Below are 72,089 nucleotides of genomic sequence, written 5' to 3'. Positions count from 1 at the left end.
CCGAAACGCTGCTCTTCCCTGGTTAAGGAGTGTCCAACTAAGACGACTGAAATTCTCATTTTGAACAGTTCAGGAAAATTTTAAAGTTTTCCCAGTTTCCGAGAAGAGCTTGCCAGATGATCTGATACTTATGAATTTAATGATAATGGAGGTTCTAAAATATTTTGTATCTACTTTGACTGTTTGTTTTCTATTTTTTTTTCTTTTTTTTTTTTCTTGTATAAAGGACACTTTCCAATAGAAACTGCCACTTTCTGAATCAGTCCCATTTGGTCAGCAGTAAGAAGAAAATGSAGATGTTTTGGCCAAGGTGTTTTTCAGAGACAGTTTTCCTAAAGTGAAGGAGCATTTCATTGCTTCTGAATGGGATGATCCTGCCCTTCTGCAAAAGCCTCTCTCCCATAGGCACCAAACTAGCTGATACTGGTGGTAGCATCATCAGGGGCTGCCTCTTCCCAGAGCAGCAGCTTTCCAATGTGGGTCAGCCCCATGCAAAAGGCAAAGCCACTTCATTTTCATCCCTTGACTTGGGATGGGTTTCTAAATACTTCTGTACTCTTAACAGCTGCAAACGTCCTGCTCCCTGTCACAACTAACCATGATTAAAGGAGTTAGGCACCTGGCTCCCAGGCCCAGCTGCCTGACACTTTTGTAGAAAGGGATCTAAAAAGTAAAAGGAAGTTCCTTTAAAATGTGTAGAGAGATTGTATTTAGTSGGTTAAACAAAAGGTTAAACATACTGAGCTGAATAAGCACAGGAACAGAGTTCATGGGCTCTTCACCTACCTCTCCTGATGCAATGTTTTCCATTCCGATTTCTTCACCGTAGTAAGTTATGGGTGTGCCAGGAAGGGTTAAAAGCAGCATGTTGAAAACATTGACATACTCCTTTCCAATCCGAGATGAAATCCGAGCGCTGCCAGGGTTTCCAACCTAAAGACGACGTGCAGTTAAACACCTTAAGAGTGTTTAAATGGCAAGGTAAATGTGAAACTAGTTTAAGACAAAAAAAAAAAAAAAAAAACCCACCCATAATTTATATAGACCAAAGAGAAAATAAATCCATTTAAACTTCCATATTGTCACACTGCCATATGAGAGAGAATTCTGGAAGTGCTGGCCTTACCGCCCAGTTTGGCCATTTTCCTGCAGGCATGTTTTTCATCCACAGGTTGACAGCTTCAAATATACTGTTACCCGACAGATTTTTCAAGTTAATTAGGTAGAAATTGAAGGGAAAATCTGTTTCTTGGATAAAAGATGTTCCATAATACATCATCGTTGCTTCAGTATCTTCCTTGTCATCAGCATCAGAACTCATAAACCTACAAGAAGTGGACAGGAACCTTCTTTCAGCTCATTCCTGGTTCGTACAGAGTTGGAGGAAGCTAGAAATGCTGTTTAACACACTTAGAAAAGAGCAGAGCTTGCCTTATGTTTGCTCCCCCACCTCAAGGATTAAGATAGAGAAGCTTATAAATATTTTGTAAAGCAGATAGTATTAAGGAAARACATTTCTTGTAGATTTTTCCCAAGAGTCAAAAAAGTCTTTAAAGATCCAATTTAAGGAATATTTTTTCTAAACCATACCCGCCTAACTTCATTTTAACAATTTCAGACTATGTATCTGATGTGAATGTATTATTAATAATAGAAAATTAAGCAGCCTCATGGGCTTTAATTACAGTGGTCCCAATGGTGGCACATTCTGCATATTCTTATACCTAGCCCATAAATATACTAGAAATATCTGGGCCAACTCACTGCACTCCTCCTTCCCCAACATGCTGGGGAGGAGACTGTACAGCCYATGCTCTGCTCTTCGCATTTGTAGAAGACAACATTGTATACGTTTTATGGCATCAAAAAAGAAGAGATTTTGCTGCTGGTGAGAGGGTGACGGACACACAGGGAGTCCCTGGCCACACTAAGCCCGACCTGTAGCGGCCGGGCTCGCTGCTGAACTGATCCATGGTGTGGCGGAAGCCACGCAGGAGGTCGTGCGTCCCCACCTGCGACGTGGTGTAGTCGTGGTAGAGCTGGGAATAGGCTGTGACATCCTCCTGGAAGAGCAACACAGCGTTCCCCATCAGCCCTGTGGGATTTGTGGAGCGTTGGCACTCTGGCTTCCTCCCGTCCTTGCAGGGGGCAAGGTGTCAGTCCCAATAATGTTGACTGACAGGAGGTCAACACCCCAAGCTTAGTGCTGAGCCTGCAACGGGGTAACTTCTCCAGGCAGGAAAASGGCCCACGAAGACCCACTTTGCGCGCTGGGGCCTTGCCAGCTTCATTCCCACCGAAAGAAGCAAGAATTCCCTCTAGCGAAAGCACCCCTCTGTCTGAGCACAAACTTAAAAAAACACCCAGTGCCAACAGCACAGATCCGAGCAGCACGTGGGTAGCTCTTGGATATGGAGGAGTTGGGCTGGCTGTTCCAGAAGCTCCCCATGAAGAAGGAAGGAGCCCGGCTCAGCGCTGAGCTACAGGCCCCGCGCGCGGCCACCGAGAGCAGGGAGGCCGCAGCCACAGGGCGGCCTGGAGAGCGGGAAAGGCGGCTGAGGCGGCCAACAGGGGCGAGCAGGTTCGTCCGGCCCGCGCCCGTTCCAGCATTCCCAGTCATTCCCAGGGCCGGCTGCCGCCGCCAGGCGCACGGCACCAGGGCAGGCAGGCAGCACCAGGCTCAGGCTCCTGCCCGTGTCCCTCACACACTGCCCAGGTAGGACGCCGTGTTTTCACTCAGCTCCCTACTAGCGATTTAGAGGAACTGTGCGACTGCTCTGGGATCTCAAGCAAGGTAGAGATCGGACCCTACTATAGCAAAAGACCTCCTCCAAAACAACTGATAAACTACTAAAACTCAAAACCCAGGTCTTACTAGACAACAAACAAAAAAAAGATAACTATTCTAGGCAGAAAGCTCAAAACAACCCTATYGGAATAGAAATAAGGATTCTCCTCCCACTCTTACAAGAGAGGCACTTCACTCCCCCTTCTTAATGCCACAGTTAAGAACTAAAGCAGTCAAAACTGTGCCCTAAGTGGAAAAAGGATAAAAAAGGGAGTGAAACGATACATTACTGGATTCTGTGACTTGTTCACTTGAGGCTCATCTCTTAGATGCGTAGCTTCAAGAAGAAATTTAACAGCRCTGAAACTAAATCCATCAATTCCTTTGCCAAGCCAGAATTTGATAATATCCTAGGCAAAAATAAAAGTYGAGAACTCCAAGTTAGCCAATCTGATTCAATACACATTCAGTTTTCTTTATTACGAGCACACTACTAGCAGATATTAATATGCAACTTATTTTTGAATTTGCACTTCAAATTTTACTAAAAATAAAGGGTGARTGTAAAGGGAGCGTTAGGGCAAGCATTCAATGATGGAGAGGTCACTAGTGGATTTCTTCAAGGATTGTCCTCGAGACCAGTCTCACTTCATGTTTTCCTCAACACCTGTGACCAAAGATGTTCCTTAAGGCACTCACAACACCCCTAGGGAGCACAGGGCCCCAGGGAGAGGCAGCCACAGGATCCATCAGACTCCAGTTGCGCRGCCCTGAGGACGACTGATAGAGAAACACACCAAAACTCAACAGGACAAAGTACCAAACACTCAAGGCTTAGGCCAGGGGACCTCCAATACAAACTGTTTCTCCCCTTTATAAAGTTGTCAGCTTTGTAGACAGACCAAAACTCTTAACTCTTCCTTATCCACAAGTCCTGGCATTCCTTTTAACTCTTATCAGCACTGCCTCACTGACCTGAAGAGGCAAACATCTCCTAGATAAAGCTAAGCATCCTGAGCCCCTATTCCACTGGCTAATTAACAGCTACTCGTGTCAACAAGGACTAACATTTCTGTCCACTCAGGTGGGTCAGATGTATTTGAGCACAAGCTGCAGGGCAAGAGACACTCGGTCCATGGTGGTTCTTCCATTACTTACTGGGCTTGATGCAACATCCAAATGCAATAAATGCCTGAATTCATTTATTCATTGCTAGTGAGACACTAGACCAATGGCAATTAATTGCTTTGGGGAAACAGTAGCCTTAGACTACTGAACTAGCAGCACCCATCTTCAAAACACATAACAGCAGTCAAAGGACCCGCTGGGGGAAGGATTTATGTTGTTGTGAAAGATTCAGCCCAGACATTTTTCCTGGTTAAGTTTGTTTAACTCTGGCCATCTTCATTTGTGGAAAAACAAAAACAAAACACAATCATATTTAATCTAGCAAAACAAAAGCTGAAAGAGGATACTATCAGAGCTGAAAAATAAACAAGCCTAAAGAGGAATAGAAAAATTAAAAAAAAAAAAAAAGAAAAAGAAAAAAAGACTAACAAAACTATTTAAGCTGAAAGATAAGTTAGGTTCATAGAGAACTACATATAAACTGTGAATTAGGTTACACTGAAAAGTAGAAGGCTCCTGCAGCATCAGCATAAAGGAATCTTAAGAGGAAAAGAGGACTCCTTTTCGGATACAATGTCCTGGTTCAAAGACCTATCGGAGATCTCATTGCCGGGTASTTGGCAGAGTAGGGGACTTAAGTCAGAAACAATGCGGAACCTTTCTAGACCTACCTTTCTACAACCCAAAATGCTTCAACAAAACCCACTGCCACTGTTTAAGAACAAATTTATTTCTGATTTTTGATTTTTTTTTTTTTTTTAATTACGGTGACCTGAAGCCATACAGCTCAATACTGGCTGAATTTTGCTTACCGCCTGAATTATGCTTACGCATTTAACGTTTGTCTAGACACTTCATTCTTCCAATTGTTTGTGCAGGCTTTAATCCTGGAATTACTTCCAACTAGACTGTCAGCTGTGTAACATAAATACTCAAATCAAGCGTAGAACCAGCTGCTTTGCTAGCAGCAGCAGCAATACCCTCTCTCCAGGGCAGCCCATAGCACGTGCCATAGGGTGCAGCGGGTACTTACGTGGATTTCTTGTTGAACAGCAGGGCTGCGAAAATTTAAGTCTGGTTGTTCTTTCCCAAACTGATGAAAATAACACTGCTTTCTCACCTCATCGAACTGCCAGCTGGAATTCCCATAGACACTCACCTGTTCACATAAGGAAAGAAAAAAATCAGAATTCACTTTAAAAAAAATATTTACTTGCTCACGTGCTTTAAGATATCGTGCATTACAAGCATAACACAAAGCACAACATGCCTAACTAACAGGCTAAATTTTGAGTCGACTTTGATGTTTATTTATATTTCTTATTTCCTTTTCTGGTGAGCTGCTCTCGCTTTCAGTGATGCTTTGCCACATCTGGTGCTTGTGGCCTGTGGATGTTTATGCATTTTGTGTTCACTTTTTTTAATATACTTTAACTAGGGACAATTAGAAATAGAACAGGAAACATGGCTGGGAAGATTTTCTTAACACTATTATTAAAAACAAGTTTCAATGTAGAACTTCTGTAATCCGATATCATCCCTATAATGCTACAACAGTCAGTATTTTAAAATGTTAATTTTTAAGTCTTCTTAAGAAAACTTTTCTGTGAGAAAAACTCCAGAAACTAAAGCTAACTCTTATGACTCTCATGACTCTAGCTAAAAACAAAACAAAAAATTGAGGCTAGCTACGACAAAACGCGCTACAGCTCTGTTAACTCCACCCTGAGTAGTTCCAGCCCACAAATTCCTCTCATACACACGCCAGGCAGGTCGGTTTCACCACAAAYTCACATATTCTGCTGCTTTTCCCAGAGGGCACCAAACTGGCAAGGGGAGAAAAGCCCGGGACAGGCTCTCCTSCCCCTACCCCGTACCAGCACCAGCTGCTGTGGCTGCAGAGGGACCAAGAGGAGCTTTTGCGAGCAGCGCACCCAGGTGCCYGGGGGGTGTCCGAGCCACCTGGGCACAATTCTTCAAAATTCTTCAAAATTTTCTCTTCAAAAGAGAAAATCTAACATTTGGAGAAAGAAGCAACAGTTTTTTGGGGGGTGATCTGGGTGTTTTTTTTAACCTCATTGAAGTAGGAACCCCTCCTCCCTGCGCCGGTTTAGACCTTCACGCAGCCAGCCTCACCAAGCAGCTCCTGCAGGCCCCTCTGAAGACTGAGTCACAGGCCAGCGTGCTCCGGGAGCACCACGCTACGGCGGCTGTTGTGACGCTGACACCCCGCACACCCGGCTGTTGTGACGCTGACACCCCGCACACCCGTCCCCACACGTACCCAGTTGTTGGGGGGCGCGAGGGAGCCGCCGGCCCGCGCGCAGTCGTGCCACACGTAGTAGTCGCGGTACTTGCCCGTCCGGTTGCGGCTCAGCTGGAACCACCTGTGCTTGTCACTGGTGTGGTTCGGTATTAAATCCATTATCAGCTTCAGCCCTTATAAATCAAGGCAGGAGGAAGGTTAAATTCAGCCCGCTAGGACGAAGTTCACGTTGGCGAGGGCAGCACCTCGGGCCCTGCCGGGGGAAGGGGCAGCGTGGGGCTGCGCCAGCACCGGGAACGGGGCACCGGGGGACAGAAGCCCCCGACTACCATCCTAACCAACACAGCTGGACCAGGGAGACCCTCTGATGACTTGCAGGATATCTGGTATATACGCTGGTATTCCCCCCCACTTCATTTCTGGGGGGTAGAAAGTGTAGAAACAAGTGAATTACTTTTTAATAATTATTTTCATCAAGGCTACAATTTTACCTCTGTCATGTATAGCTGCAATCAGGTTCTCAAAATCACTCATTGACCCAAACATGGGGTCAACRTCATAGAAATCTTCAGCTCCATATCCAAGGTCTTTTAAGGGAGACTTATAGAAAGAGGTGATCCAGATGTTTTTTATATTCAAGTATGTGATATGGTCCAGTTTTTCTTGGATACCTATTTAAAAGAAAAGGACATCACGTCTTTAGAGTAGGCACAAAAAGAAAAGGACATCATGTCTTTAGAGAAGGCACATTATTTTTGTTGGGGGAGGGGGGGGGAAAGGGTTTTTGTGGGTTCTCAAGGATGAAAGACAGATCCTTTTTCCATATAACCATCCCTGAGCTTAGGTAGCTTCACAGTCTGGAAATATCATAAGCTCACAGAATCAAGGCCGTTCAAAGCAACCTGTAAGGACAACAAAGCCAGAATTTGAAAAACATCAAACTCCAGCAGATTCCATTCTTTATTATAAGAACATTTATAATCTCATTAATTTATATTTTACATTTAGTTCTGAAAACAGACTTTTGTATTCATTAAAAAGCAACAATTGGATTACTTTCCCATTTCAAGAATTGCCAACTAATCCTCAAAGTATCCAACAGCAAGAGGGGTACAGTTTTAATGCTAAGATTCCAGTTTTTCCTGCCAGGTAAGACCATTAAGGGCATTGTACTAGCTGTGAGTTCCAGGTAAGCCTTCTCAGAGCATTCACAGGAGCTCAAAACCCCCACACCCTGAACAAAAGGAATAGTGGTGCATCTTCCTTTACTTTTACATGGCCAGTTTTATTTTTCCCTCACTCCTGTTTATGGAGAGACTGCCAGACCAGCTCGGTCGAGCCTGGACATCCTCCTGCTCGACCTTCACTCTGCAGAGACGTTCTGTTCTGATTGCAGCCTCACTGCTGATTGCTCTCAGCCCCACCTCCAAACAGTCATTCTAATGCCAGGTTTACATTTAATGAGCTGACCGAGCAGCTCCCAATGGGATCCACGGGAGATGCCATCAATGACTGCAGAGACATTTCTTCTCCTCTCCAGTCAGGTGACTTTCTCCTTTGGACAGCGTATGCATCATACATATACAAAAATGCACACATACCTACCACTACCTGTATCTACTTGCGAACACCCATATGCACAGCACACAAACTAGTAGCATCCAGCTTTGCAAGTAAAAAACGTAACTTGACCCACCTTTCAGATCACCATTCCCATCCATGTTGCTGTCCTTAAAAGAACGAGGATAGATCTGGTAAATCGGACTAGCTTGCCACCAGTCGAGGCACTTGGGCGACAGGGCGATGATTGCAATGGTGGCACACACCAGCACCACTGCCGAGGCGATTATAAGCCAGAAGAGAATCTCTCTGGTGACTCGGTAGCGGGCTTGTCTGGAGAACTTCAGCAGGACTTCCTTGGGCATCCCAGCATACGGCTCCAGAGCCGGCTCCTCCAGAGCCGCTGGGTTCACCCCAACAACGCACGTTTTTGGGACTTCTTCTTGGCCACTCGTGTTGGTCTCCTTCTCGTCAAAAGCCTCATTCTGAACAAAGCCRTTGTTCTCCACACCTCCCTTCTCACTCAGCTCCATAGGCAAGTTCTTCGCTTCCTCGTCACCCATTTCGGCTGGAACGTCTTCTGTTTCAGCTGGAACGTCTTCTGCTGGGAAGACTCGCGGCAGCAGGGCCGGGTGCCAAAACACCTTTGTTCGGTGAAACGAGAAACAATGCAATTAGCAGCTGGGTTTATAAATAATCCTGACTGGCTGATCAAAGTTCAACAGAGACAAAGGGGCAAAGTGCTCCCATTCTTTTGCATAATAAGCATCTCCAGCAAAAGAGCAAACGCAATCACATCACAGCTTCCCGAAAGGCAGCCTTATTTCTTCTACCAACTGAGCAAAGTTTGCCTTCCTGTTACCCCCTGATGCATCCTAAAACTAAACTTGCCTTGCTTTGGACAGCAGTAGGAAAATCTCAGATTTTAACAAATAAAAAAAAAAATTAATATGCAGTTTCCCAGACCAATCTTGGTCTTGCCACGGAGCACAATCAAAGTAACATTAAGGAGAAATTTAAATACCRATAGCAAGAAAAAGGTGTTGACAACTCCAGGCTCCAAAGCAACAGAACAAAATAAACAAAAGATCCAGAAGCCTCTTCGCTCTGTTTCTCATAGGTTAGAAAAACAAAATCCAAACACAAACACGTCTAGCTTGAACCCAGCCCTGCCCTGCAGTTGGGCAGCGAGGATGATGAGGGGACGCACAGCGGCTCCCGCACGGGCCGCTCCGGGCCGGGATCACTCAGCACAGGCACAGGCCAGGCCGGCGCCGGACGAGCCAAGCGCTGCCGTCCATCCACATTCCCGGAGCGCTGCCACCTGTCCACATTCCCGGCGCGTGGAGCGTCTGCGCTGCAGAGGCGGCTGCTCCAGCCTCTTTGCAAGGCGGCTTTCTTAAAAAACGGGGCACAACACCAGGGTTTAATGTCGCCCCCAAAGTGAAGACACTCTAAAAGATCTTACAGACTAAGCACGATAATCCAGAAYGCAACATTCCACCGGGTGACAAAGGTGTTATTTTCAGTAGCCGAGCCAAGAGCTAGAAGCTGCTGGAAGAGCTAGGAGATCTCTTTATCCGAGCATTTTAATCCTATTCTTCCCCTTCCTCGCAAGGGAGGCTCCCTGCACACCCCTCCCGTGCTAGCTCAGACAGGGACAGGAGATGATCACTTAACAGGGAACACCCGAGATAAGAGCAATAGTTTCAGCAGCTGTAATTCAGCACTGCCAGGGAATTCAGAGGTGGGACATTTCTCAAAAGCCTCCCTTCCAATGGTTCCACAATCTTACTACCATGGCCAGTTTAAAAAGTTTCCTGGTATGTGTGGTACTCTCATGGCATAAGCTTATCAGTACCTGATTAATTAACCTCATTACCAGAGATGCGTTGGTCTCTGCTGTGTGTCCTTATATATAATAAAACTTTCTGTGTAACACCAGCCACTTTTCTTTTCCATTTCAGTTATTCCATTTAAGAAAAATTATGTCATTTATTTCATTAAAGTAGGGCATGCTCAAATACAGAAATTTTACAACATGTCATATCCATCTTGGGGCCACAGTATTCTTCCCCTCACTTTTTCTGCAAATAAAGAGTGTCAAACACGTCCATAGTCCACAGATTCCTGCCATACCCCAAAGCCACTGCAAACATTCATGCATGGCGAGAAGCAGAGCAAGCAGAAGGCAAGAGCAAAGAACAACTTAAATCTATCCACTTACCACTTGGATAAGCTGAATAAACAGAATTTGAGGTGGTCAAATTTACAGAGAGGACTTAAGTTTGGTGGGAACTTGGGAAAACCCTGAATAAAACAGAACCAACTTGATGACACCCTCGTTATTTTCTTCTAGACTGCGCGCATGTTTTTAAGCCTTGGGCTGCACATGAGAATACACCCAGGTGCATACCCATATATATGTATATACAGAGACACACGCACATACACACGGCTGCGTCGGTGTCTGTGCCGCTCGTCTGCGCGGCGCTTGCGAGCAATCTGCCCCCCTACCACAAGAAAGGCAAGGCAAGTCTCCCAGGCCACAACCCGATGTAGGGGCAGCCCCTTGAAGGGGAAGCTTGACTCCTCTTGTGATATTTAGAGAGGCAAAGCTAACAAGGTATGTAAAAAAACCTTTCTCAAAAAGGCAGCTTGCTGTAAAGAATAAAAATCAGCTGGGAACAACACTGACGAGCAAACTGTGCTACACTTATCCATGGTACAGTGGAGGGTTTTGGCGGGAAGGGACTGTTCCTTTTGTTTTTACGTGTGTCCCAAGCCATGCTAATGTCTGTAAGAGCAGCCACCACCCTGCAAATTCCAGGTCATTTCCTAAGAGGTTAGCAGGAACAGGAAAAAATCTGGCTGCATTTGTGGGAAATCAGAACATATTCATGCTGGAAGACAACTGCATGCCAGAAAGTGAAACAGTGACCCAGGAACGGGGAAACTGTTTGGATTTTCACAGAAGGGCTGAGGTTGGAAGGGACCTCTAGAGATCATCCAGTCCAACCCCCCCGCTCCGGCAGGGACACCTAGAACACATGGCACAGGGTTGCATCCAATTGGTTTTAATGCATTTTTTCCTTCTTCCACTTCTCTCTCTAACCTTGTACCTCACACATGGAACAACAAAGCCGAGTCCAGCCATGCTGCTGGTTTGCTTGGTCTCATGCAGCGGCAGCATCAAGCAGAACTTACCCCGTCACCATCTCTTTTGAAGAGGGCACCACAAGCTGCAGGATCTCTGCACACAACATTACRTTATAGCACGGACATACAACGAGAAGGGGCAGGTGACAAAGAGCATTTGGGTAGGAGAGATGCAGCCTGGCACTTCTACTAGTCCTGGGAGGCATCTCTGGCAGTCAGTGGGACACTGACATGTGATTTATCATAGTAAATTGCAACTCAACAATACTATGCAGCCAAGACTCAAGATGCAGTTTTACATCTAATGTACCAGCGTTTCATGTGAATTTAAGGAACTCTTACCCTTGTCTTAGTCCTGCCTTACACTGCCGCCTGCCCTCGGTGAGGTGAGGTATGTAGGTGGCCATGCCATGAACCAGATCAGGAAACTGATTCAGAAGAAACCAATTTCCTTCTTCACACAGATCTACCTAATGTGCCCGGACACCAGCAGACCTCTTGAAAGCTTGTGCYAGGCTCAGGACGGCAAGGAGGGTTAGGACAGGCTGGGAGATGGAGCCAGGGAACAAGCTCTAAGCGAGCACTGATCAAAAGTGCTGAGCCAGACCACATCCGTCGTGTCTCACACTCCTGGTAGCGTATTTCTGTCCCTCCCTTCCAGCAGGGATCCTGGCCCATCACTGTGCAGAACCGGCAGCAAGGCACGGAGCAGTTCTATTGCACATCASTCACACAAGTGTGTGCACTTGTTTGTTTTTCTGGAATCAAAACCAGAGACTTTATATTTCTTCAAGGAGTTAATCTGTATCAGGGACTCAGCCCCATTCCACCCAGCGAGTATTACTGCCTAAAACACTGCTGAAATYCTGGTTCAAAGTGACTGATACGCTGCCTTCCTCCTTTTACTTTAGCTGGTATATTAATGCTGATAATCACCTGAAGGGCTGCTTGAGCTTGAACAAAAAAAAATACGGGTCAGTTACCATTAACATGCATACCTCTTACAACTGATATAAGGAAATTCAACATAAAATTGGTGAGAAGCTACTGTTGAACTCTTTACACGCACTGAGGAAGTACCTATTTTTTCCCTCCTTTGGTTCAAATACCTTCCAGCTGCAAATATTTTGTTTATGGATCCTGCCACACTATTTCCTCAAAGTAGCATCTATTGTCCTCATGCAATTCTTAAGTAATGCTAAATGCCTCTTTATACCCGAAGCAGGGCAGGCAGTGCCTTAATTGCCAARCATCCACCTGAAAACAAGAGTGTTATTCCACAGTAGCAGAAAAATGCCTAGGACGGGCACCTGGATCTCAAGTACAAGAATTCTTCTGGAAAACCCAGAGAGAAAATATTGCTGAAGAGCTTAAAACACAGCCTGGAAGGTTACCTAACGCGAGGCCTCAAGTGCAAGCCAGGAATCTAGTGCTTCCTACTCCTATATTTTTTATGTTGTAGACTCAGAATAATTGGCTTTGTGCAGTATTTCAAATTAGTTCATTTTGTTCACAGCAATACAAGTAATAAGGACTGGACAACACGCGCCCTCCTACAACTGTCTCTTTCTTGCAGAACTGTTGAAATATGATGGCCATGCTAAAGTAATGGGCAGCTTATTTGTTACCTTTACAACTACAACCAGGTATCGCAGATGTCTGCATTGCTTGTTAGCATAAGTGCTAGGCCCCACGACTGGTATATGTGAATTAGTTACAAAAGCACCCTGTTTTTACCTTTCTATTACTGTACTATTTCATTTTTACTCGTGAGGAGCAGTTTGCCTTAAAATTAGCTGATAAAACACAACTGTAAACTTCATCTTGAGAGAGGCAGATCAGCAACAACCCTCATTGAACCTCAACTTTCYCCCTTTTAAAAACATATTCTATGTATGCAGGCATTATGTTTCTGGCTTGCTCTCAAGCTAGAGAAACGGTTCCCTCCTGAGGAACTTTATAGCTGAGCAGGGATAAAGCCAGCAGAACCCACTGACAAGCACTGAACAGTAAAGAGCACCTTCGTGGTCTGTGCCGGTCGCTCTGTTTACCTTGGTGGTGGATAAGGAAACAAAACCGGCCGGTATGGGGGTAGCAAGAGCTGCTCTCTCCACACRCACTGCCATGGGCATTTCTGTCAGACGGAGGGGTTCCTTTCCACACGCGTTTCTTGGGTAACATTATTTAGATGTGCTGGCCGACTACGATGGCTGCTGTCTGAGGCTAGACAAGTGCCGGGGCGTTTGCCGTTACTCCCTAGTGTACACATTACACCAAAAGCCCCTAAAAGGGGTGATCAAGCACCCTAAGGTGATTAGTGTAGGAAGATGTTTATTTTTAAAAGTTCTCCTGCTTAATGCTGTTTCATTAAATCTTTTGTTATYACTGAAATGGGTCCGATATAATGCACTTTGACACCCATACAAGAAGGCAAACCAGAAGGCTGTGGATCTTTCTTCAGCGACTTCCAAAAGACTGACAGCTGATGTGACCTTCAAAGCTCCGTTTCATCCAGCATTAAAAAACTTCTCCCCTGACACACAAGGCAGCCAACAAGCGTGAGACACCTCCAGAAACAAGTTCCCAAGAGGGAATCTTTAACCCTAGGGGACCCCAACCATATATGAGGCTCCCACCATCAGCTTGTGGTTGAAACTCTAAATAGGACTGTGGTCACTCTGTGGCTATTTCTTTAATTTTTATTTATACCCTTGGTCCGCTAATGGACTACACGATTAAAGGTTAATGGCTCTATAAATGCTGTAATTACCTCCTGCTCGGCTCAGGCAGGGTTTCAGGGGTGGCTTTGGGGAAGGCAGCGCCCTGGGCACCTGCCAGACCTGCCGTGCGTGGGGTGTCAGTCTCCTCCCTCCACCTGCAACGGGAACAGTCATCGTCCAAGTCTTGCTGTTGGCCCATCTGCAATTGCTGCTGCAGGCAGAGGCCGCACCTACAGCTGCCTTCTCCTGTTGAGGACCAAAACTGCCACATAGCTGCAGGAAAACCTGCTTTCAAGGTCTGCTGGCTTCCTCCGGAGGAAGCTCGCTCACATCAAGGAAACTCTTCCTTTATGTCTGTCCCAGGAGATGACAACCTGAAAAGAACTATAATCTCCAGCCCAGTCCTTAAAAGCTTTGCTGGGAAGGGAGACACACCTGGATCTTGCTCTTAGACTGGCTGAAGATGCACTGCTGAAGCTTAATAGCTAAGCGGGAGGAGCAACTCAGTTGTTCCTGAAAGATCTCTGACCTGGGAGCTCCATAACACGGCAGATAGCATGGCCAGGGAGCCTGACCAGGCCTCTTTTCAGTGGCGGCCTCTGACAGGACTAGAGGAAACAGCCACAAACTGAAGCATCARAAGTTCCAGGAATTCGAGGAAAATTTCTTGACAGTGAGGGTGACCGAGCCCTGGAACAGGCTGCCCAGAGAGGCTGTGGAGGCTCCTTCTCTGGAGATCTTCAAACCYTGCTTGGACGCAGCCCTGTGCCACATGCACAGTCTAGGGTGACCCTGTGTGTGCAGGGAGGGTTGAACTAGATGATCTCTAAAGGTCCCTTCCAACCTCAACCATTCTGTGATTCTACAATTAACTCCTATCCCCCACCTCCCTTAATAAGTGAGTTTCTGCAGATATACTAAGACCTACAAGATACAGACAGTTCAGTTTGGGGGCAATGTTTGCTTCTACATAGACAGGGGATGGTCTAATAAACGAGCACACAACTCGGAACACATTCCTGCTTCCCCACAGCGAATAGCGCAACTGTCTCTAGATRGGTCTCCCTTTACAAAACACACACGTCTTGCTAATCAAGGCAGCCCACATTAGATGCCTCAGGCACCACATCCACAGYGCTTTTTTGGATTATAAAAAGCTACTGAGCCTTTTTAGAGGGCAAGAGAGCCACGGCTCTATGTGGCTTTATTTTGTCGAGGGTATCAGACTGAAATGGCAATGCTGTAACCGGAGGCCTGCAATCTCCTACGGCTTTCAAACACTCTCATGGATACTACCATCACTAGCAGACCCAAGGCAACTCTTGATGACTTCTAGCARCACCATCTCCCTACTGTGACCACCAACTGCAGGCACGTTGCAGGCAAGGGCAAGTACAAACCCAAACCAGGCATCTTTCAGAAGGCCCGATCCTGCAAACCCCTACGCCGGAGAGCAAGCCACCAGCTCTGTGAGCAGCCCCAGGACAGGCACTAATTAACAGTTCTGCAAACACAAGGCACTTGTCAGTGATCCTAATTCTCCTCCAGAATTACATTATTTGCAGGTTCTTTCATGCTGCCCTCTCCCTAACACAAATATATGCCATTTCCTCAATCTAAGGCATTTCTCTCTCAGTGCTCTTGCAAAGGAGGGTATATCACTTTCAGTCAAAAGACAAGGAAACTGGCAAAGGCCAGAAATACCTGTGAAACATTTTCAGACTTGGATTTGAGAAGTGACTACGTTTCTGCAGGGCAATTGTATTTACCTAGCACAAGCCCTACTGATGACCTCCCAGTCAAAATATTTATCTCTGGAAGAGCCTCAGAAAACATTCATGCAACATATCCTATAGCAGAGCCCGTAAAAGAAGTTCATCTGATCCAAGCTTGTCATCAAATGAGATCACATCGGATTGAAGAGGAACCTCACAGGAGGAGACAATGGTAGGACCAACACTAGAGAACATCTTGACAAGATTTGAAGACCCTCAGCAAATTTGGAAAGGAAGTTTCTTGGTAGCAAGAGACATGGAGGTAGCAGATTGCCTCTAGTTCCCACATAGCCAGCTCGTGAGAAGGGCAGTTACTCACAGGCCGCACGATCCAACGGAGCTGTCCACCAGCGCAGCGGAAAGGGCCRCGCGGACGCGGGACAGGTCTCCGCGGCAGCAACTCGGCCCTCCACAACAAGGCCGCTCAGAACCCCGGGCGGGACAATTCTAGCTACAGCTGGCAGCAGGCAGCACAGAACCTACCTCGGCTTCGGAGGACGCTATTCTAAAAGCACTGATAAAGAAGGGTAGCACAGGTAGATKGTTTTTTCAGGTTTATTTCTTTTATTATTGTTGATACAAGCTTTTCCTACAGAAGAGAAATTTCAATTAGGCCTTCACTTTGCTACGTACCATYATCTGCCAAAGATTAAAAATATAAATTACACCATATCCTTTACGCGCAAACTTGTGCCTGAAACCAAGCTGTAACAACATATGCTACCTGAAGGCACAAGCACTCCTAAGAGCTTGGAATTTTCTGTATGGGGAGTCCCCCGGCACTCAGGGATCCAGCTCTTCAGCACGAAAGCGGGGACAGGCCGGGAAGGCACTGCCGGCAGCAAACACCAGACTCCCCACCTGGAACGCTGAGAGTCCATTAAAGTGCGTGGGCTTTTGGAGTAGCAGCTACTACGTGCCCGTGTGAGGTAGAGGCAGACACTTCTGACCTAGCTGCCCCATGCCAGTGCAATTTAACTCCCCACTGAGCAAGTACTTGCATAGTGTTATTTTTCCCCSCTACTAGTCACTCAAATAGTGGAGTGACAACTATCAACCCTTCGACTCAGAGGATAAATTAAAGCAATCGTCTACTTTTTGTCATAGGGTGTCATGCCTTAAAGCTCTTGTTCTCATGCTTTAATTTTTCCACGATACGTAGAAGGGTGCAAAGTTCAGTGAGGTCCTAGCTTACTCAAAACAGAAATAGTTTGCTTCTCATAGATACATCTTCCAGTCATTTCAGAGCTGAAGGCTGAATAGAGAAACACCGACAAACATTTTTAAAATCAATGACAACGTAACACCCACCTTGCACACTTTCTTCCTTTTCTTAATTTCATCCAAATTCTTCTGTTCAATGCAGTTCAAATCACAGGGTCTATAAAGTCCACGTAACTAACACACCTACAAAACATTCTAAATTTGCACAAACCTTTCCTTACACCAATTTGCTCAATGTCTCATCGGGTAATTGGTATACATTCCATTAATTAAACGTTTAAAAGGAAGCATCACAAAGAAAAATATATTATAGCAAATCAAACAGGAAGAAGCGGGAGCTGTTTTAGTCCTTTCCTTACTCTCAGGTAGCAAAACAGCACTCAAACAGCAGAGCCCCTTCTGGTGTTAATGTGGCTATGATTTCCTTTAATTCGGTTCCCAGAAGCAGCACTTGAAATATGGTAACTGCATAAAAAAAAAAAAAAAAAAAGTAGCTACAATTACTTACATACTTGGAGTTACTGCAGTTACTTTCCTCTAACAAGTTTAGCAGGAAACTAAATGCAGTAATTGAAGTTTCTTAGTTAACAGCAGAGAACTTAAGGATGATTAGAAATCTCAATCAATTAACGTAACTCCCCATTTTAAAACCTGTCACCCGTGACTTGGTATTTGTTCATGTTTTCATAACCCAAGGTAGACACTGAAAAACTGTAAAAACACATTTCTATCACATGGTTTCTATTAGCAAACTATTTACACAAGTTTTTGCCAAGTTATATCAAGATTTTTGTTATACCATTTTAGCACTCCATGCTCCCCAAACTGTTTTCTACTTCTAAAACATACAAAAAGTTTTTTCTACTGATATCAAAATCCTTAACCTTCATTAAAAAGCTTTTTTTAAATGAAGATGATCAGAGAATTAAAAATACACAAAAAAAATCCACACACTTATAGAACACTTTCCAACTTCTAAGACAATGATATTACTGCAAGTTTTATACATTAGTTGTCCAAGACTAAACAGACATCCACCCTTTTGCATGCTTGCAATATATTTGCAGAATGAATGTAATAGTTGGTGGTTTCATTAAAAAAAAAGTTTTTTCCTTACTGCAATTATAGTTCTAAAATAAATGCATACATGCTCCAGTAAAGTTTTTACTTTCCAATTAGCATCTTAAATTCTGGAAAACTAGACTATATGATCACAAAATTGTGGTTGCAAGATGGTCTCAGCTTACTGAGATATGTTTTCAGCATAGTTTGTCTCTTAAATTTCAAAAGATATATGCATTTAATACTTTTCAAGTTGAAATTGATATCCCTTCAAGTTTCTATGTTTCTAAACATTTCTGGGCACCTTTTCAAATTCTGGCCGCAAATTCCGAGAAGAAATCTTTTAACCAAACAAGACATAAGAAGCTCATTCTATGATGTTCTGTCCACTTTCTTTCAAGCTCTGCAGCTCTTTCAAAGTTATAAAAGGAAGTCTCAGTTGGTCATTCTCTCAGATAAATTTCTCAGAAAAAAGTTTGAAAAGAGCCTTCCATAACCACCCAGCAAAGTCCAACAGCAGCCTGGAAGGATGAACTTTCAATATCTTCTCCTGATGGCACTCATCAACTGCACGGCTTCCACCTTCTTAAAGCTCAGCAGCATAGTCCTTACAACAACAGACACCACCACATGGACACCTGTATCCTCCACCTTTCCACAGCAACTCACCTCAAACTCAAAAATTCTGAAAAAGCAGAAAACAGGGCAACTGTCATCTCAAAAGCACGTCTGACAACAGGCAAGATACTGTTGGAAAAAAAATTTAGTTGTCTGCCACGTAAGTCTTAAGAGTGCATCTTCCTACTAAAGGCTGCTTTCCTTCCAGGATTCGCAAGGGCAACTACTTTCTGAGCAAGAACACTGAATTGAGGGAGAAGAACTTGCCTTCATCTCCTACTGTAACCCATCCCCATGACTTGGATTCTTGGCAGTCTTGGATAAAGTTTTAAAAGCGTGTACTGAGGCAATAATTACTAGGTGGTAATCACATCACAATAACACTACAGTAAAGCTTTTCCTGGTGGAAATTCCTAGGCAAGCTGCACACAGACAAGGACAGACAAGGAAAGAAAAAAAAAAAGAAAGTACTGGTCAATGGAGGAAAAAGTTACTGATAATCCCAAAGAATTTTTTAAATCCAGGTATCACAGCAAAGGAGAGCTCTAAGAAAGTACTGAAGAAAGAAGTAGGCATAAGCAAGGGCAGGGAGGGAAATAAATCACCTTTTGGATGCGAAGAGAGCAAAGCACAGTACTGATTAAAGATGTGTGAAAATGAACAATRAGATGATCTCCAGCAGTGAGCTAAACAAAAGAGGAAAAAAAAGAGGTGCAGTTATGGCAAAACATGAAAGTTGTTTGTCTTTTGATGGCGAGGGAACAGCTGGGGGTGGGGTGGAAGATGGTATGCACAAAACGCAGCTAAGCCGGATCTTTACAGCAACAGTTCAAATACAGGAGAGCAGGACAAGATGGGACATTAAGTGGAGAGATAAGATGCTGCAAAGATTCATGAGGTGCCATGTGGAGTTTCAGCTGTGTAAACTACAGACTACTTACCTGGATTACACCACAACTCAGTGATTAGCTGCTTTCTTATGCTTTTCTTAAATTGCCTTTGTCACTGGCAGCATCCAATATTACTGTCCACTTGCCCCAGTGGAGCTACCTCCCTCCAACTTATTTGAAAAGATAAAAGTTTCATCAGACAATTCCTAAACAGGGAAGCTGCTGTTTAGCCCAATACAACCCACATTAGTTAACAGATTACAAAACAAAAACAAAAAAAMCACCTTTTTGCAAGAACACACTTAACACCCAAGACCAGGCAGCTACAACTTGGTTTTTGCTTCAGCATTTGTGTTTGAAATACTGGGTTGTTATATTCATTCATCTACTAGTGCAAGCAATCCTTTTCAGAACACAGGAGGCAGAAACTGAGAAGATTTTTATTTTATTTTCTTGAAATTCCCTCATTTTTCACACSATTTTAGTCAGATGTCCTTATGGACTCATTCCATGTGTCTCACAGCTTACAGTTATTTTTGCCATAGGGTAAAATGAAAAACATCTAATTAGTTGCCAGCCACATAAGTCTTCAAAGCGGATCTTCATACCAATCAGTGCTGTAGCTTACACTGGTATTGATTTAGGTGGAGACTCTCTGTTACCATTCATGACCATCAGAAAGTCTTTGAGAAGAAAAAACTACCTGTGTGACCTCAACCACTCCCAACTTCCTACCGATTTTACTGCAATCAGGCTGCCAGTATGAGAAGTTCACAGCTGACTTAAACATCTGGTCCCCTTGATATGTGGTATCGAGCAGCACCTCGTCACCAGTATTCAGGATGGCGTACCTTGGAGAGCTGACACCTATGTAAGTATATAATTCTTCTTGCTCACTCCTTTGCTTTGCCTAAGCAGCAGCTTCATCAGCTCACACACCAGAGGCATAAAAAGCAGGGCTGTTTCAGCCCAGAGCTGCAGAGGTTTCCMTGTAGGCTGAAGTACACAAGAAGATTCATTCTCTAAGTGGAGCTTATCATTGTACTTAACATTTCACATAAACTGCTCAAAGAAGGCCAAGACCACAATACTTATATTTACATTCATTTCTTTATTTCTCTTCATTTACCATGGTTAAAGAGGATCAGTTCCCAAGAAATAAAATCAAATCTTCATCTTGATCAAGATTACCAGTAAGCAGATGTGAGAACGAGATTTCATCCCTAGTACAGGAGAACTCAAAATGAAGGAAAAAAATTAGCAAGCTGAATTTGGACATGCCGGAGATGACAGGCAGAAGTGGCACTACCCAGTCTCTCAGYATTCTCCAAAAATCCTTTTATATTAGTTCCAAGCTGGTGATATAATTAAGAAAATGTGACTTTTAAAAGAAATGTTAACAGGCATACAAATAAAACACACAAACAACTTTTAATCAAACATCTCTGATTTCTCACACTAAGAACAGAACATCAAAATGCACATTTTGGTTTTCCCCCAGCCTGCTGACACCTGAGCCTGCAGCACCTGGGTGACACTAACACCATTCTCAGTACCCTGAACATACCCAGTGGATATAAYGAATGAGAAGTTGTGCTGCTTTGGAGGGAGGACAGAAAGAAGAGAAAGAGGAGGTCTCCATGTACTTTTATAGTGTACTGTGCAGCTTGTGGTTCTACCTCTTTGAAAAAGCTACATATGTGCTTCACTTGTATGTAAGTGCAAAGGCTTCCATTTTGGGCAGCCTATCCACATTACTTAAAAAAAGTATGTAAAATATATATGAAAATAAATGGAGCCTATGGAGCACAGGCAATCTCATTATAACGGAATAAGGTACTAAAACTGGCAGTTCACGAGGGAAACATGCAGGGACTATGTTGTGCAAGCAGCTCCAAAAGAGTTTTAAGAGCAGCAAGACACTTCTCAGAAGACTGACCACCAGGCTTTCCTACAGACTGTTAATACACCCAATCCATAACACTATATATATATATATATATATATATGCATATATTCAGAGAGGTTATTACCATGCAACATCAGTAGTATGAAAAGCTTGTTTTCCTTCCCACAGATAAATAATTCCACTAATAAAATCAAGATAAGTGTCAATATGACAGTACTCCTGTTAAAATATTTATATCTAAAACTACATATAACAGCAAAGCTTTAAAAACCTCAGATCTTTAAGGAACTGAAATAATGAATTTCATCTGAGTATTTTCAATAAACTTTTTCCCAAAGCTGGAATAATTCCAGTTCCAGCTGACCTGGGATAGATTCACCGTGGCRAGATGTAGGTGCTCCTTACATGCTCTGCCTCCAGCTGAGACACCTGCTTGGAGATTTTGGGCTTACTGTGACCCAGAACTCTGCTCCTGATACCATGAAAACAAACCCATCAACACACTATGAAGGAAGCACCACCTTGTCAGTGGCATTTGCGTACCTTTGGACACAACACACTTCATTTTCTTGATAAATCCTTGTCAATAAAATATAAAGCATATCACACTGTTTTAGCAATCCTTTATTGAAGATAACAAGTTGGTTATGTTCACTGTATTGTATGAAACATCACAATATCATACTGGGAAGGTACTATCAGTACAGGGTTGGACCAGAGCGGACAGTCTGAACAATAAACCATTTTGCATTCTTCATTCCCTAGCTTTTAACAACCCCAAAATAAAACAGTAAAGGGACAAATACCTGTTAACATCATCATTTAGAACACTTTAACTTACAAGGCTAAAATCTAATGAATAAATAAAATATACTGTGGCAATAATCCTCTCTAGACCAAAAAAAAAAAAAAAAAGGAAAAAGAAGATCAGAGATACACAGTGAATCAAAATGATTGGGAAAGCTGGTCTTAGGCACCAGTATGAAAGAGCATGTGGTTTTTACAGACTCACCATGGGGATAAAGTTACAGAAAAAATACCATGAATTCCATTTCACACAAAACCAGTTGATGACTGTCATTAGCTTAAAACTACACACAAGGGCAATTACATCCTCGCTGAAACACAGTTTAAACAAATAGGAAAATGTTTACAAGGCATCCACAGCATGTAAATCATGTACAGATGGATACATTCATTGTTTCCCCTCCCCAATAGCTTTTATTTTAGATAAATACTTTACTCTTCTCCATTTTCAGCATTTACTGGACTCATTACATGCACAACTCAAAGAAGTCAGAAAAAAAGTCAAGGTTATTGCAAAAATAGAATTAAACTAAGAATCTTCAAGTACCTTACATGACAGCCACTCTGTACCATGCCCATTGCTTATAAAATGAAAGGTCATTGAACCCATGAAAATATCTCTAATATTTTCTTAATTTAAAATAGATAATTTTAAGTGTATTTATAGTAATCTCAAAGTGATAATTTGAACTTTGAAAATAATGCAAACAATTAAAAATTATACCCATATTACACAAGACTTTCGTCTGTATCTTAAGCCGAGAAAAAAAAAAAATCAAGAAACTATAGAAAACCACATATAGAACAAAAAATCACAATTTACATTATAATAAAGGCAAATTTTCAGCATTTTTAAAAAACCTGCAGCTGTGAGAGATGTCAAAGCAAGTCACTAATAGCTATAAATTCATCAGTTTGGTTTTAAAAGATTTTCTCTAGCAAGAGTTTAAGGGTGTGTTGTACACATGCGTAAAATTCTTACTGTTTTTAGATGCCTAGAATCTTCATATATTATTGCCAAATACACTTATCTTCAAGCAAGCAGTAGGCAACATATCACAATTTGGACACCGCAGGGAAACCTAACGGTCTGGTAATACAGGTAAAACTGGAGAAAAAAATTAAAAAAAAAATTAAAAAAATACACATCTGATAGCATATTGCCCAATTGAAATTACTTCCAAGCCACAGAGCTGCAAAGCCTTCCAACTCGGTAAAAGTGAAGTCACGTCTCATACAATTACTTGCACTCTGTCATGCTTATATGCTGTAAATCTCATTAAGTCATAGTGTGTCTTCAGAGCACAACTACCATCCCATGCACCTCAGGTACATACACTGATCTGCTGAATCCTTCCTTCCTTCCTTGCTCTTTAGGGCCAAAGTTCATTACAGATGTAATCAGTATGCCTGAGGCTGGTAAAAATACTGTAGTACAGGCAATGCTAAGAGTGGCAATATCAGAAAACACAAAAATGAACAAATGATGGAAAATTCTATTCTCTTTCTGCCCATTTCACAAAAAGTTGGAAATCCACCAGAATTTTTCCCTTGTATTGAAGAAAACTGATTTAAAAGTTTTTTTTTTCCCCCTTTCAGAATCAAAAGCATTTTAGCAGATTTGTAAGGCTACCACGGATCTTCTAGATCTCCAGCACCCTACAGGAAAAGAAGAGGAGAAATATTACTACTCACCAAAACAAATGGTAACATTTTGTTGCATTTTGGATTTAACTGGTACAATTAAGTAGAACACTTAAGTATGATAGATGACAAATTCTTCTTTTCACAATTTCCCCCTTCCATGCATAAAAACTCTTTATTACTCAGCTTCAGGAGGGAATTCACTTTCATAAAACATGAACCCAGTAGAGCTATTATATTATAAAGATTTAAAAACAAATACTACCTAAAATTTAATTGAATCATAGCTATCAAATGATATTGGTACAGAATGTGGGGGAATGGGGGAGGAATCTGTGAAATACTACAAAATTCAACCCTTAAAAGATATTCTTTATTCACAAGAGATTCCCACAGGATTATTTTCATTAAGGCAGTGAACTTTGCATCTATTCAGAATAATAAGATTTTTTTGTGCTTGTGTTGGAATAAGAACTGCAATTATCACATGGCACAAGAACTCCAGAATTAGCTTATTAGCAGATTAGTTAACTACCACTGAAAATTCTCAGCATTATCACTAACCTCCCCAAATGCTTATGCACACGTGTCAAACACCACAAGATAGGAAAAAGACTCGGAAGAAAGAAACCTCGGATAGACTACCCAGTTCATTCATTTGTTTTGCTCATGTTTAACTTGCAACTGAGAAAAAAAATGCCCAAATACAGGATTAATGATGAATGTGTCAAAYCCCAAACTACCGAATACCTTTAGAAGCTAGTGACTATCATGAGGAGTTTGTATCAAAGGCTATGAAAAGTTCCAAGCCATGGCAAGATGATAGCAAAATGTTTATTAAGCTGTTTAAAAGACTCCATGGGCATCCAGGTATTATTCCACAGCATATTCTTTATTTTCACTTAAACACAAGTTATTAGAACTTGACACTAGGTACTAATTCTAAGTACATTTTCATTTCTGGATATAGGTTAAGCTACAACCTGAAAAGTAACAAGAAAACAGTTCTATAAAAACAAGTATTTGTGATAAACAGCGGATACAATCTAAATGGAAAGAATCCTCACATTTAACGAAGAGTAAGGAATTTAACTTAAGGTGCGATAGTTGTAGTCATTCTAGTCGTAACAAACTCTACACAATTCAACCACAAACATGCACAACGTAGCTTATGATGCTGGGGAAAAGGAGTGTAACATTTGCATAATTCAACCAATATGCACAAAATACGTAGGTTTAAAATGTGAATTACTTTACAATTAGCAAACATGTACTGTCAAAATTAAGAAACTTCTTACAAAAAAGGGAGTTTCAAAATTTATTTTTTGCATCAGCATGTTAGATTCCCGTGAAACCCACAAGAGGGTTTAAAACCTCCCAGATCTGCCGAGCAGGCAGTTAACTTCTCCCTGCTACACAGCATAACATGCAGTCACTATAATATACAAAAGTTCCTGAACTTTTGAGGGAAAAAAAGAAAGTCTGACATGAACAATCTGTAGAGAGAGCCGGGAGCGAAAACAGAGGGGCCTCTGGGGGCCAAGCGCGGCGGGGAGGGCGGTAGGGGCGTCGCGGGCCCGCGCAGCCCTCATGGGCGCTAGCCTAACGGCCGTCAGGGGCGCGCGCGTAACGGCCCTCACGCCCGCGCGCCTAACGGCCGTCAGGGGCGCGCGCGTTAACGGCCGTCAGGGGCGCTCGCCGCTCGTGTCGCGCGGGGCCGAGCGGCGGGGCGAGCTCTGCGCGGCGGCAGCGGGGCCGCTCGCCGCCTCCGCGGGGCTGTCGGGCCGGCGGGCAGCGCTTCCCGCGCCGCCGGCGGCGGTGGATGCGGCGGCCGGGTCGGCGGCGCCCTCTTCTCCCTGCAGCTTAGCTAGCCTGTAACTAGTCAGCATCTCTTCCAGGAGGTGGCGGTAGTTGCCCCTATGATTAATTCTCATCTGCCTCAGCGCTTCCACCAATTTCCCCTGCGTTCCGCTTGCCTCCGCTTCGCCGGGGTCCTTGTTTCAAGATTTAAGACCCCAAAAAAATCAGTAGTTAAACTAGGATATTTTAGAAAGACATTTAAAAAACATTTTTTTTTTCTGGTTGAAGAAATATCAGTGTTGTCATACTTACATATAAAAACACCTTATTAGCAACACACACCTTATGAAATAAACACGGATGATGCGCATTTTTTAAAACATGATTTAAAAAGAATGATGCTTATTGAAACAGCGTCGCAACCGTTTCAATTTACTCTGTGTCGACCGGCACCCGCTCCCCATCAGCTCCATGCTGGCTGCAAGCGCCTCTCAGTGCGTAGAGCTGGTGTCCTCCCCGCAACRGTGCTCGCTTGCCAGGCCAGCCGGTGGAAAACGCCAACATTTAAACTTGTTTTGACAGCAGGTGAATGTTTCAGCTGACGTTTTGCAAGGCCTACACAACGCTGCTGCCAACACTTGGTTCAAGCATCGTGGCCCAAGGGCTCCGTGAACATTCCCTGCACGTTGAAGGGCCAATCTTTGTGTCCACCAAAGGGACACGCAGTTACCTACCAGYACCTGCAGCGGGTGTGTGTGAACCCAGTAACGGACTGTTTCAGTACCAGAAGTATCTATCCCATGGAAAAAACAACTTACAGGATACCTAAGGTTGAGCTCAAATTTAGTGACGTATGACTGAAAGCCTGAACACCGAGCACAGGTGAAGGAACCGAGGGCTCCTCTGGAAACCTCCTGTTTGGTAACAAACCAAAGTAACTGGAAGTCAGAAGAATTTTTTGTTGGTTTGCACCAAGCAGGCTTATGTCTCTGTTACAGTGCTCTGAGACTGATGCCAGGTATTTTTACTTTAGAGTGCTAAAGCTAGGCTGTCACTCAGAGAACAGTACACCTTAAATTATTAATATCTAGCAAGTTATCAAGCTAGACAGATAAGGCTGGATCCTTGGAAGCTGGCAGTTTTTGCGGTACATTAGAGGCAAAATCCAGACTGCCTTCTTCTCATGCTGACCTCATTTTATTGTCATCTACTGCAGAAACTTGAAAGGCTACAAGCAGTTCAATCTCTCCTTCGCAAGCTCAACAGTAGCATTAAGATAGTACCTCGGGATCACAAAAATWGCAGACGCTATAAAGTTGATGGAGTAGAAGCACCAAGACTATTCAGCACAGTTTAAGCTTGGTGGGGGAACAACCTTACCCCAAACAAGAAGATTACTTGATACAACGCTACTCCATAAACCTGAATTTACTGCATAATGATGTATGTACATAACTCTGGTATGGTTTCCTGATCCCTGYCTCCCATTTACTGGCATTTTTAAATTCTGATAGATCTTCAAGAGCTCACTGAACAGAAGTAAAAAAGTAATTTAAGGATGTCTCTTGAGTATAAACTCAGTAAAAACTCAGAATATCATAATGAGCTGTGTCTTATTTCTTAAGATTCGGACAAGAAGCGCTACTTATTTGTCTAGTAAATATTTAACAAACCAGCAGGGCTGAAGCCTACCAGGTTTTAAAGTCCAGAGAGCCTCTAGGTTCCATAGTCCCTCTCCCTCAACAGCCCTGCTCTGAGGTTAGCATGAGAAAATGTACACCCTAACCCCCCTACACACACAATTACACAAGATCCACATCTTTCCAAAACCCTTTTGGCAGACCAAGGCAAATGCTTTACACCTGCTCAGYGCGGTGCAGTAAAAGGTAACACGAGGGCCACAGAGCCCCTAAGGAAGCCCAGCACTGTGCCAGAGCGCGCCGGTATGGAGCATTCCCGAGGGCGAAGCACACGGCCTGCTCGCTCCATGCCCCTCTCATGCTCACCTGTCTCCTCTTCCTGCTGTCTCCCTCCAAGTGGCACAGGAGGAGGGCAGGAACTGCCTCTGTTATATGCCACGCACTACATTTTTATACATATTATTACATGSATTTCTCACTAATGATCTGTGCCTAATATAGAAAAGGTTCCCCTCAAGCCCCTGAGGCCAACAAGGAGTATTCTCCTAGCTAGCATTTGCCTTCCCCCCTGCCCTACTTCAGCTTATTGCTGCTAATTACTAGGGGTGGAGGGGAAATACCTGTAGCAGTCCTTAATTAACAGGACCCAATTTAGCCAGAGAACTGTATTAGCAAAAGCCAGAAAATAAGTCTCCATCAAGACACTCAAAACACAAACCTGGCTTTAAACAAATGCCATTGAAATTGGTAACAAAAACTTGAACTTTGTTCCTCACGTTTAAAGCTACAGATACTTCTCAGYAGCCCAYGCGACCTAGAAATAGAGCCACTGGAAAACAYGCAATTCTTCTAACAACGGTCTACTTCTGAATTTTAAGGGGAACAATTCACTTGGCAGTATCATAATAGTACAAGAGTAGTAACTATTAGCTACAAATAAATTATTTCACATTCCAGAGAGATGAAAACACCCAACCCCCAAAACACAAGAGATTTCTGTATGGCCACAGAGGCACTCATAACGAAACAGAAGTCAGTACATTTACTCCAACAGTCCCCCTAAGGAACCACTGTCAAAGCTGCTGCAGGGGAGCCCAGCGCTGGGCTCACTGCAGCCCTGCAGTTATTTAAGAACTTTTACTGCAGCCAGCCACTTTACACAGTATCTACTTACTTCAACGATATGCTACAAAGATTTTCAGATAGTAAACGCAAAACAAAATATATCTGAAAAATAGAGGTTGCTCCAAGAATTACTGGCTCTGATGGGGAAATCAAAGCTAAGCAAAAATTAAGTCAGGCACAATGCTAACCAAAACCTTTATGGTGCTGAGTAAAAATGAACCTAATGTAGAAAGAGATACTGTCCTGGTGCTGATTTAAATGCTTCCCAGGAGCCAGACTGCCAGGCTGTTAGGCTCCAGTTCCCAGTTACTTAAGGTAACAGCTCCTAAGAGTTTGTAATGTTCCTGCTAAAAACTATATCCTTTTTAATAGGAAGTTGAGCTGGCTGGTGGTRAAGGTAAGTCTTGGGGTGGGGATGCCTCTGCATGTGGACATAGGTGCTCTTTTTTTTAACCCACATTCATTCATATTTTAACATTTAGTAACATTGTTTTATCAATGCAATAAAGAAGAAAAGGATTTTTAACTTTACAGGAAATCATCATCAAGATGATGAATCAAATCACATCAAATCATTAAGACGACTGTCACATGCAGGCTTCTGGGTTAGTAAGACAGCATTATGTAAGGTAACCTCTTTTAAAAGAATGCATTCATTGCTTAGCCATATAACAGAAGAGATTCTCATGTGCAAGGGAGCACACACCTTCATGCTCTGCAGACTTCCAATCTGCCTCCAGCCTGTATTTTTGATATAAAGCCCTGCTCCAGCTTCATACTATTTTATAACAGGAAAATTACACTTACATTTCAATTTCATTTCTAAGTGTCATCACTAGGATATGCTGCATTTCCTTCCTACCTTTGCTTCCTATTTAAAAGTGAGATGTGTAGCAACAGCAGTGCAACATGTGGACGTTATGAAGAGCTTGGTATTGAGCAACGGAGCATCATCCTGTCCTTGCTTCCTCTTCCTGCCCTCCTGGCCTATTCATGTCAAAAACCCTAAGCTCACCCCCTGGAACTAAGGRCCAAACAAGACCAAGAGGCAGCCAGGTTGGCATCACCTTGGGGGATAAGGCTCCCTGGATGGATTCATCTCCCCTTATCAGAGAGGGAGGTAACTCCCCTGCTGCAAAGGGGCAGGAGGAGGAACTGCACCCAGGGCCAGCATCCAAGGCCAGCACTCTCCCTCAACCTCAGGGTCACTGAGGATATAACACAGTAAAGGGACYGACTGGTGAAAAGCACCATTCTGGAAGAGAAAATTCAAGTGTACTTAACTTCAGATCTCTATAGACAATGATTTAGAYCACTATCAAGTTTTGCACCAAACTGACCAAAGGCAAATGGACTGCTCACATTTCAGAAGAAACAGAAAACACAACAAAATGCTGCTTGTTTCTGATTGCAACAGTTATAAGATCAAAGTTACATTCCTGTGCATGCATTTTACTGACTTATTTAATCCAGATACCTCATTTTATTAAATCATAATGGATGATGTGCAAAAATATCCTGAGTGTATCCAGTACCTCCTCAAAATTATACTGTATGTTAAGATTTTAGCAAGCTTGCATAGCTATCTAGAAATAAATTTGGACTTAGAAAAAAATCTGCCACAAGCTAACTATGAAATATGACGAAAGTAAAGCTTTTTCTTGAAAAGCTTTAAATGGATGCTATAATCTTCAAACAATTCACTTTTCCCTGTGAAAGCAGGAACAAAGTTCCTGCTAAATGTGACCAAGGAAAATAGACTGATGAAGGCCAAGAGTTTTCTAAAGGGCAAAGGAAGCTGAAAAGAGAGAAATTTTGCAGATACAAAGCTGAAGGGTCTGGCTTGTTTTTTGGTACTGTTGCATAGCTCAAAAAAAGTTAAATGAACAGTGTATACTCTGTCACTCCTGGACTAAAAGCCAAAAAGGTACAAATCTTAACCTCTCCTACCCAAAACCTATCCAAAATAGTGAGACAACCTCTCTTTCTCCACCATAGCAGAATAGCTGAAATAAATACACAGCTTTAACATTTGAGAATCAACAAAATAATCAAGAGGAAAGGGAACACTGTGAGGACACAAGAGGATCAGCAGTAAGACCGTGCACCTTGAAATTGTGAATATGTAACAATTTTTTTCAAAAGTATTTCAAGAACACAAGCTGACATCTCCCAACAACCAATGAGAAAGAATTTACCAGTAGATGCATAGTACCTTCATGGATTAGTGGGTGCAAGGGTTTTTTTTTTTTTTAAACATACATATATATATATAAATGTAATTACTACTGCTGTGAACACCAGTTATTAATAAACTTTAAGATAAACCCCATAATCAGGCTTAAGTGATAGTAAAACATTTCAACATAAAAGAACACATTTCATTTTTAAACTCAACTTATTAAAAAACAGAAAAATAGATAAAAAACATTTTAGAAATCAGAAATGAAATGAACCCAAAGCATCCATCAACACTGGCCTTAGACCATTATACATAGTATATGTAAAGATAATAAAACCTTGAAAAAAAGTAGTCAGTGTCATCTAGTATATTCAGTGAATACATCTTGTAGGTGTATAGAAGCCAACAGGAGATGTGTTGTTGTGTTGTTTGATCTGTTCTATGATATTATGGCTGCTATCCAGTAATCCACAGGCGAAGAATGACTATGACCAGAACTTTTAACAAGAATAAACTRTCATTTAAAGAACTCTACACAGATTTGACAGAAAAGCAGTAATCTACTAGTAAAAAAGTCTCTCAGAACCGAGTACCACTGAAGTGTGCTGTCTGTTTGAAATGCAGATAATTTAGGGTGCAAGAAAGCTCAAGATAAACTCCGTGCTACGATACACAACTCATGGTTATATTTTACTGGCAATGAGGTGCTATTTTGCTTGAAGTATGAAACTCTTTTGGTGTTCTCACTAACAAATAAGCATAGCAATCAAAATTGGAACTTACCCCCTCATTGTCTCTGTGTGGATTCAGCCTACTGTACACAGCTTCAATAATATTACGCCTAAAAAGAGAAGTTTCAAGAAGTTTGAGCACAATGATCAAGGTTTTCAAAACATTCAGATCTTCTGCCTTTAACTTGCCAATTAAGATGATGAAATCCACCATCACATCACAGTCTCCACTCACTTTCGGTACGTTTGAGGATTTAAAACATAAATTGAGACTTGTGAAGACTAAACAAGGTAAAACATTCTCTTAACTTCTGCCTTCCCCTTCCCACTGTTTATCCCTTTKCACCTTTGAAATTACAGCTGCAYAGTCAATTTTTTTTTGCCAAGATTAATGTTTAAAACTATTTTGCTTATTGCAACAAAGTCACTGCAATTAGCTGTTCTTYTTATCACATTTCTTGATATGAAATTTAAAGACACTGTTTATTGGTTTTATTAGAGACAGTCTACTACTTGCCTTTGAACATCTGAGGTGTGTTTTTCCAGTACCTATAGTTTTGGGGCATATAGCCCAACATCTATTCACACGGTAGACACTAAAACCCAAACACCATTAGCTAGATTTCTTTTGGCAGCATCATACAAGAGTGCCATCATAAATGGCAAGCAGGATAAACAAGATGAAAAAATAAAAAAGAAAAAGAAACAAAATTGGGGAAGATGGGAGAGGGAAGTCTGCAAACATACAGACACTCACAACCCAAATAAAAGTATTTACAAGAAAGTAAATCTTCTTTCTTCAAGATATCAGTATAAGCAGATCCCTCATCCTTCCCTCTTTGAACATATGAGAAGATTTTAAAACTTCAAGTTTTCTGGAAGAGTGTTGCTTTGAAAAAGAGTAACTGGTCATCTAGAGTCCAAGTGAAATCCCACTTGGTTGTTCGACAGATAACAACTGCAAGACAAGCATCAACACCGAAAAAGTGCAGAACATTTTAAGAGGAAGTAACAGGACAATAAATACAATTTAATGCAATTTAATTCTATACAAGAGATGTGAGGAGGTGCAGTGCTTAACTCACATACTAAGTGATGGGCTCCAAGGCAAGCACGCTAGGCTCTGAAGTAAGATTTTGGAGCTACCACACACTTTCCATGAAGACTTGGGCATAACAATAACCAAAAAGGTGAATCAGAATCTGCCAACTAGGAATTAACAGAAYAAGTGCCCTGGTGCTCAACATCTTTGACACAGCACACAAGTTACGTTCCTGCCCCTTCTAATCAAAGCRGGAACTGGAAAAAAGCTAAGAGAAAAGATGGCAAATATGACCTAACACATTAGTGACAGTTTCCATAAAGAGGGACAGCTACCTGAACTGGGAATCTTGAATATGAAAGAGGCCAAACTATAAAAAGAAGTAACAGTGAATAAGTACTTCCTATTACCTCTTCTTAACAAAGAGAAGGARGACCTCAGATGAAGTCAGTAGGTGAAATGCTTAAAAACAAGCAGGGATAGCTCTTGATACAACGGAAATTTTGCCATAGGACACTAAGGATGATTGAAGCTTGGTCTATTCCAGAGTCAGACACATCTAAGCAGCAGATGAAAGTGCCTCCATAGGACACTGGGTTCTGTTATACTGAACAGATACGCCCCACAGTTAACTTGGTAATGACACTGGGAGAAGTAAATTCTGATGTAAAAAGCCTRAAGAACACAGGTTCTCCAAGTGTATGTCAACCAAAGCCAAAGTTTAAAGAAAAGAACGCCTAGAACAGTTGGCATGGGATTGATCAAGACTGAAGGATGATTTTCTTTGAGCAAGAGAAAATGAATCTTTATACAAAAGATAAAGAGAGGGCTCCCTCTAGATAAATGCATATATAATGATGATGGACAGAAACAATAGTGACTAGTTGTCTGCACTATGYAAAACAGTGGAACCTCATATTAACCTAACACACATCTGTGGGACAGTACAATAAGGCTGATACAGAAGCAGCCAGCAGAGAGCCAGTGCAGAGGTTTTTAAAAATACTTAAAGCTCCAGCCTCTYGGAAATTTTCCCATCTTGGCCATTCATTGCACTTTCCTTTCTTTGTACAGCCCATTTCTTTGCATTTTCCCTTAAAGGAGAACTCTGCAGCAAGGTTTTAAGGGCAAGTTTAACGACCAAATAACAGAGAGGCTCAGAATTTTTGCTGTCTTCTTCAACAAGGATCCTTCTTCCTGTAGCATTTGAAGTTACAGCGGAATATGAGCCAGGCCACAAGTCTGTCCCTGAAGAGTCAGCTTCGTTTAGAAGAGTARCAAACCACAATCCAGTGACCAAAACAGAACTGACACTTCTAGATCTCCTGTCTCACAAAATGAGCACCACTGGCTTCTCCAAGTGAGACACTCAAGGGCAGCAGAGAATGCCGAAGGAATGGAGGCAGCTCAGAGGCTGCTATGTCTCCGAGGCTTGCAAACATACTCTGGTCAAGGTAACATCACAGGTGTTTCTCCAGCTCACATAGAAGTCAGGTGCAACTATAATTGGTACTAAAAACTGGGATATCAGCCAGACATACTCTCTTCTGCTGTTCACGTCAGGTTCTGAGAGTTCAGATGCAAGGACAAACAATAYAAATTAATCTTATTACTCTGATAACATCACAGGACAAAGGTCTCAATACTAAGTGAACTCTTAATTATATCTCTCTTACYAGGACAAAAGTTTAAAATTACAGTAGATGTTTTGGGGTTGTGTAGTCTTGCTTCTTCAGAACTTCCATTCAGGAACTTAATCCTCAAGCTAAGTAAACCTATCACTGTGGCTCTATTYGAAGTCTGAAGACAAAGTAGTTCACCCATATGAAGTGATACTCTCTTAASAGAGTAAGAGCAAGAGGCGGAGATGCTCTAAGTCATTTAAAAGCTGGAAGGGACTAAAAAGAACAGGCTCTCCACAGCTTCTCTGAAGGCCTCGTGTACACACAAATGCAGAGAAAGGCCCAGAAGAGTACAAGCTCTTTGGAGGCTAGAGAATGCAGCACAGAAAGCAGTGCTTAACATGCACACACAAGAGCACTCAGAGGGCAGGACTTCAGCTTTTCTGAAGAAAAATTTCCCACAAACAAACAAAAAAACCACCCAGAGGGTTCCAGAATTAGGTAAGCGTGGCCTGTACCTAAAGACAATGATGGATTTCTATTCAAAGAACCTTAGGTTAAAACACACTCATCAAGTCCGAAATCCTGTTCGCTGAAATTCTTAAATTATAGGTTGTTAAAATATTACCATTAGGCTCCTCCAAAAAGTACTATTTCTAACCTAGAGCACTCAATTTGAGTTTTAAGATATATATCCCAGTTTTTAATATTTCTTCTTCTCTAGCCTTCAGTTTGCAACTAAATAAGACAAAAGTAATTTTCCATGACAATATCAACTAGGCAAATGGGCACTGATCCAAAAATATAATGGACACTGGAGCGGAGGAGAGCAGAAGCATGACATTGTCTAAACTGATACTTTGATATGATCCCTATTACATTATTGCATTATTGCTAGGCCTTTACAAATGAAAGGGAGAAAAAAAAAAGAAACCAAAACCTTCCCTCACCAAATTATCTTTTTAAATGGCCATATGGAAAGAATAAACTAGTACTTAATGTACCAGAACATGATCAATCTGTTTTTCTTACCATTTGAGAAGGAATGGCAGAAAGAGTTGCACAAAACATTAAAGTGAGCTTAAAATACAGACAAGCAGCAGCGTTGGAGTTCACCTATTACACTGAGAACATTTAAATAAAAGTATTTAATTCAATAAACAAAACAGTTACAAGTAATTTCAGTTCTGTACTCACTTGCCAGCTAAACCACCTCCTGGTGGTAAATTAGGGATATTCTCCGCAGATAAAATGCGAATGACATGAGCAAGATCAGGCATTCCTTCTTCACCCGATTTTTCCATAATTTCTAATTTAAAAAGAGAAGAGATCCTCAGATTACTTAAAAACGTCTTTGCCCTTAGACACTAAAACACAAGATACTACCACATATTACATAGAGACATCAGATAAAAAAAGTTGCATATGAACAGGAGAACATTCTTTACATTACAGTTAACGTCACCTGCATGGTTCAACMACTGCTCAAACCCACCGCCTACCTTTCCGGGATGCTTCTAGCCACTCTAAGGAACTAACAATCAGACCAGCAGCTGGATAAAACATTCTGGAGACAGCAGCATCTTCTCTTCCAGAAAGGTGACAGCTCAGAGCCTGTTTCAAGCACCTTCCCATTGCACTGCAGCATGTACTGACAAGTCACGTGCCAGAAAGCCAGTGCTTCCCAGAAACTCACTGGCACGCTGCATTAYGAGTAACATCTCCAAGCCTCAAGGTCCTGGATCTCCAGGGAGTAAACAGCAGCCCTCACATGCAGTGCAGACAGGCTTGGTTAGCAGCTCACTGTCTCTCCAGGGGCCGAGGCACAACACGGCACTGTCACAACCGGTCATTGACAACACAGTTGTCTCTTTTSCAAGTAGAAGTTCACTTTTTCTACAGCCCAAATTTCTTTACTACCACATAAGATTTTCTGTAGTGTAGGTGTATGAAGCAGAAGAACTGCTTTGACAATCAAGTTGATCTTCACGTGTTCTTACTCATCAAAGCTGGTGTAAGGCAACCGAGTTCTACAAACACCCACCCGGGCCTCACGGCACTAGCTTCCAGCTGCCGGCCCTGGATCACTCAGCCTATCCACTGGGACCTTCCTCGTACTTAGTCTTCCTTGATCTCTATTGTCTAACTAGGAAGAAAGTGATAGGCAGGCTCCTCTCAGGACTACTGAAAACACCTGCTCATGGAGAGGGTCTGCAGGTGAGGCAGCAGAAGGGCCACCACATGGCCCTAGATGACTCACATCAAATACAGCACTAGGCTTCCAGGCTACAATTTTAAACAAGCATCATCCAAAGATGCTGAAAGAGCAGATTACTAAGTATTAATGCAAGCCCAGGGTTTCTGCACTTTCTTAGAGAGGAATTAATCCAGCTGTGACTGTTGTAATGTACATTTCTTTGTACTGCAGGCCCTTAATTTATAGTGTACAACCACTCGCTTGAGAGTTTTGACCTGAATCAAGAGCAACTTTGCTCAGTTTTTCAAAGGTACTGAAACTTTATTAGCAATTCTGGTGAACCTGACCATCTGCTGCTTCCTTCCCTGTTGCTAGCATGAATAATTTTATACATAATCTTTAGTGAGAAAAAACACATTTTTCCCCTGCCAAAAAGAGCTTAATAAAAAATCCAAGTATAAAGCAAATGACCAAACTTGACCTTCTTTCATTACACATTGGTTAACAAGTACATACTGTGGATTTGCTTGACAAAGAAACCACAGAGTTTCAGAATTCAAAAAACCCCACACAGCCTCACATGTGTCTGAGCCACAGATGCTGATGAATTTACACGATTTTCACTTCAGCCTGCAATTAATTTTTTTTTTTTTGCCCTGAATGTGCAAAAAGAAAAAAMCATGAAAAAAGAAAAAACTGTGCTAACAGAATAGAGTTTGACACATGAAGAATCATTTCCTGGTTATTACCATACATGAAATCCATAAGAGTCCCCTTCACAAAATAAAATTTTGTACTTTACTTGCAAATACCTTCAGCTAAAAGTCTAATGCTTAACTTAATGGACAAGCATTCTAAAATTTAAACAAAACCTTACTCGAGTTTTAAATCAAAGTAGAAATTTTCCCAGACATTCCTCCTGCCAGGCAGCATTGCAACAGCCTTCTGCTTTCAAACATCTTCACTGATCTCCAGCTATAAGGTTATGACATGGTCAAGATACCACTTCTCTCTACCCGCTCTGACTCCAATGCCCTCCAGACAGCTTTAGATACTCTATATATTCCACACAGGAAAAATACACCATCCAATTTACTGCATGGAGTAGTCAAGTTACTACTGTGTGGAATTAGTTATAGCTATTTTAATCTATATAGAGCAATTGCCTCTGTTTGAGGGATTTGGGGGTTGYTGGTTTGCTTGGTTGAACTCTCCTTCTCTTATGCACCCTTTGAAGATAAATGAAACATACTGGGAAAATTGATTTGTGCCTATTTTTTTTTGTCCTTTGACCTCTCAGGGATCTCTGAAAAACAGCCAAGGAAGCAGAACAAAGTAGTATTTGAAAGTCRAAGAAAAATAAAGCATGACCCCCTCAGGTACTATGGCTTAATATTATTCAACACTCCTGCAACTGTTTGGAAATTACCTAATTAAGCAATCAAAAAAAAAAATCGCAACTAGCTGTAGAGTTTGAACGTGCTACTCTCTATTGCAACTCTGCAGAGACCATCACCTGGCAAGTTCTGAAGTTGATTTTAAATAGCTTTAAAAATCTCTTACGAAACTACTAAGTCGAATCATCCTACTAACACACAGGATCTACCTCTTAAGCCCTAAACTTAATTCTATAAGACTAAAATAGACTGAAAAAAGTCTTAAAGGTTGGACAGAATAGCCCAAATCAACTTGAAATTTAAGGTCCACAAAGAGAAAAGAAACAACCAAACACATACCCACAAACACACCCCTTGCTAGACAGTACAGGCCACCCAGATACTGAAGACAATAAACTGTTTATCAGACCAAAATTGCTCCAAATTCCCCAAATTTAGGAATTCTCCAAAACATGGCCCAGAGTTTCTGCCTAACTTACCTGATTTGAAGCCTTAAAACAAGTCAGAACTATGAAGAGAACAAACCATTTCTGATCCGATACACAAATATGATGTTAAAAAACTCCKGCCCATAAAGTTCTTGGCCAAGAATTTACTGTTTCTTCAAATTTAGGAAGCCTTGTGTCAAGCTAGCAATTTCACACAATTAAAAAAAAGTTAGACAACATAAAGGTAAGGATTTCAAGTTCCGATTTCTTCATTTCCTCTATTTTCCCTCAATTTCTTGGTGGAATTCCCTCAAATATGCTAGCACTCGCTCATTCCTTTTGAATATTTGACATTTAAAGGTCACGCACTCCATCCAATTAGCAGAACACAGAATGACACTGGGAACTCATGTAGCAAAAAATCAAAAGCAGCTGAAGTAACCGAAGCGACAAGCTTTGAAGCGAGGCACTTCTGCTGAGTCCTCAAGCTCAGCAATCGTTTTTAGTCATGCTCCAAGTAGCTTTGCATCAGCTCAGCCTCCAAACTCTCCACCAAGTTGTTGGTGTGTGTATTACTTGCTTAACATCACAACGCAGGTAAAATAGGCTTGGGCTAAGCTAAACTGTTGGGTTAAAGGGTAACTCAGGTATACTACAACCCTGCACCGGTACCAGTAAACAGTGCTTCCTACATCATTTCCACACTTGATCCAGTCATTCCAACCAGAAGGTATTTGACAGTCCTCCAGTAGCCTCCTTGTTTACAAGGCAATACCTACACAAGGGTTCTATATATTTGTGCCTGTTCGCTCATYAAGAAGAGATGCCAAGAACCCAAGAATACCAACTCACAGTGACTCTGCTCACACAACTGCTGTCAGCGAAGGGAGCTGCTCCTGGCTTCCTCCCAGCGCCCGTTAGCAGCCTGTGCACTCGCTCAGACACGGGCAGATAACAGGTATTTATCTTAACCAGCGTCATCCAGGAAGCCCGGGCCGTGAGCCAAGCTCTGAGAAACGCCTCTCGAGTTGGCATTTCCAGTGACCAGCAGCTCCCCCTGAGCTCAGCAGAAACAACAAACWCGCGTGTAGCTCCAGCGACCCAGCAAAGACCCCATTTAAACAGGAAAAGGATAGGGAAAAATATATATATATATGCCCAGAGATACCCTGCTGCATCATGGCCTGGAGGCCTTTTTTATATATATTTATAAGTTAATGTGTGTTAGTGTCTTCAACTATCTGGAACACTGGGAGACTAACAAAAGCAGGAAGAAAAAAATACAMTGAATAAATTGATCCCACTTGGTTACAAAAGACGTTAAAAACATACATCCAGGACAAGATGTGTGTATCTTATATAAGTGATTTACTTATATAAAAGTGTTTTACTCAGTTGTTTTACACAAAAGGAAATATCTATAGTAAATGCCATTTACAACATGAAAATAAGTTTGAAGATTTCTGATACTGTGACAAAACTTAGATTTCTTCCCCGCCATGGCAATCAGATTATGCTGCACTTGCCAACAGCCAGGTGCAATTTCCAATAGTAGCTGAGTTGGCATTAAGAGAAGTTACAAATGATCAGCTGTATGTTCCTTTATTTTTCTTTTAAATACGCTCTCAGAAGCCTCCTGATCCCCTCAGGTCTGTAGCGCAGGGTTGCGCCTATCTAGTCCTGTCTATTTTATATATAGTCCTAATGCCCAATGCTATTGATTTGGATATGAACTGCTGGCTAGTAAAAGCATGTCCAGCCAGCCCTGTAAGCACCCCTTCCTGCACCTTAAAAAGCTAGCAGCTCTCTGACATTCGAATAAACCACAAACCAAACCCAGAAATGGCATCATCTACTAAGCAGCAGTGCTGGAGTGCTAMATTAACACTTGTCATCAGAAAGCCCCAAGAAAAGAAAGGACAGCATCCTACCTCCACAACATTTTATGTTCACCATGCTTGAGTGCGTAGAAAGCCTCCAGGGCCAAAGGGGGACCCCTCTGGAAGCTTCACCTTCCATTCATGCAAAAGGGCCCAGCTCCAGCTGCCAGAGGCCCCAGCCATGGTTGAAGCCACTAAATCCTTGCTGGAGCCTCAAAGCAGACTTGGCTTCCTTAAAATTTAAACCTTAAAATTTAAGGTTACTTTCCATTGACTTATGATCAAGAACACCGCCGAAGAGCCCAGTGGGCCGCCCACACCGTGCTTTWCCATGTGAACACAAAAGAGCACCACCTCAATGGCAAAATTTAGTCTAACACCAAATCACTGGACTTGACAGGTAGCAAAACCTGACAAAGACACCTAAGAGGGTCGTATGCATCCCTACCCAGCTACAAAGGGGCCAGCCCAGCAGGCAACACAGATCAGATTGGATATAGTGACCAGGATAATCTATTCCAGACCCAAAACAGAGACAGGGTTCCATCTCTCTCAGGTTTCATTCTCAGGCAATTTGTTCTTCAGTAAGCCCTTCCAACACCCTTAACACTGGCGCTGTAATTGAAAGCTCCAAAAAATTTCTGCATAATTATGAAGTAAACAAGATGTGCTTCTTCACTAGTCCTCTCATGRGATTATGAAGTTTTAAAGAATCAAACCAAGGCTTCCAGAACACCCAAAGACTGCTTCCCTCTAATGATGCTGTCGTACGGTTCTACCCTAGCAGTACTCRCAACAGAAAGACAACCTAACCCAAGAGCAGCCCTTTTTATGCCTGCATTGCTTTTTTAGAAGCCTGTGCCAACACATGATCAATCCTATAGAAGTGGCAAACACTCAGCAWCAACACCGAGCTTCGGTCAGCTCCAGCAGAGCTCCGAGTCGCGCCRCTAAATGAACCAAAGAGCCCCGAGGCCGCCACGTATCGCAGCCTCCCTTCTCAGAACAGCGGCAGGCAGCTTGAAATTAGAAGCAATTCTGGCCATCTGCTTCAAACATCAGCTTTTCAGATGCTAAGAATACTGCAGACCAGGAATAAATATGAACAAGCAAACCTTTCAGCCAGGCTACCTTTCCTTCAATTACTTCTGCTGAAGGGAAGAAGTTGCATTCAGACTTTTGGATGCTTACGAGAAGTGATGAAAACCAGTAACTAAATGGGTAGGAATTCAACTTAGTTGTCCCCAAAAATTCTAGATGATTTTTTCATACATGTAACATTTACATTTCATATTCATTCAGAAACTGAAAGGATATTTGCACTGATATGCATTCTTATCATCTACATTTACTTGTTTTTTCTTGTTTTTTAAAGCAAAAAAATATTTTCAAAAGGTCTCAGTGGCAAAATAGCTCAAATACGCATTAAATGCTTAGGTAACTTTCTGGATGACAAATTGCATCTTTATGTAGACTTGAGAGTTTTTTCTTTTTGTTAAACACTCTCACAAAAACAATCACTAGTATCACAAGCTTCCCTTCTAACTGCACTTTGTAGGCCAGGTATCAGCGGTATCACAACTCAGTTAGCTGATATCTAGCCCCTTCAAGGCCAGTGGTTGCACTTTATCTTGTAAAGGCAGAAATACTAGCCCAAAGTTCACATTAAGAAAAAGCTTGTGCTATATAAAGATAAACTGATCACATGATCAAAATTCAGAGTTGCAATCAGCCTGAATTTGAACCAGCATATAAAGCATGGATGATTTACAGGGGTTTGGTTTTCACGGATGAAAAGGTGCCAACACCATTTCTAATTAGCACAATAGAATTCTTACCTTCAACCCGTGATTCCAAGTGCTTATCCAACTCGGCATCGTTTTTCACTGCCTCTTCTGAGACCTTAGGAGCATTTGAAAAACAAACTAGTACAATACTCATGTTATCACGACTCCCCTATACAACAAAGAAAAAAGAAGAATTAGAATCTTTAGACTTTTCTCTCCTTTTCTATCCTTGTTATCAACCACATTTGCACTTGTTCCAAACACAGTACTATGATTTTATGTGGGAAAAAAAACTTAGCTACAAAAGTGTATTGTGATAAGAACCTCTTATTTATAATGTGAGTTTCAACTAAGCTACTGGTCAGTAGTTATTAAGTATTCTTATTTGACTAAATATCTTACTTATTTTACTAAATACTCTCAAAGTTTAAATATATTTAATGAACTTGTTATATGTCAATTGTTAAATAACAACATTAAGAAAACAAGCCACAAATTACGGAGTCATTTACTGTTATCATACTGTTATGAAATGCAGAATATTCTAGACTACTGGAATAGCTACAACCATCTATTAAACTATTTCAATTTAAGAGCATCACATATCATCAGAWGTCTGCACCTGGTTAATACATAGAACCTTGATGAAAGCTGCAAAATATGAACTAAATAGCATGGCAAAGGCTGACTTTACAGACTACCATATGTTAACATCAGCACATAGTTTTTTCCTGTTATTAAAAGGTAGATGCTCTACTAGTAAACTCCAATACTGCTCTGCCCAAGTTCAGTTGCAAAACTATCTGAATTTGAAGAAAATAAGAAGTGCTTTTGTCCCTGCTGTCCGATGCTCCTACAGAGAGATCCARCTGAACCTTAGCTGATGCTCTTGACTTCACTTTGAAGGGTCACAGAAGAGGTTAGTAGCTAGTAGTTTATTAGTTTAAAATTAAGAACTATGGTGGTGAGGGGAAGATTYTGTGAAAATCTCTGCTCTTGCACTAACTTTGAAAATTTTACAATAATCATTGTGYGAATAGTCTTACCCAAGCTAACCCAGAAATTTAAGTGTCATTAGGCACTGCATGTCACTTGTGTGTCACTGACCTACTGGAGAGTTCTCACCAGTCACTACAACTCATCTACCTGAAGAAATTAATGTTAGAAAAATAAGTCCCTTCAGAATTGCTTGAAATTTATTCTCAGTTCTCTTTCACAGCAAACCTATGGTGATGCCTGCCTTATACAGAATAAATAGTAGGTGGTACAACATCATATTCCTGTCRTCCACCACACAAGTCCATGGCCTGATGTTGAGAAAGCAAACACGAGGTGAGGGCTCAGATTAACTGAACGCCTACTAGAGCACCAATCCACTAGCAAGGCTGGCTGCTTGCATGGCCAGAAAGGCTACAGCCTCTAAACTGATCAAGCTAGAGGAGAGGTTGAAATATAACCCGTTAGTTGTGGTGGTGATGGWACTGGGGATGTTACCCTTAGACTTTGTCATAACAAAGGCAGTTTACTGGCACAATTAGGAGTTGCATTTTTCAGGAAGTGCTGCAAAGGACCTGTCTCAAACAGCTGCAGAGCTACCTGCCCTTGCTCCAAAGCAACTTAGCTTGGCAGGTGCCAACAAGCTCAGAGGCAGCCTTAGTGCTCCTGCACCTGAGCTAGACCAAGATGCTGAGGGCACCGCTTCAGGGGACGGACACATCATGTCATGAAGATAAGATGGTGCAAGCACAGGTTTTATATAAAGGACACAAACACCACCCAATGTAATACCAAAAACAAACCAAAAAAACAATCAGTGCAGTTTGTCTGGAAACAAAACAGTATTTGCAAGTTTGAGAAAACAATAAAACTTTATTTTGGTAAGTGCTGTTATCTCTCCAGCCTAGTTTATTCTTCAGCCAAAATACAGCCGAGAGGCTACAGAAACATGAGGGAAGAAAGAGAGAGAAGGGGTAGAGTAGACCACAGACTGCTGCCAAGGGCGTACCCATCTAAATACTTTGAAAGTAGTTTTCAAACATTTATGGGGGAAAACAAATACATACCTTATGTAAACAAGTGTCCACTACCCAATTGCACACTTTTTCCAGGTCATCTGATACTTCAAGTCTAGACTTAACAAATTCACAGAGCTCTTCATTGCTCATTACATCCCAGATTCCATCACAAGCCAAGATGATAAATTCATCTTCTTCTGCCCTTACAATTTCACAAACCTCTGGCTCTGGAGAAACAAGTTGTTCTGTAGGGCCTTTGCCATCAACACATTTGTAGTCATAGTCCCCCAAAGCTCGAGAAACTGCCAGTGAGCCATTTACACGCTGAATCATCACACTGCCTCCTGCGTTCTGGATTCGCTCCTTCTCCCTTGGGTTGCAAGGTTTGTGATCCTGTGTTGAGAAACAGACTTGTCCATTCCTATAGAGAACAGCACGTGAATCACCACAATTGATAAAGTACATATGCTCAGGAGAGATCATGACTCCCACTGCTGTTGAGCCACTTCTGTCCATCCCATTTCTGAGGTCTGAGAAATTGCGCATATACTCATCAATTTTCAAAAAGCCAGTTCTGATTCCGCTCTTGACGTTCTCCACCGAAGGCTCAAGAGCAGAGCCGGGTTTCTCCGTCGCCCTGAAGTCTTCGTTGTTAGTGATGTGTTCTAGCAAGTGCGTTGAGCAGTAATTGGCGACACGAGATCCCGCATGACCGTCGTAGACAGCAAAAAAGGACCAGTTCTCCAAGCCATGGGGAATGCCTACGACAGCTGTGTGGGCATCTTCCATTTCCACTCGCCATCCCTGCATGCTGCTGAGGCCGTAACGCAAGCCGTTCCCTGCACCATGAGCATTATGTTTTTCAGTTTTTGGTTTATCCAAAAATGCACCCATGTTTATGCAATATTGAATCTGGAAAACAGAGAAGAAAAAGCTTACTTGTAAGCCTACCATTCCAGAAGCTTGCTCAGCAATGTTTCAGTTCCATTCCCTTCTTGTGTTTCTTCCTTAAAATATATGTTAAAGGATAATGCATTTGTGTAAGAGWCAATTAGAAGCAGGAAAAGTAACAAAGTTACATCAATGAAGTGTGATGTCAAAGACATTTTTTAAATACGTTCCAGATGACAGCACGCAAAAAGGCTCTGTGGGAAGGAACAGTAGTTCTCTGCAGCCCCATCTATTTTGCCATTCTCTGCAGAAACTTACCCACGTTGAAATCACAGAACCATAGAATCATTACRGTTGGAAGGGAGCTTTAGAGATCATCTAGTCCAACTCCTCTGCACACACAGGGTCACCTAGCGCTCATGGCACAGGATCGTGTCCAAGCAGGTAAAGGAACAYCCATATTAATTCCTAGTCTTTTCCTAGTTTCATTGCTGTAGGAAGAAAAGCTAGTATTCCATAAATAAATACGGATTGGTCTCATCAGCTTTTCATGTGCTGTGTCACTTCCGTAACCCTGTAAACCCTGGCAAATTTGACAGAGGAAGGAAGACCATCTGCCAAAGGAGAATTGCTCTTCCACAGAAATACAAGGCAAATCTCACTTCAAAAAACAAAACATTTCACAARTTTCTCTTATTACTAAAGGACAAGAATGTAATTTAAAGCTTCTATTTTTACCTTTGCTAAAAAGACATTTATATGTTTGCATGTAATTTTAGGTTCAGATAGAAATTACAAGCAACATTATTTGTCCAAGTAAAAGAAAATAATTCACAGAAAATTGGAAGTGCTTTACTTTGAGAAGACCTATTTCAAAAGAGATGAGCTTGCAGGAATAACCCATGTTCAAACTTGAAAGGACCTTTAACTTGCCTTCTTATATTAGATTACACTGTCTAGGCCTGAAAAATCATATTTCACCCTGCAAAGCTGGTAGGAAATACATTTTTTAATCTGAACATGCCAGGGCACTTAGATGAATTCAGAAACAGACACCACAAGCTGTAGTTATGCTGATACAGTGTCCCATAAAATCGACAGAGTCTAGTCCAGAAACAAGAGTAACCTTTTCTATTTTGAAATTCGAATTAAAAAAACATTGTCATGCCTGATGCTGAGTGGTCCCCAGGCTTCCCATGCACAGGCAGCTGAGAAGCCAGGATGACTCAGATCAGCTTACCAGGTCAGCAGAAAATGGGGTGAGTATCTTGCTCGCTCCACTCATCACTTCTGATCACATTTTCAACATCCATAACTTATTTTGTGCTGTTTCTTGTCACCTCCCTTATCAATGTGATGATGAAAAGAGGAGTTTTCTTTGTTTTGCATCTCACTGCTGTGGCAACATAAGGACTTTCTTGCAAATAATCCAGACTTCTCATTATCTAATACAGAGAACTCCATGAAGTTCTGAGGATCCCCATCATGAGGCAGACCTTAAAGTTTTGCTCACTGGTAGTACTTCTTTTGAGCAGAATGTTGCCTGTTCAACACTTCAATAGACTCATACAAAACTTCCCCAAATACTGCAGCAAGTCTTGATCCAGTTTAATTTTTAGACTAATTTTTACTGTTTTAGCTCAGAATCAAAACAACCAATAATGAAAAACACAAGGAACACACACACACCCACACACATCCCCCTTCAATCAACTCTAGTGGGGCAAGAGAAAAGAAACATTCAACAGAAGAATACYTTTATTTTCTGGATTGCAAGCAAAATGTTCTATACATTCCACGAAAGTATGAGAAAGCAAATTATATAGCATATACATATATAGCATATATTCTTGGTATATCCCAAGAAAGCATTATTCTTGGTATATTTAAGCATGTCACATTATCAGGGAAGAAACAGCAGCCTGGTGCTAAACCAGCATATAGAGACTTGGAGCAAAGAAGAAATTCACACTTCAGAAAGTTATAGACAAACTGGAAAGAAAGAAGTAAGCAGCAAAAAGTTGCCTGAGCTCCTGACGTTACTTTCTGTAATAACCTTCTATTCTACTCATCAAAATCAACCCTGAAATATATACTTGTAGCTATTCTATTCTCTAAGATGTGCATACAGTAGCTCAATGCAAAAGCAAAAAGAGGTTACTAGTACTTACACAGAAGGTATTTAAACAATTTACCAACTGTGGGCTCTGCCTGCACTAGTTACAGAGCACGTGTCTGGCACAGGACTTCAAGCCARCCTGATGAATTAAGAGCCCCCGTGCACTTCTGCAAACACCTCCTCCTGCTCTGATGGAGCCTTACTGCCTCCCAGGGATGAAGTGGCCCATTCGGGTGGTCCAGCAAGAAAACTCCCGCAGGTCCATTTGTGGTCTCTTTTAAACCATAATGCCTAAAACCAAGTACACCCAATGGCCCCTCACAGGGCGAAGGTTACAGCCACAAATAAAAAATACCTATATAAAGACCAAGATAAGAGACTGACTGGGAAACCTAAAGCCCTTGGTGCTGAAGTGGCAGCTCGTGCGAGTGAGCGCATGGGGCCTCACCTCCCTRTAGGTGGCCAGACACCCAACACACCCCTGGGGCAAACCCTGCACCACCATCCGGGGGCGGCAGGCCCACGGCCAGGGCCCCGGCCTAAAGGCAGCAGCAGCAGGAGCACCAGCACCACGCTGGATCCTCGGGCAGATGAGCCTAACGTTTCCCAGCAGGCTCCCCGTAGCAAGCGTTTTACAGTAGGTACTTCTGCTGGCCTAAGGTACTAGGATAAAGCAGCAACTTCACAGGACCATCAGGTAGTGACACCAGGATCATACGACCACACACACTGCATAGGCACCCAATGTTTCTGTCAGTAAAGGCTTTAGAGACCACTGAACACTTGTTGTGGTACTTAAACAGTTTGTTCCCTATAGCAACACACAGCTATCAACTACACGTTTTCTGATTACACAGAAAGCAAGTTTGTGCATAAGGCCACTAGAAAAAAAGTGAAGAAACTGTGATTCTCAAGAGGGCATCTGAAGCCATATGTGCTCTGCTCTGGCTGTGTTTCACTTGCAAAGCACACAGCCTAAGTAGCAGAACTGACAGTAAAAGCAAGTTCTAATCAAGGTACACAAAGTTTGTTTTTGCTTCACATAAACATGAAATTAAGACTCAGAAAAGGTATTTTACAAAGCAAAACCGAAAGTATCATTCCAGTATGCTGGTAACTGACACATTTAATAAGAAAAAAGGTACAGAATTACTTCAAACCCAAAAGAAATGTGCTCTCAAAATATTTTCAGTACTTTTAGCAACTTCMRAAGTCATTAGGGCCTTTCAAACATCTGCTCTCCAACTTAAGCTTCCCTCTTCCCAATTACTTCAACTTTATACTATCAAAAGCCCATGTAAGAAACAATCATCACCTTTATCTYGGTAGTTACTATCGATTGGCCTCTACTTATATTTTCTGGCATATAGAGGATGAAAATGACTACACATTATGCTATGCACTGTAAGCTTCACCCTACGAGATTCATGAAGCAGTTTGAAACGATGTGATGGCAACTYGGACTGTGCACAGTGTGAAGCTACTCTAAGAGCAGACAACAATATCCTCCGCCAGAAAGCGCAATAGGGCGCTGCAGCCCGGCCGACATGACAACTGGAAGAAATTCCCCACCTTTTCTGACGACAAGGCTCCTGTAATTGAACCAATTGAACCAAGTATGTTTTTAAAAAATACGCAAGGAGCCATGCAAATAAAAACACAGCTCAAAATTGAATTAATTACAAAAGCTAGCTGTTGTTCTCTGAATCTCTCAGGCTAAATCCAAACACAAAAATTATACTGAAGGCCCAAGCCTTCAGCCAAAAATTATACTGAAGGCCCAAGCCTATCTCTGTTCTAATGTGGTGTTTATATCTCTGGTTTTAAACACGCCAGGGCTCAGTGCAAAGCAATCTTCAAAACAGCACCTTGGTAACATTTAAGCCAGGCCACAAGTCATGAGATACAGAACCACAAAATACTTCACATCAGAAGAGACCTCTAGAACTCATGCAGTCCAATTCCCTACTCCGAGCTCAAGCAACAAATCCACCTTCAAGAATAGCTCTGGTTATTCAGGCCCTTGACCGGACAAGTTTCGAAGCTCTCCCAGGACGCTCCCAGCCTCCGAGTTRCCTGCTGCAGTGTTTGAGTAGTGTAAACGCGACCTCCCGCAATGCGGCGGCATCCTTCGCCTCTTGCCTATTGCTATGCACCTGGAAGAGTAGCAGAGCCCCATGTTCTCAATACGTTTGCATTAGACAGTTGAAGACAGTGACTGAATGTCTATATAAGTACTAGGGGGCCCAAAAGTGCCCACCGTATTCCTGTCTCAGCAGTCTCAAACACCAGSGAATAATCACTTCTTCAATACGCTGGGGACAACTTCTCTGGAGGAAGGCCAACTTCCCACCAGGCTTCATCATCATGCAGCCACACTGCTGCTTTACACTGATCAGCTGGCAGCCAGGGCCCCTTTTGCTTGTCCCCACAAAGTTTGTTCTACACAATAATCATCCAGTCTGTACTGAGGCATGAGCTTATTCTGTCGCAAGCACTTGGTTGAACTTTGAGTTGTATCAACCCATTTCTTCTGATCTGGGTTATCAGCCACTCCTTCCAACAGGGTATCAGAAGTTCCAAGGGCAAGTTCTGCTCCACTGCACAGGTTCTTAACGAAGACTTTGGTGCGCTTCCTCCTCAACATTCAAACACCTCTCGTCATTGCTGGAAAGACCAGAAGGCACTAAGTCCTAAATCTCGTAGACCTTGCAGTTCAGTATCCCTTCAGTCAAGAAGAATTTATTTCCAAAACTCTGAATTTTTATAAAATGCAATTATGCAACACAAGTTTGAAAAGAATTTCAAATCCTTCTTGGAAATATGCTCATCTCAAAAGAGATCATTAGCTAAAACACTGGAAATCAGGAAGATGGCATCTACAGTAAGTTCTAAAGCTTCCTTTAAAACAGAGTAGCTGTAAACTAACCTAAACTCATCTGTGCTGTAGAGAATATTCTCTAAAACTGTACATGTTATTCAGACCAAGGAGGGAAAAGAGGGATATGCTTCTTCCAGAAGTYTTCTCAAAAAGATGAAGAAAAAAACCCATCATATTTTATATTATTTGTGAAGCGTCAATAATCATTAGCAGTAACGGCTGAAAGGCTGTTAGGGGAAGAAGAYATTAGCCAGGAAGCTGAATGTGAGCAGCAGCGACTCTAGCTACCACTCTACAGACTTCATCTTTAGTTGCAAACCAACAACTGAGCCATTTCCTGGACAGTGCGAGTCTGYGAGTGTCTTACAAAAGCAGCCATCCCTCTTCGGCAGCAAGAAATTAACTCAAATTTTAGTGAAGTCCTAATATCATGCCTCTTTAATGTGTCATATCTCAAACAAAAATTATAAGGACAAAGGAAAGCAAGGCAGTGATTAGACCTAGAAAATCAGTCATTGACTCTTCTGAGGTATGCAAGTATAAAGACCAAAAGCCCACTAAATACTGTTCTAAGCAAATATAAGCTGGTAGTCTACACATATTAGATTTTATTAAAATTCTCATCCTCTGATACTTCAGCAAAATTAAGGATCAGTATCAGGGATGGTTTTCCCAGCAGCTGCATGCTTCTTTTTTTTGCGTTATAATCAGATATGTTCGGTGGTCTTGAAACCACGTGTCCGAGTTTGTTGTTTTGTTTCTTTTGAAGAGAAAATCCGAAAGGAGCTTTTCTCCAACTGCTGCTTACAAGATGATAAACAGAATTCTTAGTTACAGAATATCCCTAATGAGCTTACTTTCCAGTCTATCATCAAGAAGAAAGAGGCAATTATGTTAAATGAAAACACACTCTTTCTCTTTAGATTCAGACTTAAGGAATAAAAATAATATTTGCTGGTCATCCTAAATAAGGCAAAAAAACACCTTGAATTGTAACATCTAAAAGCCAYGTGAAAGTCACAGTAGACACCATTAAGTAATTTCCAGATCACTTCTCATTTTTAGCATTACAGCCGCGCTAATACCTTGATGGCCGAGAAGCCTAGCAGAGGCAATAATCTTTTCACGTAATCAGAAGGGTCCAACATCAATCTTTTATGCTCGGGTCTAAAGCGCACTGCTAAGTGTCTTCTCCTTGGGAGGAGTCACTCAATGGGCCAGTCATTTTTCATAAGTCAGTGCTGTGGAAAAGCAGCAGTGCCAGTTTCCCGTTACAAAGCACATGTCTTTCTGCTATAAAAAAAATGACGTTTCAACAGAGAAAATGCTGTGCTAGATACTGAAGATCTAAGCAACAAATAAAGGGGGAAGTATCTATAGCAAACAACTTCCAAGTTGACTGAAAGCAAAGAAAATGACTTTTCAGGCTTAAGTAATAGTTTAGACTTTGCCTTTGATTTCAAGTAAAAAGCTCCTCTGGAAGTATGCATACACATCCTACACATGCTATGCGTGTCTACACACATAACAGTTTCAGCATTCATCAAAAATATTCATCGCAGTCCTCGATATCCACAATACAGAACGAGTGTATTGTAAATAAACACAGCATTACGTTAAGTAAACACAGGCTCATGTGGCAGGCGAAACCAGATCAGGCCAGCTCTAGAGACCTTGGTCCTCAGACCCCTTGGGACTTTCCAAATCACCCAGTGGTTGGGGCTGGAGRGAGCCTTGGGGATGACCTCGTCTAATGCTCCCTCCTCAACTAGGGTCATCTACAGCAGGTTGTTCCAGGGCAGCATCCAGACAGTTTTCGAGCAACTCCAAGGACGTGACCTCTCCAGACAATGTGTTTTGGCGCTCGGTTAGCAGCACAGTAAGAAGTTTTTTCCTTATATTCAGACCATACTTCCTGTGCTTCAGTTTACACCACTGGCCTCTTGCTCTGTATACAGGCATCACTAAGAACCTGCCTCCATCTTCTTCACTCTGTCTCCTCACCCACTGAAAATTGCCAAGTGGGCTCTGAATCTAGCTGTGCAGCCGCAGCAAAGAGCAAGATACCACCACGCGAGTCAAAGCATTTGGCAGCCACCAAACCCTTATCACGACACGTGTTCACCCCACAGACAAGTTGAAGCCAAATTCACTTAGTTTTGTGGCTACGTAGAAATGYAGGAGAGGTGTAATGCTTCCCCTGACACATCATTCCATGTTTGTGACTTTTAACTTTCWGCTGCTCTTAAGCTACATGCACACCACAGCTAGGAATTTCCTGAAGACCATGCAAGTAGAYGCCACTTACTGGGAAATATGCTGAAGGAGCCCATTTATGCACTGAATTTCACACATTTGAATTTCCCGTGCAACAATTTCAGTTTCTCTTTATTACATTTTCTCCAAATGCTGTGAAGCTTGGGCAACATGATCAAGTTGGGTTATCTGGGGGAAAAATGCTTCTAGCACCTCCCTGGCTSCAGAAGCACAGTAACTGCACAGGATCCGAGCCAAGGCTAAGCCTTTAAGAGCCAAGCTAGCTGGGCCTGAGTCGATGTACATGCCCTTGCCCTGTGTTCCTCAACGAGGAGTGTGCACCTCATTCAAACCTTAGTTAAGTGCTAATAACTGATTTAATCAGCTCTGCAGTCATTTCATGTCCTTGTGGCCTCTGCAACCAAAACCAGCCATAGGATTGCACTGCCCATACTGTGGAAAGCTTGCTATGGACATTCACATACACAGAGTACTAACTGAAATTCATTTTCTTTGTATTCGCTCATACTCCCCATAGGCAAGAGCCAAGCTCTCATTTCTTTACCCRGCTATTCAAACCTTGGGGAATTTGGACATCAGAAAGTATTGACCCAATACAAAAACAATCCCTCCCTAAAACTTGTAAGTATTTCTAAGTTGGATCAGTGTTCCTACTTTAAGTTCAATAAAAAGACTGCCCATTTGGGGAGGYTAAATTTAATTAATCCTTCTACTCCTCTTCAATCATGAATTTAACTATCAGCAGCCAGTTTGACCAGTACTTAAAAGAAACAGCACCTCAGCTTTTTGGAGAGATAAATAAATAATAAATAAGTACTTAAGCAATACACAATTCAYATTCAAGTTGAATTCATTTCTTTCATTAGCCTGAAACTTGGTCATTAAAAAAACATTTCTTCTCTACCCTAAGTTATGTAATTTGGATAAATTCTTTCCTTATCCTCAACTTAGTTTAATGAAAATTTCAGCTGTATTTTTGTGAGAACAAGGTAGCAATGAATGATTAGGTCAATATTAGCAATGAATTGTTCCTAAATGAGTGTGGAATACCAGAATAAGTGATCTGCAGAGAGTTCGCAGAACCACAGTGGGAAATGGCTATTTATTTGTTTAACTGAGGACTAACTTGTTGATTCACATCCACCCACCCCTGAGGAAATCAAGGGCTAGGGCAAGTAAGTGCTAGAGGTGCCTTCAGACATCATTTATTCAATGTCTTGCATATCATGGGAAGAGTTTGCCCTTCTTTGCCCAGCATGTTTTAACACCCAACTGTTTCAGCAACTGAAGCACAAAAATTTCATCAAGATAACAAAAACAAACCAAGAATTACACACACCACATTCATACTTTTCTTCCACTGCAGCAGCAAGAGAACTCAAGCCACCTTTCTGGCACAGACTTATTACTACCTATTTAACATCCCACCTAGGAATAATTTAGGCCACTACTCCACTTGATGTCAATATTCCAGACTCCGGTCCCCACCCCTAACAACGACTATCAGTTAAGTGAAGAGATYCTTCTGTCAAAGACAGCAATACACAAAATGAAGACTAGAACACTAATCACAATTCTGCTGATTCAGAATATGTAATTAAGTGATTTTATGACTACTCTTCAAAACACATAACCCCCCCTCAATTTGAAAGCAGGGAGTAAATGATTCAGAAACATACAAAGCAAAGCATATAGCCTTTAGTAAGTACTTGGGGGTAGAAGGGAGAGGACTTAGTTTTGTATAATCCAGCTGCTTGTTTTGGGTCTTAACTTCATTAAACAAAATGAAGTGAAGGAGAYAGAAGTCACCTAGTAGGAGGAAACAAGTTTCCAGCTGTACGTGGGGAGCTAAAAATCTGCACATCTTTCTTTTTCGTTAAAATTCAGGGGTTAGTTTTATAACATCAGATTTGTCAGCTTTTAATTAAGACACAACCAAGCAGCTGAAACAGTTGCAGCTCGGACAAAGACACCAACCTTCCCCTCCACCACCCCCAGAAAGGTCATTCAAAAGCTTCAGCAGACTTGCAGCAGCTAGTGAGCTATTTGCTGCTACCGATTTAAAAGGTAACGTCAGTAACAGCGCTGCCAGCAGCTCTTTTAGGGAAGTACAAACCTTAAGGGGCAGAGCGCCACGCACACCGACAGTAAGCTGATCTCAGCACATGTTGTCAAAAAGCTTCAAGAGTTTTACTGACATCAAGCAGTCCTTGGCTGGAGAAACTACTCCTCAGAATCTGGGTCAGCACACACTTGGGCTTGAGAAAAACACGGCTTTTGCTTCACCCCCTCTCTACAGAAAAAGAGAGGAGCTACCCTTCAAATCACATTTCCTCCCTACAGCAAACACGATTATGCAAGATTCAAAAGTATGTAAAGAAAACAATACACACGCTTTATGCAATCTATTTCTAAGCTTATGTTAAATTCTTTGTCAACTACAAATATGTAATTACAYCACAGTCAAAGTCCAAGTGATTACAGTAACCCACAGATTTACAAGAAGGAGAATTTGTTCTTACCTGCAGCCACAACCCCGTTAAGGTTTTAGTTCAGTGCTCAAAAAATTAGTTTACATTCCTGCTGCCAAGAAGCACGTAACAGAATGACTTGCAAAACCTTGAGATAACAGTACAGGACACAACATCTGCTTTATTTTGGTATTTCCTAGAAAGAAACAAAGCAAGGAGTTAGCTACACTTGATGGTATGCAACAGACTCACACACCATTTCTTTTTCAGGACTACATCTTTTTCCCTTAACAGAAGGGTTTGAAAGAACAGTAAACCCGGTTGTCACCCCCCTTCCAGCACGTGCTCTAACCAGCACATGACTCAAGTTAGGAATGAAAAAAAACAAACCAAAACAACCAAAAAAAAAAAAAAAAAAGCAAACACACATAGCCCCTCCATTTCATTCAGCAACACAGAGCAGCATTTTAAAGGTATCTAGCCTATACCTGGCATCCTTCCCTACATTTAACTACAGAAGGAATTGCCTTTGCATGTCTGCTGACCCGACGGTGCCTTTGCCCCGGTTCTATTAACCTGCTTCTATGACTGCACGCTCAGCGCGACTGACGACACCGAAACCCTTCAAACACAGCATGTTTGATGCGAAAGGTCTGCATGGAAACCTCGGCTTTGGGCTTGTACAAAACAAGGGTTTGTCTCATCTTGGAGGTCTTGGATAACATCCTTAAGCTCCAGTTACAAAGGTGTCTCAGCTCCTCAAAGAGAGGCATTACAATGTATCTTTAAAGTAGTTTCTAAGAATTATTACTAAGGTCAGCTTAAAATATAAGCGTACCCAATAACTAGCAATACAAACTTGTGATACAGAACATCTAGGCACTYAATTCCCATTGTTTAACAGGACACAAATGCCCAAATTCCTTCATGGATCAGAGACTACATATTTAATCCAATAAACCACCCCATCTCACCCAAGTTACCATGACAGTACAGTGGCAGAAGGGACTATCGGGGAAGGGTTCTGGAGAACAGCCAGCTTGGTCTGGTGCGCAAGGGAAATACAGGGCTTCCTGCAACGCTGAGGAGCTGGGGTTACTGTGTGTATTCCGAGAGCTCCCATGGGCACCATGTGGGATAGACTGTGCACCTTGACTCTGAGGCCACTGGCTGGAGAATGGAGCAACGGCCACATTTCCTGAGTGCTTGATGCCCAAAGGCACCAACTTGCAGAGTTTCTGGAAGGGGCTCCCTTTTCTGGAGCWCATCCTGCAAACAGGTCAGAGACCAGAACTGAGGACTGGTCCCTAAAGTGTCTCCCTCCTTGGAGGCTGCCCAGAGCCACAAGGCAGGAGCAGCTCCCAGGGGGATGCAGGGCTGCTCCCCTAGCTGCGCGCCGAAGCTGCTGCCTCACAACAGCCCATGGAGACCAAGGAGGCACTGGCAGCAGCAACAGGCCTGAGCTCTCCCGAATTGCGCTGCTCTGCAGAACAGCAAGAACTCGCAGGCAACAGTGACTTTTAGACTGGCAGCAAGTTGCTCTCTTTAGGGTAGATGCAGGATGGAGATCTTAGATTGAGAGCATCTTACCTCTAAATATGCTCCTATTTACCTAAGTTCTAGCTACAGCAGTCCTCAGAAGTGAGGAAGACGGGAATAAAGTGTTTCCAAAGACAGAAACATCTTCAGAGACGCACTCAACACCAAACACTGCACAAAAAGGAAGCATAACTACTACCTACAGGTGCACAGGATCAACTCTCACTAGTCCCAAAAAGCTGCATTTCTTTCCAAATGCAAGCTGGGATTCAAAAGCAGCTTAGGAATAACACTGTCCTTCCCAGCCCCATTAACCTGGATGCAGGAAATGCTCATGTGCAAAAACAAAGGGGGTTTATCTAGACTGCCAATTTTAAATTAGATCACAAGTACAAGGCTTAAATGCTTCCTGTTTAAGACTTAGCCGAATTACAAGAATGCACTAAGCATTTTCTTTGTGCTCCTAAAGTGYCAGGGTATCTAAACACTAGGTATTTAAACAGAACTGAGCTGTTTCGCTCCACATGTAATCAACCAGGTTACTAAAATGAATAGTTTTTAATTGAGCGYAATTGAAAAATGCCTTAGCTAATAAAGAATGAGTTCTACCATGTTTACATTCTTTTCTTTTAAAGGGAAGGACTGCACTGCCAAAGCCATCCTAGGTTAATCTCTACTAGCGAATGAAAAAGGCAGGCAAGAGTCTTGAAATGCTGGAGGAACCCAACTGTTTTAYCCTACAAACAGACAGGCATCAAACATTGGTCTTTCTGAAGATTTTTAATGGTCCTCAAGCTGAATCATAATGTTCAAGCGAAACAAAAATCCTGCTACAGCCAATCGCCCTACACCTTCCAGGCTGTAGCAAAGGAAGCAGCAGGAACAGGCTGCTTTTACAGCGCCCCGCTAACAGCTCTGGCTTTGACCTTACAGGGACAATCCAACCATTGCTCTTAAGGAAATCCCACCGTCTGAACGGCAACAAGAACAAGTTTCATATCTTATGTTTCTGTATTTGATCTTATGACATCGCATTAGTGCCACTACCGAACCCAGCACTCTGGGTTGAGCGTGAATTGGTTCATGGAGAAGGCAGGTAAAGATTTTGCAGAGGTAAACAGCAGTAAGTGGGARAGAAAGAGCCATGCTTATCACAGTACCTTACCACAGCCTCGCTCACACACTGCAGCTTCCCAACAGCCCGCCCCTGGTGTCCGGCGAGCACCAGGTAACAGCCCTCTTCTCACAGAGAAGTTAAGCTACTCAGTTTTACAGTAGATGAGATAGAATGCCAAAAGGGCACATAAAGTGCACCACAAGTTCATACAGTTATTCTTTATTACCCCATACAAAAAAAAAAAAAACTGTAACCCAAATAACACAGCTGGAATTAACACCAAGAATTAGCTCCAAGGTAATGACTTGAGATAAAGGATAACTGCCCCCCTAAAGAGAGCAGAGCATCTGTGTTCTCTAACCAGCTGATACTGAATTATCACTGTGTTTGCCCAGTGAGTCTTGGGTCTACACAAAAACACTGACAACCAGCCCAAACTGAGCAGATTCTTGATGTGGCAGGGGTGTCCTTGCAATGTGGAGTATGTATTGAAATTGCAATCATTGCAACAGCTAAAGAAAGGAAGATAAGGAAGAATGGGGAAATAAAAAGTTCATCTAGTTCAATGGTTTTACATTTGTGCTTCAAACTTTTATTGCAGCTTAGTCACATGAATTACTCACAGCTGAATTTCCAACAGGAGCTCTACTGGCTGTTCTAAAGCCTGGTAATAGCAGGCCCTTCGTGTTCTGAATGGGGCCCACACTACCACRTATCAGCTCAAAGCCAGAGGTCCATGGCACAGCACTGAGGAGATGGTTTCCACCTGGAAAGCAGTTTCAAAAGCTATTCCAAACTTTTTCCCTGCAGACTCATCTTCGACAGGTGCTTGTAGAGCACCTCCATTTCTAAATGGAGTTTTATATTGGCCAATACAAGCTATGGCTGTGAGGATTTCTCGTCAGCAGTGGTCACTGAAGCAACGTTCACCCGGGGCAGCTTGTTCCTGCTTCCGCACTCATCTCCGCTGCTCAGCTGCACCGGCAGCTACGTGAGGATTCAGAGGCTGCTCGGCTTGTCAATGGGCACCTCAAGCCCTGGGGATTTATACAGGCAAAAGATCAACACCACCACAAGGCTGGCCTTAGTCGAGCTGTGACTGTGCATATACCTTTGTACCATCTGCACTTGCCTGCTGGAAGGTCTCTGGTAAACACTTCTCTGGTCCTCTGCTATCAGATCTTTGTTTCAAATATGATTAGTGTAACTCAAATACAGAAATATAGAAACATCTCTCGAGTCCTCCTTTCAAACAACCACTTTCAGAAGCATCAAAGAACAAAGCCACCCAACATATTTCAGTAAAACACACAAGTATAAAAGCTTTCCTATTTTCAGGYATCTTTATGATCTTTGTTAAGCATAAAAAAGATCCTCAAGAGTTAAGTGTGTTACAACCACATCCTAGTGTTTTTTTTTTCCACTAAGGAAATCTCAATTAAAACTCCAGAAAAGGGATACGTAAAGCAGTTTTATGCACATAAGCACATTTACTGTGGCTGCTAATACTTCCTTAACAAGACCTTGCAGAAGTCCAGCTCTCTTRTCGTCTATTTTGCATTACAGCTGTTTGCATAAAAGTCCCAGAGATGCACGTTATGCCCTCCCAAACAAAGCAAAATTGCTGATGCTTGCAGACAGTGCCCTTTGCCACTGAGGGCACAAATACGTGCAGAATATAAACATCTCTGCCCAAATCTACAACTTCTGAGCTACCACAGCCAGCACAACATCTTTGCAAAGCCTTGCAAGGAAGATTCCCAACTCCAGCTAAGCTGCACCAGTGTCACATGAACAAACAGGGATCTTGCTTACTGTTGGTGAAGAGGTTATCTGTTCAGCACATTCCCACGCTGTATCCCTATGAGGTATCTGTAAAGTAATACATTTAACATTGTCTAGCAAGCAATTGCTAATGAGTCAGCATGAAACTCTGCACATTTATTGTCTCTGTGAACATCTGGCCTACAGATGAACGGTTTTTAAGCAGTAGCTCCAGGTGGACTGCTTGCGTTTCATAAATACCCATCTGCTGAAAACAAGCAGAGTCCAGACCATGAGCACGAGTTATATGTTAGAATTCACCACACCTGTTATCTGGCAGCAAGCAGAGTGTGGAGCACATCTACTTAGACATGCCCACAGCCAAGACGCCTTCCCCTCACACCGCACTTCACAACCCACAAGCAAAGGTCTCACCTGTGTCAGCTACCACAGCACTACAGCTGTGGTACAGCTCCCAGCTTTTGCTCCTCTCTTTCCCAACATTTTGCTCCTGTCTTTCCCAAGAGGAGAGCCAGGTGTTAGTAAATAGCACTCATATAATAGGACTCACATTCACAAGTTGTGGTGGAGCAAAGACTTTCTGTTCACTCTAAAGCCCTCTCTTGCTAAGAATTCCAAGAAAATGTCTGAAGGGTAAAGACATCATGAACTTGAAAATGGAGTCCAGTAAAATTAGAGAAAGCAAAGGATTTTAGATCAGCTAATACCATAGCTAGTTTGTGAATGCAGAAAAAACATACCAACACACACACACAAAAATATCCACGTTACTGCAAACTTCCAAATACTTAAAATACTGTTAAAAAAGGAGTTAAGCAGCCTGATATTGCTGTTGTGCTGTTTTATTGCTAAGACAGCAAAGAAGACTAAGCTCCAAAATTTTAAGATGCTCTAACTGTTGGATAGAGTCAGGAGCTCTGAAAGCAAATTTCCTAAATACGAGTGTGATCGTTTCTCATAGAAGGCACCCACAAAATAGAACAGAGATTCCCTGCAGATATGTCCTTTATTAAGGCTTACATGAGACTTTTCAGCTTTTTTTAATAGTTAAGTTTTTTTTTTTTTTTTTAAATCTGGGTGAAAAATACAAATGAGATTCAGTGATCAGCAATGCAATGAGACCAAATCGGCTTTTGAAAGAATCGCTAGCATCAAAACAGAGTTATTTACAGTGCTGCATCTTATGTTCCTGCTGCTTCTGATAAAATAAGGTTTAAACTTTGTGGGACTTGCGCAGAAAGCCATAGTGGAAACACTTAGAACTAACCCACACAGGATGCTTAAAGGCACAATTGCATCATTTGTTTCTCAGGGGAATTAAAGGGACTGAAATCAGCACAGCCCGTGCACGTCATGCCTCTAAGAGGAGAAACCTGCCATTAACTGCAAGACGTGCAGTCCTAAGTAGGAATACACTGTTTGGTGAACCCAAAATTTGGAAGCCAAAAAAGGGGTTCAAATTATTTCAAAAGCAAGACAAGCAAGACTGCAAGACTACAATATTTCAGTTAGCAACAGAAAYTGATGGTATGGCAAGAATTTCCTAATGTTGATACATTCAACAATTAAAGAAATCAACTCTCAAACTTACAAGCCATATCAAAAGTGTTATTTTATTTATAATACTGATGAATAGGAGAAGGATGTCTCTAAGAAAGCAGCTTTTATTCCTGCCCTTCCCTCACCTTCTGTGAGAAAATTTTAATATAGATACAAATAGACTAAAGCAGAGGGATTTGAAGCTCAGACACTGCTGAAGCTCCTGTGCAGATGGCAACAGTCAACATAAACTCTCTGCCCTTCTACTAAGCCATCTGGATCTATATTGGGCTTTTTACAGCAAAGGTACTTAGGTTTATTCACAAAAGGGGCTAAATCAAATGGGGATGAGGAAAKTTATTCAACACTATAAAAAAGTCCTTGCACCAGAATACTCAATTCAGTACATAACAATACTACTACAGTAAACTTCCAAATATTAACACTTATTATGCTATAGGCATTTTAATGTTTGCTGCAAAAYACACAACATGCTAAGAGAAAATTCAAACATCTGTTATGTCAATTAACAGCCTACACACACAAAATCATCTTGCATGAGATCTAATTCAGTTCAGCATTTAAAAATAGTCACATATTCCTATGGTACCTATTTGGAGGCTTTGGTTTCTATATCATTCATAATTCAACTACAGATTTAGAACCTCAGTGTTTTTATCCTATAGTGTCATCTATACAAATGTTTTTGTATTTATTAGCAAAGTTCTATCTTTCATAGTAAGCTGTTTTGTTAGTGTGAACAGAATCAAGAGCCAAGTAAAGACATCTCAAAACTCTTCAGTGGCCCAGGATGCCATGGGAGTTGCTCCCAACTGTTATAAGACAATTATCATCCTCTGAATTCAACACAATTAAACTGACTTGGCTAATTTTACACAAGGCATATCTCAAAACACTTTTAAGAAACCAGATATTAACCAATGCTTAAGACRACTAGCTGGTTTTAAGCAATATGCCATAACATGATCCCATAACATGATCTATGTATCTGCAGTCACATGCTACACACTATTAAATAGCAAGATGCTACGGAAAGTCAAGTTTCGGAGCAGAGAGGGCACGTCAGACTACTTCACAAAAACCAGGGTGCTTCCCCCGCCATGTTACAGCATGCTTGATTTTTTTCAGTCACACTGAAGTAACTTTCTCACAAAGTGCCGGAATTCTAACTACAAATTACTACCTCTAGGAACTGAGAAGTGAAGCAAATTTCCATTACCTTTTATCTGGCAGCAGCCTCCAGTATCGTTGCTTGGATACATGGAATCTTTTTCAGGTGTCTGCATTGAGGCTATTTGAACTGCTTCACTTGTCACCTAAACAGAGGAGCACTTGGCAAGAAGCAGCCATGGGCAACTTGCAAGCTTAAATACTCAGATAGTTTTGTCCAATTAGTATTGCAACTTTAGTTCCACATCAAATCAACCACTTTTAATCCAAACTGTTTAAACATCTTTTGATTTGCAATATTCAGTGCTGAAGTTTGGRTATCTCTACTAAGAGAAGAAAAGCCTTTGAATTTTGCCGCTATGTAAATCTTATAATACATGTTGAACCTGCAAAAAAAGGCAATTTTAGTAACAAAAAAGTTAGGACTATCATGCACAGAGACCATGCCAGTTGCCAAGAGGTCAGTACTAGAGAGGGTGCCAAGGGACAGGCAGTCAGGGCAGCAAGGTTAGACCTAGCCAGGCTCGACAGCAAACAGGATTCCAAGAAGTAGCCACGCTAATAATTCAGCTTTCATTTTTATGTTCTTCAGCAGCTCAGGCATCAGCTGCAGGCAGGTTTGGCGAGCAGACATTAAGGACACCATGCTCAGCTCCAAATGCTGCTGCTCCTGCCTAWCGCTGTGGCGAGACCTGCATCTCTGGGCTGGGAAGGATGGCAGGCACCACGTCTTAGCGTGGAACTATGTAAAACAACAAATTCATTGAAGCAAAGGGCAGATATCCTACTGCATCATCCCACTTAGAGAGGAAAATGAGGTATTTTCAAATGGTATCTCAATATTCCAAAGCGTGTGTCTCAGTCTTATCACTTCACTACACATAAAGCTTATCATGCATATAGTCTATATTGGATTTAATAAATGCAAGTCTGGAGCAGATACCCATGCAAAAAATAGAAAYCAGGGCTCAGAGGGATACAGTTTAAGTATTTAGGCGTTTACCGGATGACAACTAAAAGAATCTGATGAATTTGGCAGTTCAGAAAGAAAAGCAGACATTCAACTGGGGGATTATGCAGATAATTCAGTAAACCTTTCATAAAATAACCACACCATCGCAGCAAATTAGAAAGAGTTAGGTGAACAAAACACTGCTGATTTTAAACTTTAAATAGGTGCTGAATTCAGCACAATGAGTGCCAGTTTCAGTAGTTTATTTCAGATAAGCTTCAGAGAGCAGCTTTAGGCATCCAGCATCCACCTGCACACATTGCCACTCCTTGTCTATTCCAGTCGTTGGAACATCTCCCAGGTCCCTCTGCACAACTCCACGCAAGTGTCACCACCATTTTACAGCTGGATACTATGGCCTCATAATCCCTTCCCCACAGTCTACAGTCACTGCAAAGAATATGGGTGCGTGTGCATCTGCTTCTCAGACTCATTTTTCTAGCTCTTCCTTTTCCACACGCTTGCCCTGTCAGCAGGACACTCCACCAACACTCTTCCTTAAACTCATCCCAACACTCACTCTCCTCTCTGCCAAAGGTTTTGTCTCCCTTGTTCCCTGCTTCAGTTCTCCCTTCTGCCTCTCCATAAAGGAGGCCTCTTCATCCTTCTTAAGCAGTTAGAGGGGGATGAGGGAGATTAGACACAAGCATTTTATTGAACATTTGGTGAAAYTTGGCACAGAAGATGCCAAGGCAGTGTTATTCTGCTCAAAGATRGTAGTGACTCCAATCAGCTGATCAGTTCTCTAGTGTGCAGACAGATGACAATTRCCTACGTGCTTGGAGCTATGGCTTTACCCAAGGAAAAACAATTAAAAGATAACTAAACCCACACTACAGACAAATAGTGTACTTGTCTGTCTAGAAGACACATGCATCTACCATTTCTCCCAAGTGCAGTAAATGCCCTTTGAGAACTTCCTCTCCAGAGGATTTTGAAATTGGACATCTCACTCGAGCTGTCACGTTATACCCGAGAAAAATCTCATCAAGCTTAGCACAGGCCTTCACAAAGTACATCAGAAACGGACACCAACACACCGCCAATTTAGCAGAACATTCCTTTTTACCTCATGCAGCTTAGTAGGCCAGTTTGAGAAGTATAAACCCCTATGGCAGGCAAAGGACAGCCTCGCACAGTCAGCATTACACACAGCAACTTGCTTAACTGTTGCAAGTAGCAAACAACTACAGTCAGCTTGTGCATCTGATGATAATTCAGAAAACTAGGCAGAGGTATCTAAGAAGTATTTAGACAATTTTGAAGAAATATTATGCTATGGAAGAAAGTTGTAACAAATTCAAAATAGTTTCACTTTGAAAGCCTCAGAATTCATGCTTTCTGCTTGCTCATGGGCATGTTGGAAGGTCTTACCTTGAATGCAGTACAAGACTCAAATTTCTTCCAGATCTTTGTCCTTCTGATAAAGATCTTGTTTAGAGTATTAGAGCAGTAGTAGAGTTTTAGAGCATAAAGTGCAAGAACTYGTAGGTCTGAAAGATGAAAGAATTGACCAATTTCTTTCCTAGTTTGACACATTAAATAAAAATCCATAGCTCAAAGGCTGCTTAGTAGTAACTCCTTAATGGGCACTAATAACACACATGAGCTACTGGAAGTGACCAAGTTAGTCACAAAATTACTGCTTCTCTAAGGTACTGCAGCAAAAGACTATGTGAATAACTCAGGTGTTGGGGGAGAAAAGCAGGTGGTGACCCCTTCTAATAGTCAGCATGTTCTGTTCAGCCAGTCAATATGCACARCCTTCTCAGAGGTGTATCTGCAAGCAGGGAACACACGTATGCTTGTATGTATGGGTACATCGTTAAGGGCAGAGAGGAGGGAAAGCTGGAAAATATTAAGAGAATCATTTATAAGAGTATCTGCAGATCCCAGATTCCAAAAAGAATATATATGTGAACATATATATACACACACAGACACATGTGTGCACACACACGTGCATGTATGTACATATGCTTAGTCTCACATAAGGAAATTATACTCCAAGTTTGTCACTAGCTACTTAAGATTTCTTTAAGAGCCAAAGTAAAGAAACTGCTGACTGTTCACCAAAACCAYCTCCATAGAGAGAAAAAAGCAAAGTTGGTTTTCCCGCAAACACTTAAAGATTCATTATCCTGAAGGACAACCACACTTAAACTCCCCATGCCTACATAAAGCAGTATATGAAGTTCATTTCTGTAGCATGGGCTGCTCTGCTTTAAGGGCTGAGCACAGTCCACGCACAGAATCCAAGACAGCAGCTTCTCCTCACAAGCCTAAGCAAAAGGACAGCTGAGCCGATGCCCAAAGTCATCGGTTTTCTGTTCAAATTCGTTTTGGAGTGCAAACAACAACAAATGCTCTACATATTACCTACCTGAACTACAACATTCAGAATGACAGAGAAATGCAAAAAGCAAGGCAATGATCACTAAATAAATCTGGAAAAGTGTGCTTTAACAACATTAAGAAATGAGAAATACTCTGATAAAATCTCATTTCTCCATGAGTTAGTTGATTTCTCTCAATCAATCATTGAACAATAATGTTCAGCACTAACTCATGGAGAAATGAGAATGAACTCACTGGACAAAGCTCAAGTTCACGCTTGACACCATGTCAGAAGCCTTCAGAACTTCTGTTGCTTTCAAACTGATTCAAACACTAGGATTGACAGCAAATAACTAAGGTGCAACAGACCACCTACATCAAGCAAGTCTTATTTTAAAATTAGTACCCTCAGAAAAACAGCAACACCCACTTATCAAACACATTCCAGAAACAGCTTTTCACAAACAAGTTTACAAGTCACTTGTGATTCAGTACTTTGGAGCACATATACTACTCCGTTTGCTAGAGGTGAGCTAGCCACTAAGTTGCCCCATAAAAYGCACAGGAATGTTAAGATCAAGAAGAGAAAAGTGGCATGGGAAACCACTGTCTGTTCTGCAATACAGCAGAACCATGGTTACAAGAACAGTGGCATTTTCCTACCCTTCCCTGCCCACAGTGGGAGCTCCCAGCACCTTCCCCATGGCAGACCTCGGAATCAAAYTGCTCTTGTTGAACCATTGCAACTCATTACTTGGCATAAAGCCATTCGAAAAAGATGCATCATGGACTACCAAAATAAATCACAGTATAACCAATATCCTGGACAGCAAGGACAAAAGAAAGATCAGGAAAATAGTACTGGTGTGAGGAAAAGACTGTCCCCACCTCTGTGTTCCTGAGCCATGCCCCCACAGGAAGGGCCACATCCTGTCAAACACAAGGTGCAAATGACCACATTACGCTCCCACTTTTCAAATTCATGTCCCTACAGATTAGAAATAAGGCATAATGACAATGGAAATCCAATATGGGTGTTTATTCACCCACAATAACATGAGAGAAAGAGCTGATCAAAGAACAACAATCAACTTACATATGTGAGACCAGTGTCAAGGACAGYAGCCAAGTTGCAGTGCATCATTAACACCTCACCCACGATCCCTATTTTTTGAACACTTTATRCACTCAATACATCTCAATCTATTCCTACCATGCTGAATGCAAATAGTAATCCCTTCCATCACGGAGGGGTGACTTATCTGTGGACTTCAACCAGTTCTGCAGGCAGACAGCCACCTCCATCAGCTGTTTCACTGCTAAATCAAAAGCAGCTCGATGCAGAGCCATGTAAGTGTCCTACAGCATCAAGTTTCCTGCAACGTGGGGTGATGGAGAGCTGACTAGAGTTACTGCGTTCACGCTGCACATCAGTGGACGCTAGCACATTGCTTGTGGAGCTGCCCTGGGAATTTCATAAGCATGGCGCTTGGTAACTGTATCAGAAAGCAGGACCAGCTGACCTGAGCTCACCATCTCTTCCACTGCCAGGTTATAGAAGCACTGGACTAACATTTGACATAAACTATTTCTTGATAACGTCACCCAGACTAAACYAGGACTTAACCCTTCTAGCAAATGAATGTTTAAACACTCTATAGTACARAAAAGATGTCTCAAACTAAACTTTAATCTCCAAACTTCAATAATTCAGAGTTCAAATGTTCCAAAGACACAATACAAGAAAACTACGCACAAAAATAAAAGCCAGTCTCAGCAAATGGACATGGTCATCGCACAACTAACTGTAGCCAATTTCCAAGACGCCTCGCAACAGGATAAAAACTGGATGCTCATGACTTCACCCAAAATTGATACTATGAGTCYGGTAGCAGAGGAAGGTAAAGAGAAAAAGAGTGGAAAAAAAATAGCAGAGTCAAAGCAAACAACAACAAGAAAAAGATCTTGAACACATTTCATCATGGACATTAGAAAAAGCTACCTAAAATTCCTAGTGCTCATCTTTTCAGATGGCTTGACTTAATTCCAGACAGTATTAAAAAAAAGTCTCTTTAATAAGAGACCTGGAAAGAAACACTTCAGAAACTGCTGGACACCGAAGCAGTCAGTACCTAAAGAGCAAGTGCAGACAGCAGACTCTACCAGTGACAGCATTATCCACGTTCTATCCAAAATACTCCAGTTCTTGTCCAGTTGTTTTAAATTTGTGCTTGAAGTAGGGAGCAGGTAATAGGCTCCCGTTCTGCATTAAACCCCAAGGAGGGCCAACACGGCCCCGTAGGAGCCTTCAAAGCCCTCTTATCCCCAAGGAAGCTCACAACAGTGGCACACACAGAGAAACAGTTTGACTCAATACCTCTGAGAAAAGTCTTTATTATAAGTTTTGCTCTGCCAAGTTTCTATTTATGCAGCATTTTCATGTTTCTACAGAAAAAGAGATAGTCAGTGAGTGCTGACACTTAAACTGGAATGAGCATTACGAGGGGAGCAATATTATTGGTAGCATGCTATGCCTTCAGGGAACATACAAAAGAACTAAGTTAAGAACGCCCCTCTCATAATGAAGATGTTTATATCAGCACTTGACTGCATTATTCTCCTTTAAGGCTGCAACACAGCTGGTGACATTGCTAACATTGTCACTGTTACATGCCTCCCAACATTGTCTCCTCTTCTATTTTCTCATTTAAATTTAATTTATACTCTCTCCTGCTGTAACTAATCAGGACAGAAACAATACCAGACAAGAGATGTACTTGAGCAGCAACATGTGACAACAAATTAAGCCTAATTGGGAAACAAGTCATCAGCAGTCACATTCCAAATATATTTAGGAGTTCCAACAGCAAGATCGGTCATCACGCATCCAAACCATTAGCTCAAATACCTCATGTTAATACCTCCACCTTAAAGCACCTCTTATGAAACATCTGAGGGGTGCAGTCTTGTGACAACTTAGGCAAAGCTCAATTGATACTGCTGTGAACTCATATCCTCCCACGTGCACATTTCTAATTCAACCTTTGTGCCAGGAGCTGCTCTCATGTGCTCGTGTAGCAATCCAATTCAAGGTGCTACACTAAAAGATAATTTACTGCAAAGGCCAGCAATAAGCAAGCAACATACACACTTCAAGTACATCTTTCACCATGAGATCTGACAGAGCCAAGTATCAACATCAGGAGAAGGAAAAGCACTTGGTCAGAAGCACAAGAGCATACAAACAGCATCACTAACTTGCTCGGGTTATTATAATGGAACTATCTTTTTCCTAATGGAAGAGTAAAGGCARGGAGGGGGTTCTCAGAGCAAGTGTCAGACAGCAGGCAGAGGTTTAGCCAGAGCTCTCTTCCAGCCCACTATATCAACATGGAAAAYTGGAGAAAAAAAAAGACTCAAATCCAACACACACACACACATAGAACAAGAAACTTAGAATTAAAAAAGCAGCTTCAAATCAATTATATTCTAGTGGCTACTTTAACTGTTTTTGATTAACCTCCATCCTATATCTAGGTGCTGAAGGTGCTGTATTTTGGCAGTCGAACCAAGCAAGCTTGGCAGCTTTTCCTCTCTTTATAGAGAAATGATTCTAGGTTCCTTCATTCCACTCTATTTTTAATTCTCTTCTCTAAGCACGGCAGCTTAGCCCAAGTGTATCCTTTCCCTCTCCCAAAGTCCTTCTAAAAATCTTTGCTTTCATGGTGACATGAGCCTGTCTGTCCTATATCACCTTATTTCCTTAAGGAGGATGGATCGTTGCATATCCAACATTTTCCTCTATCTGCAGGATTCTTCCCCCTCCTCCCAAAGGGTACAAACCACAGGGAAAAGCCATGCAGAGTGAAGCTGCTCCCAAGAAAGGTCACAATACGAAAGTGATTTCAAAGAAACCATGCAGAAGGAATTAGAATGAAACATAAAATCAACAACAAAAAAAACTAAAACAAGCCAAAGGAACAGGCTCCTCCCAATCCCCAGCAATACCCAAGCCAGCAGTCAACCTGCACTTACTGTTTTTACCCAAGCCAGTACTAGTCACGGTATCTGAGGGATTATTTCAGTAGGTGAGGAAAAGCCAGCAGAACTTGGCAATAAAAGGCCATGTATCCAAAATCAAAGCCTTAAAAATTAAAAAAAAAAAAAAAAAACACACCACACACACACCACTCTTCAGATTCTCTTCTCCCTCATTCCATTTATTCCTCCCCTGCAGGAGAAGCATCAGTCTTTGACCAAAGGTAAGCAGCAGAAACACTACCTGGACACAACCAACAGTTTTGAAAGTGGAATAAGATCAACTGTGCAGAAGGTGGCTTGGCCGTAGTTTATCCTGGCAAAAGCTGAGGTATCTCCATCCTTGGAGATATCCAGAGCCCAGCTGCACCAGACCCTGGGCAACCTGCTCAAGCTCTTTTTTTTTTTTTTTTTTTTTTTTTTGGGGGGGGGGGGGGGGGGGGGGGTGGGGAAGAGGAGGGGGGAAGGATTTGGTTGGGGGGGAGAGGAGACTGGGCCACATGATCTTCAGAGGTGCCTTCCAAGCCCAGCTATCCAGTGACGCCGTGACTCAGTGACTGCTTTGGGACCGTGCTAAATGCTGTTCCCTGCCATTGGCAACATCAGCAGACATGCACTTTAGTTCACGGAAGATCCTACAGCATACTAAACTTTATGCCCTCCTCCACCAACTCACCACATCAAGCTACATTTCATCACCTCCCACACCAAAAAAAGTCATTTTGGACAGTGTACACCCTTATCCCCTCTCCTCCAAAGAACAAGATATATTCTAAGTTTAAAGAAGAGATGAATGTTGTCAAAATTAAATTAAAACAACACTGTAACAGTAGGCAAGACTRCATCGTAAGCTATGATGGTTGACAACAGCTTCTATTTTGAGTTCATTAAATATATAAGGGAAGTTTTCCTCCAGCACATTCTGTCTAGTGCATTTCTTTAAGTAAGGAAGGGGGAAGTCACTCTATTGGCCTTATTGCTTCAAGCTTTCATTTATACATTGTAACATACACACGAACACACAAAAGCACAGACATASTTCAAGGGAAGACAAACTAAAGAGAAAGCGAAAGTGAAATAAATTCTACCCTTCCAGCAGGACAAAAAGGCAACATGCAAAACACCAATGTCACAGGACACCTATGATGTATTGGTATCTCACCAGTGTCCTGTTTCCACGCTGCATACAGGTAAAATGAGTTCACTTGTTGAAAGCAGGAAAAGGTTCAGCCATTGCTTTAACTATTTATCCAAAACATGGATCACTTATCAAAATCAAGCTCTCAAATCTCTCTGCAGAGGACCTTGCACAGCTAATTGCCTCTAGCTCTCAACCTGAAACACTCACTTTTTCRGAATAAACATCACCAATGGAAACGAATTTACATATGTACTAGATGACAACACCATTCAGCAGCAGCCTCCATGCTCCAGGCAGCAAGTTTGTCTTTTCCTTCACCCTGCAAGTGAGTATTAAAAGAATCAAGCACCTTAAAAATCCCATTTCTTTACACTGTAGGAGATGCACACAATCCCAGTGATGGCTAGATGGAAAAAAAAAAAAAGCATACAACACAAGCAATTGAWACTGTTAAGTCATCTTTTAAATGATTGTATGCCTAGGACATCTTTTAAACAGCAGTCCAATTGYTGTACTCAGACTGCTTACAGAGGATTTACAGGTTTCACTAAATATCTGCATTAGCAATAGCTGTTGCTTGCACAAGAACTTTGCTAATGTGCAAGACCGCTATGAAATGAAGCTTTAGAGCTGTCTACTAATTTAGAAAAATTGTCCCCYAAAGAAGCAAAAGCAACAAGAACCTAGATCCTGAATAATTCTAGCAAAGATAACATCATCCATCAGCCCCAGATAACAAAAGAGAAAGTGGCAGAAATGACAAATCCAGACCACGTACTGGATATTTGAAGGGTAAGAACAGTAATAAAAAGATTATTACTTATACTAACACACAAAAGAAACATAAATAACAGGCATCTTTTCAGAGACAGGGGAAAAAAAATCAGAGTGAAACARTAAATCCCTAGCTGTCTAGCTATGATGCAAGTATGCTGACAAGATATCAGAGACAGGCAACACCACAAGCTAGTGACTAGATGAACACCACTTCTGAAGAGTCAGTTCAATATACCTATAGATACCAGCCCAGCAGTACTGAATGATTCTCACTAAAAATGCCTGTAAATTCCACCTTTAGGTAGACCTGTTAACCATCTCCTTAGGGCAGCCCTTTAGTTCTGACAGCAGAGTGGGACCTCCTGGGATACTAACAGGCAGCACTGGGCCCTGGGTCTCCGCAGAGCCGGAGCCGAGACCCCATTTGAGCTGCGCACGTCCCCGCACACGAGGAACATGGAGACGGACACAACACACAGGCCTGCCGAGGCGCGCGGCTGCCAACTGCTCAGGGGAGTCAATGAAATCAATTTAAATATTACAACAGCTGAAGAAAAAAACATGTTTTCATGTTGACTTAGATATCAATGCACATTAAATGTGTCATTTTCTTGAAAAAAAGAATCAAGTGYAACTATTTCTTTCTCAAATACTTCACAGAATCAAACTAGATTTTAGACGGTAAGCATTAGTACCCACAAACAGTCCCATATCTCCAGTGATATCTTGTGCATGGACTGACATACAGTAACTTTTGTCTACGAAACAATTCCAGTTGGGATTATAACAAGACACATTTTATTATTATACAAGGCAAATACAGAGCAGAAGCAMAAAGGAAGCAAGAATAAACTGAAGTACATTGGCATTAGATTCAGCATTCAGAGCCTCACAGAAAGCTCTCTGAAGTCTCTGAAGCTCACTGCTTTGAGCACAGACCAACTTAGAACAGAACCTAAAGGAACTACTTATTGTACTTACTAAAGACAAAACTCAGAACTCTGCTTGTAGAGCCCCTTAGCTTCTGTACAGCACTTGTCATCTGAGGAGTTTCAAAGTGTTTTACAGTTTCAGCAGCTTTTCAAGGTCATAAGGGCAATCACAGAAGTCCCTTCCCCCTCCAATTCCTAATCTCCTGCCTTTATAATCTAGCCTAGCTATACTCGAGAAGCCTCGATAAACCACCATTTTCAACACTCATTCACCTCCCTCCTGGAATCACAGCCCAGGACTACTGTGTATGGTACCATATTTGGAGGTTGTTTAAAAAGCAGGTTCAATTCTAAATCTTATCCACACAGAAGAGATTTTCAGCACCCATTAGTACAAGAAACAGACAGTTCCTACTAGGAACATTATTTCCTACCTCTAAATATGTTGCCTATACATACATACGTACTTCTTTCTCATGAAAGAAACTTAAACCAGTGAAAAGTACAAAAAGACAGTAAAGCAAAAGCCAACATTATTTTAAAGATAAAAGACGAAATACAACATTGGCTGAAACATAACCTTGGAAAGGCAGAGTTTTCTCTTTAAGTTTTGCTGAAACTAGTCACATTCAGAGTTTGTGGAAAT

General features: G+C 41.9%; 2 protein-coding genes across 2 annotated transcripts in view; both read right to left on the bottom strand.

Annotated features, from left to right (window-relative positions):
• The window catches only part of SLC3A1 (solute carrier family 3 member 1), a 10,331-nt gene extending 2,026 nt beyond the window's left edge, over positions 1 to 8,305 (bottom strand). The window contains exons 1-8 of the mRNA XM_026046275.1: positions 7,879 to 8,305; positions 6,674 to 6,853; positions 6,201 to 6,355; positions 4,950 to 5,075; positions 3,079 to 3,198; positions 1,939 to 2,063; positions 1,127 to 1,325; positions 763 to 933 (exon numbers count right to left, since the gene is read on the bottom strand). Coding sequence (XP_025902060.1) covers positions 763 to 933; positions 1,127 to 1,325; positions 1,939 to 2,063; positions 3,079 to 3,198; positions 4,950 to 5,075; positions 6,201 to 6,355; positions 6,674 to 6,853; positions 7,879 to 8,305 — 1,503 coding nt within the window. The remainder of the gene's footprint in view (positions 1 to 762; positions 934 to 1,126; positions 1,326 to 1,938; positions 2,064 to 3,078; positions 3,199 to 4,949; positions 5,076 to 6,200; positions 6,356 to 6,673; positions 6,854 to 7,878) is intronic.
• A 13,405-nt stretch (positions 8,306 to 21,710) lies between these two features.
• Positions 21,711 to 54,233, bottom strand: PPM1B (protein phosphatase, Mg2+/Mn2+ dependent 1B). Its single transcript, XM_026046228.1, has 6 exons — positions 54,087 to 54,233; positions 43,445 to 44,308; positions 41,433 to 41,550; positions 34,890 to 35,001; positions 31,081 to 31,138; positions 21,711 to 23,565 (listed from the first exon to the last, which is right to left on the bottom strand). Exons 2-6 carry the CDS (start codon positions 44,288 to 44,290, stop codon positions 23,536 to 23,538), a joined length of 1,164 nt encoding a protein of 387 aa, XP_025902013.1. The 5' UTR covers positions 44,291 to 44,308; positions 54,087 to 54,233; the 3' UTR covers positions 21,711 to 23,535.
• Positions 54,234 to 72,089: the final 17,856 nt, after the last annotated feature.

Source organism: Nothoprocta perdicaria, unplaced genomic scaffold (genome assembly GCF_003342845.1).
Source record: "Nothoprocta perdicaria isolate Ctin4 unplaced genomic scaffold, notPer1 scaffold_43, whole genome shotgun sequence".
Lineage (NCBI taxonomy): Eukaryota > Metazoa > Chordata > Aves > Tinamiformes > Tinamidae > Nothoprocta > Nothoprocta perdicaria.
This window is presented reverse-complemented; position numbering and strand designations above follow the sequence as displayed.

Excerpts from the sequence above, each read along its gene's own strand:
- PPM1B (XM_026046228.1), bottom strand. The coding sequence starts at position 44,290 with ATGGGTGCATTTTTGGATAAACCAAAAACTGAAAAACATAATGCTCAT. Across the intron at positions 35,002-41,432 it reads CTTGGAATCACGGGTTGAAG|AAATTATGGAAAAATCGGGT; the intron begins GTAAGAATTCTA and ends TTTTTAAATTAG. Across the intron at positions 23,566-31,080 it reads CACACAGAGACAATGAGGGG|GGTGCTGGAGATCTAGAAGA; the intron begins GTAAGTTCCAAT and ends CTTTTCCTGTAG.